General features: G+C 33.6%; 1 protein-coding gene and 1 long non-coding RNA gene across 2 annotated transcripts; one reads left to right on the top strand and one right to left on the bottom strand.

The window, feature by feature from the left end:
* Positions 1-30108: 30108 nt before the first annotated feature.
* Positions 30109-43487, bottom strand: LOC109121344 (uncharacterized). Its single transcript, XR_011211970.1, has 4 exons — positions 40654-43487; positions 31448-31655; positions 30905-31081; positions 30109-30607 (listed from the first exon to the last, which is right to left on the bottom strand). It is a non-coding gene; the product is annotated as an uncharacterized lncRNA (long non-coding RNA).
* Positions 43488-48439: 4952 nt separating this feature from the next.
* Positions 48440-49066, top strand: LOC138338884 (uncharacterized). The gene is made up of 2 exons (XM_069289967.1): positions 48440-48612; positions 48751-49066. The coding sequence occupies exons 1-2, from the start codon at positions 48440-48442 to the stop codon at positions 49064-49066; spliced, it is 489 nt and encodes a 162-aa protein (XP_069146068.1).
* The last annotated feature ends 23023 nt before the right edge of the window (positions 49067-72089 follow it).

Genomic DNA, 72089 nt, shown 5'->3' with positions numbered 1-72089 from the left:
GGGTAGATGCGAAGAAGAAAATGAGGTAGAAAGGAAGCGAACTTACCAGGTACAATGAACACCACTCGAGCTCAAAAATGATTCAAAGGAGGAGGCAGAACAACTAGAATTTTCTGCGACAATGCAGTGGAGAAAGTGGATGAAAGAGTATTGTGTACTCACCAAGGATGAGTAGAGATTGGAAAAAATTAGGTATTCTGTATTTTCGTTATTATTGGGCCATGGGCTTTTTTATATGTATGGACCACAATTTATTCAATAAAAGGCTCCAAGCAAAAAATTTATTTAAAAGAACTTGTATTATAGCGCTAGAAGTACCCATATATAAGCAACACCACATCAAACCTTTGGAGTTTGGCCACACTCAAAGACGTTATCTTCAAATTAAATTATAGTTATACACGAAGAGTCACGAATAAGAAATTGATGCCACAACAAAAAAACTTATTCCTTTCAAAAAAAAAATTCTATGCAGTTCTTCAATTGGTAGTACCTAATTTCTCAGAGTAGTTAATTCCTAAATAATATTTTTATTACTTTCATAGATTATATAGGAGTCGATAGCCAAAATGCAAAAAAACAAAAAATTGTCAAAAATTTCAAAAGGACACATCAATTTTTTTTATAAAAAAATCAATACAGAAAAATCGCTTTGATGAAATAATTTTCCTCTGGAACAATAGTGAAGTCGTTACTCCATTAAAATTAACAATCATTGCCTAGCAACAATTGTACCCAAAAATTGTTTTTTTTTTTTCCCTTATATCGTTGTAGGGGCAACATTTTTCTCAAAAAATAAAAGCTACAATTATAATATAAAAAATATTTTTTCTTAAAAATACTTCCCAAGTAGCGACTTCAATAATAAAAAAAAACCTATTTTACTATAAATTTTTTATATTAAAAGAAAATCAATGCCTTCGCAGTGATTTTATAAATAATTTTAAATAAATCGCTGACAAGGCAGAAAAAAATTCTCTCTTTTCCTAAAGAAATACGCTTTTTCACTTATGTATATTGGAATTGGTTAATTGATCAGTTAATTAATTCATTTAGTTAGTAAAGATAATTAAATTCATTTTAATCTGGTTAAATAGTTTGTTAGATTTTCATATAGTTAATTAAAGTTGTCAGATCAATAGGATCTAGAAGTTGTACATATATAAATGTAATATAGCTTATGTACGAGTAATTGTGATGATAAGGTTTCAATTTTCACATAAATCTCCCTAGTAAAATCTACATGGTATCAGATCTCTAAACTGTGAATCAGTTTAATACAATAATCGATTAGCCAGAGAGATAGGAGATGTTAAAGCTTCCACCATTGATTCATCACAAATATTTACAGTTGAAACAATCGATGATGTTGATCGAAATAAAATCCATCCACTTCATCTTCATTATTCACACTCCTCCTAGCCCAAACTTTACACCCTCCAACTCGATCCAAACTCAGTACTCAACAACTATCCAACATCACCTTTCAACTTAAAAAAAATGATCCATGCGTCTTCATCTTCTTCTCCATATACCCAACAAATCAAAGACCCCCAAATCTTTATCCAGTTCAAAACCCAGCAATCACAAGCACGGTAAAAAAAAATCCGACCCAACAATTTCGTTTTCCCTTCGTCCTCTCACAATTCTTCATAGTGTCGAAATTTGGTGCGTGTAGTCACTTAAAATTTATTAAATATAAATTTTTAAAGTTGTTCTGATTATATTAAATTAATGAATATATTAGTCCAAATAAATATTATGGATTAATATAATTGATTTAATTATTTAAATTCAGATACATATGAATTTAATTAAAGCCTACTACATAAAGCCCATATGATATTTCACTTATATATGATTGGCCGAAGGGAGTCCTGTTCCAACCGCAACACCTCTATTCTAAAACTATAAATAGGGGTCTCATAATTCAGAAAAAGAAAAGAAAAAAATTTATAAACAAGAAGATAGAGAAAATCCATGGCACAAACGCCATTTAATTCTCTACAAAGCTACAAGTTTAAGAATTCAAGCATTCAAGTTCAAGAACAATCAAGATCAAGGCCATCGAATTCAAGAACAAGCTCGAAGCCCTTGAATTCAAAAAAAAAAGTCAAGATCAAGATAATGTTCAAGTTCAAGTTCATTAGAGATTCAAGAACAAGCTTTAAAACCCTTTAATTTATATTTGAAAAGGTGAATTCAGAGGAATCATAGAGATTTTAATACTCACATTTGAAATAATAAAATCGATTGTTGCTATAATCTTCCGTTCTTGATTTTTTTTTCTCGACACAAATTTTATTGTCTACAAATTCTGCACGCTTAGTGGGACAATCTCTAACTCTTTTCTCAACTCTTCAAGAATCAAAGAGTATTAAAATGTCTTTCACTAATGAAGAACAACTAGCAATCTTAACTAAAGCAATTGAAGACCTGACAAAGTGTGCACACAAACAAGATGCTAAATTTTCAAACCTAACAAATAAGATGGATAAAATGATTGAAAGAAGATCAAGTCAATCACCTTTGAAGCTTTCTAAAATTAAACACAAAGAAGTGTCTTGCTTAAAGAAAAATTCATATCTCATATGAAGGTTTGATTCCAATTGATTAGTTAAAGAACTTTATCATAGAGATAATCGAAGACAAATCTGAGTCTTCATCCAAATTTTATCCTCTATATGTAAATCCATATACACAAAGGGTTGATAACTTGAAAATGTTTGAGGTTTATCAACCTTCCATGTTTCAACAATTTGATGGCAATGCAACTCCTAAACAACATATATATCTCACTTTATCGAGACTTGCAATGTTGCAGGGACGTATGATGATTATCTTGTTAAAGAGTTTGTTCTATCTCACAGAGAAAATGCATTTGATTGGTACATAGATCTTGAACGTAATTCTATAGATAGTTGGGAGCGATTAGACCAATAGTTACTTAATCATTTTTGTAGCACAAGACGTGTCATTAGTATGATGGAACATACAAAGGCTCGTCAAGGTGAAGATGAGTTAGTCATTGACTTTATCAATCATCGGAGAAGTCTGAGCCTCAACTACAAAGATCGCCTTAGGGAAATTTCTACCAATGAATTGGGGTCTTCACTACATTTTTCAAGGATTAAAGACCAATACATTTGAAGAGTTGCCAACTCGTGCACACCACATGGACTTAAGTATGTACTTAAGAGAAGATTAACAATCTCCTATCTATGGACCTCATGAAGATGAAGATATATAAGAAATCCAGAGTGGGGGCGAGTCTGCATCCAAAGATGACAATCTCCTTAACGCATGAGCATAAACTTCAAGTTACAATGATCCTTAATGCAGGAGCTTAAACTGCAAGTTACAATGCTTCTTGAAACACGAGCTTAAACTATATATCACTTCAATCTTCAAGTAAGAGTTAAATCTTCAATTTGAAATGCACCTTGAAACATGATCTTACACTGTATGTCACTTAAATCTTCTAGTTGAAATGATCCTTGAAACACGAGCTTCAATTTTATGTCACTTAAAACTTCAAGTTGAAATGCTCCTTGAAACACGAGTTTAAATTTCAAGTTAAATTTAAATATTCAAGTTAAAGTTAAATCTACAAGTTAAAGTTAAATCTTCAAGTTGAAATGCTCCTTAAAACACGAGCTTAAACTGTGTGTCACTTAAATCTTTAAGTTTGAGTCACATCTTTAAGTTGAATGCTCATTGAAACATGAGCTTAAATTGTATATCACTTAAATCTTCAAGTTTTAGTTCAATCTTCAAGTTGAAATACTCCTAGAAACACGAGCTTAAACTGTATGTCACTTACATCTTCAAGTTAGGGTTAAATCTTCAAGTTGAAATGCTCCTAGAAACACGAGCTTCAATTGTGTGTCACATAATTTTAAAGTTTGAGTTACATTTTCATGTTGAAATGCTCCGTCAAACACGAATTTAAACTATATGTCCCTTAAATCTTCAAGTTTGAGTTAAATCTTCAAGTTGAAATGCTCCTTGAGACACGAGTCCAAACTGTATATCATAAATCTCTTTAAATTTAAGCTAAATCTTAAATATAAAATGTTCCTCAAGGTACGAGCCTAAGTTTCATGACACTCATGGCCCACAAAGGTATAAACTATGTACGACACAACTAATAGTCACTCACTCCTCCAGAACTACGTTGTGACTTGATCTTCTTTATTTAGGTACTTAAGCACTTAGAATATGCACTTAGAACCATATTCTAAGTTCAGTTGCATAAGTGTCAAAATCAAATGTTTCCGCTTGATCTGTTACATGAGATAAAGCTATGAGTAAGCTTTCATAAAACCTGAGACTTGCACCAAATGGTGGTGACTCAATGGGGGCAAACCTTTATCAATAAAATTGCTTCAAGATGATGTTTATAAATCTCCAAGTATGAAAGTAGAAGTCTTCAAATTCTTCAAGCCTAGTTTTTGAAAGATAATATATCTGGAAAAGACTTGAAGAAGGGGGAATTTGTAGTCTTGCTCCACCCGAGTTCGAACCTAGGTGGGGGCAATGATTTAATGTGATTTTTTTAATTGGTGAATTATTTTAATAAATTAATTAATTAATGGTTGATTTAAAAAGGAAACATCATATTTTTTTATTAATTATTATTAATAAATTAATTAATGTGTTTTTATGACTAATTCTCCTAGTTGACTAACTCTAAACAACTTTACCTCCTTTAACTCTCTCTCACGCTCATCTCTCTCACATTTTCTCGACTCTTTTCATGATTTCTCTCTGCCTAAACGATTACAAAAACAGAAAAATTACTAGAGTTCTTCACACTTGAAGAACTCACACTAAAATATAAGAAAACAAGCTAGTGAACACGTTAGTTAAAGAGGGGTTTTCCCATTGAATGTTTTGTGTTGAAAACTTTGATTGGACTTTCGTTTTGGAGAGGATTTGGAGAAGCAACTTCAAGGTTTGAACGTCAAAATAATTTATGGGTTTTCTTCTTTCTTTGTCCCTTTCCCAAAAGACCCCCTTAAGGTTTATATTATTTATTCGAAAACTAGGATTGTTTCCCCTTTTGCATGCCCTTGTCACTAGCTCCCAATGAATCGTAGGTTGGGTATGATTGCTAGTAGATTTAGGTGCATGCTATGTTTTCATTATGAATATGATTACGTTGTGTAGTTGAAATTGTATGATAGAGAACCATGTATCCGAAAGTTTCTGTAAGTGTATGCACGTGCAAAAATGTTATTGTGAATGTATTGTTAATTAGGCTGAGTTAAGACTTCAAGTTTAATATTGTTTTGGTTGTCATTTTACGTACATTAATCTATGTAAATGGTGATGTTCGTTAAAATGGAAATCAGGCTGATTTGAGTGTCAACATTTTGGCTAAACAAATCCATGAAATACCCCCCCCCCCCAAAATGTGTTAAAAGATCCCTGAATTTTCCAAAGTTTTCAAGTGGATATAATGATGAAAATCAGTAAAGAAAATGATTAAGTTTCCAGCCAAAAATTTAAGTTTAGTTTAGGCTAAAATATAGAGAAGAAATATGGAATATTTAATTGATTTTAAAAGGATGAGGCCAGGATTCGAACCTGTGACCTCACCCGTTTGGTACATTAAATTCTCAATAAAAGAAAAGGGGTCAGGGGGGTTCGAAATGGGGTGTACTGGCTGAGAAAGAAGAGAGAAAAGTTTAAATAAATTAAATCAAACCCACGACCACAAGGCTGGAAAGGATAATGGGCAAAATAAATAAGAAAATAAATTGAGGCTGTGGGGGATCGATCCCACAACCTCACTGCCATTGCTTAGCCAAGTCAACTTTTAACTAAAAATAAAAAAAGGAGGTTGTGGTGGTTCGAAACCACAACTCACATCATCTAGCAAAATTAAGCATATATAAAGAGAGGTTGTGGGGGTTCGATCTCACAACTGCATGGTCCATGCAAATTGGACAAGAAAAATTAAATGGAAAAAAGAGGGTTATGGGGGTTTGATTCAACAACCTTTCGGCTAAATAAGAGGAGAATCGAAGAAGAAGATGAAAGATAGAATGATTATATCTGGTCTCTCTCTAGGGTCTCAATGTCATGAAGACTAAAAAAAAGGCAAGAAAAAATGTATGTATTGCCCTAGAGGTTCAATCTTTGGTTCCCTTGCCCAAATTTCCGTATTGATACATAAGTCATATGTGAATTAAATGTTCAAGAATAATGCCAGCTAGTTAGATCAAAATTGAGATCTTGGCATATATATAAGATACACAAGTCTTGTACTACTTAATATAAGGAAGATATCAGTCACTTAACGAACTATGAATGAAGCCTTATGGCTTGTATGTATAGACCCATAAGTCTAGCATACATTTAAAATAAGTGAACCTAAGATGTATGTAATGAAATGAAGTAACTCTAGAAGGGTTAAGTACTAGTTTAAAACACACTAAATGCCCAAGTGCATTGGCATAGGATGAAATGATTATTATGTTATGAAATGATAAAACCCTTGAAAGGTTAAGTAAGAGTGTGAAACACATAAATGGCCAAGTGCTTTTGCATATGATGATATTAACATTCAAGTGGGGTGAGTAATTATGAAGAACAATTGTACTAATGTTAATGAATGTGGTGACAACATGAAATGAGGCTAATGTGAAAATGAGAGCAAACTCATATGAGCCTAAGTAAATGTTACCAAAACGTATTCACCTATTAGATTGTGAGTTAATGAAGAGACCAGTCTTTATGAACACTCTAATGAAAGTATTGAGATTAACACACTTAATAATAATGATGAGATGAGAAATCATCTATGAGTTATGATGTCCTTATACTAGAAGTCAGCTTCCATTATATAATAGTTTAATGTAAAGGAACTTTATACTGAGAACCGATAGACTAGCTATTAGCGGTGATGCCTTTTATAGGAAGGGTGGAGGTTCACGTAACTCTCATCAGATGAGAGTGTCCGGCATGCCGAGCATGGTTCTCCTTATATCTCCTAGTCTTCGAACATATACTACCAATATAGGGATCTGGCGGGGTTAAATTCCCATGTACGCTACCATATTTTTGGTCACCTTGGCCGGTGATTCCACCTCTTTTCATTGTAGGGGAGACATTAGATTTCATGATGCTCACATGATCAATGTCAGTTAAAGTTCCAAATTAGTGAATGAGGCCAGCCTCAAATGATGCACACAATGAAATGAATGATACCAAAGGTGTTAGGATAGGATAATGAACAGGTATGGTAGACTCAAGTAATGATACTAGGTTATTCTTTATAATTGCACAGTGAACCCAATGAGAGTCTTAAACTACATCCTCAGTATAGGTGGTGTTTACACTAACTTATAAATGAATGCAACCAAATACGTATTAATGAATGAAGCAGATTTTGTGTTTTCTAATGATGACACCCTAATTGAGGTCTCATATGTTGAACCCTCATTATGGAAAGCCTTAATATCAAGTGCATGATTCCAACGTCTCATGGCATATGAATTAATTTTATAAAAGATGTTATGTGCTACATGTTATGTGATATATGTTATGTGTAAAATGTTATGTGTTCTGTACAATATGATAAGTATGATGATGCATTTTAATCTCATGGAATGAACTACCTAATCCAAATTTAGAAAGTTCAATGACTAACCTAATCCATATTTGGAAAGTTCACTAACTTTCCTAATCCATATTTGCAAAGCTCATTGACTTTCCTAATCAAAAATTAAAAAGTTCACTAACTTTCCTAATCCAAATTTGGCAAGTACACTGATTTGACTTCCCATGATCATGTTATTAAGAAAGAGCTATTCTTGCTCATGAATGTCTGTGGTGTATGATTGCATATACCCATACTTAGTACAAGTTTGTTCTAACCCTGTATAACTCTACAATTAGAGGTGCAGGCACAAGTTGATGCTTGAGCTACAGGTTGACGCTTAAGCTATCCGGACTTTGAGCATTCATATGCACTTGGTAGGCCCTCATGCTTTGAGAATGCTTTCCATTTATAGTTTAGCTTAGTCTTAGGATTGAGTTAGTAAGGTATTTTCCACTAGCATTTCTTTCCCGTATTATTTCAGACTTTGTATTGGTGCCATTTTGGCAAGTATTCAATTATTGCTATATTAAACGATTTCTTTCATTTGATGATCATAATTTTAGATGGTTTATGGTGAAAAAATTATGATTATATTAGAAATAATTAGTTAGAATATTAAGTAACAAAGATTTTGAATTTTCCGCTAAAGTTAACCTAGATGAAGTAACGATGATGTAGGTAGGTTTGTCTGCGACCTCTGAGAGGTCAAAGACGCCGGTCTCGACTGGGGTCTAGATTTCGATGTTGAAATATTATTTTTATAATCTTCCGTTCTTAATTATTGTTTTCTCGATGCAAATTTTATTGTCTACAGTGCGTTCGTCGTCGTTTCTCGGATAGTCAGATTTCTCTCCTCTATTTTCCGTTGAAAATTTCAACAAGTTTGGTACAATTTATAGTTTGCCACCTTATAATGTTAAAGGGATTTGAATTTCAAATTCAAAATTCCCCCTCTCGATTTCCCTCCTTTTTCAATTTCAATTCTCCCTCTTGTAAATACCTATATTTTACTATTTGAAACAGAATGAATTTTCATCAAAGAAAATAGATGTAGAGATAGAAGATCTCCAAAATAGCTATGGAAAACATATATTAAGAGCTCACGAGCTTAGTGATTTTCTCATTTAAATTCATTGGAGTTTGTCGGAATCCGGTGAGGCTCCGTTTGGTGTGAAGTCGTTGCATATTCTCTATGCTACCTCCATATAGATGCCCAAAAGATGGTAACACGTCTTTCTTGATAGAATTCTTTTTTTCCTTCTCTTTTCCATTTTGAGTTGATATTTTCAGTATCGGGAATCTGTTATTGATGTTCGTTTGTCTATTTAACATTAGTTCGATGGTGATTTTAGTAGGAAGAGTGTGTTCCTATTTGTTTCATTAGTCGGCATATTATCCGGTTAGAGTTTCGTAGTCCACTAGTTTTATCATAATGTTATTCTCCTATTCATCCATTTTTGCATGTTTTCTCGAATATAGTTGAAGTTTTACTGTTATTTAATATCCGGCATCTTATTCTTTCATGTCGAGTTGAACGAATGAACTGACATGTCGAGATTTGGAATTTTCCTGTGTAGTTGGTAAGCATGATCGCATTTTCGGTTCGTCTAAATTATGTTTGTGGTTCCAAGATGATTCTAAGTTTGGTTTTCTATTTGAAATATGTCACAATATTATGCTAAAATCATATGGTGTTTTTGGTTGCCTAGAATTGTTTTCTTCTCTACCTGGAGTTGTGGAATATTCTAAAAAAAGGGAGATAAAGGAAAAATGTCTCATATTGTTTTCATGCCTAACTTTAGCAAGAAACAGTGGCATATCTTGCTATTTTTTGCTACTTCTTTACTCCAATTTAATATGCTTAATATTACTCTAAACATAGATACATTGTTACCTTTGCTTAGTTTTTTATTGTATCTTAATCTGAATGACATAAACTTTCCATTTGGTCACTGTTTGATTTCACTATTAGCAATCACTACCATTGGTTATCTTACTTTATCATGAGGAGATTGGTTTAGTTTTAAGTGGATATGCTTTGAATGTTGCATGTTTTCCTTGGTTATTTTTAGCATAACATGGGTATAGTAAATCAAACACATGCATTTTGGTCTTATTTTATTTTCATTTGTCTTGGCTGCATTATATAGATTTAAAGCATGTTGTATCATTAATCATTATCTTGTTTTAATTTCTTCTATGTTTGAATCGGCTTCTCCCAAGTTTTTGGTTACTCTTTTCCTAGCATTTCGTCAATTCCCTTCATTGAGTCAGCAAACATGAAGTTGAGATACAGGTTTCCAAAGGTCCAATAAGAAGCTATAAAATAAACTTATTAAGTTTCCAAAATCCCGAAAATTAGTTGTATACACTAATATACATATCTGAACTATCAAAAGTATGAGGGATATATGCCAGAAGACAATATACAGCTGGATAACTTGTATACGGGAACAATGCAAGAATATGAACATAGAATATAGCCCATATGCACCAATATACATTCAGCGTATACAAATTCTCAAAGGTAAAAAATGGGCTCAAAAGCCTCAAAATAAATTATGAAAAATATACTTATATAAACAATTTTACTTATTTTATTATCTGTTTTTCCCTTTTTTTAAATAAAAAATTACATAAGTCCTTTATTTCTCTCACTTATTGAAATTTTCGGGTACAAAAATTCAATAGTCAAACCCACGTTTCCTACTTCCTTTTTTCTCTCGCTAAATTCACTCCACATAGTTAGCCGTTATAATTAACAAATCAATTTGATTTTCAAAAGAATTCTTTTTCTAGTAAATCAATTTCAAAATAGGTAGGAATTGTCTTCTATATTGTTGTTTTTTCTCTCCCTAAATTCTTAGTTTATGAAATCTGTACACATGAAAACAACCAACCACAAATGATATTAGGTTTTATATGTATTTTTTTTCTAGATTAAATTGCATAGGTTAATATGTTATTAATTTTTTGATGAAGGATGTTGCTACTAAATCTATGTACTGCACGATTAAATTTTTCGGCAAAATTTAATATTGAACTTCAACAAAGTACCTTTCAATTTGATTCACAATCAACTTTACCAATACAATTCTATTTTGTCATAATGACCAAAACATTGATTGTATCTGCTATTGAGGTTGAAGTTCAGATCCATGAGTGCAGAGGTACGTATTTGATATATTATAATTTAATAGTGTTTATAGTTCATTATATATTATAAAAATTATATAACTCGTACATATTTTACTTGAATATAATTAAATGTATCATTCACATAGGTCTTAACACTTGTTTGTTCTTAAACTTCAAATACAGATTCATGATACTGTCAAGAATCAGAAATAGTGAATGTTTAGGAAGTCTAACCGAAAGATGAGAATATTCATGGTACCTCCAAAAATCAACACTAAATAGAGATTTTTAAGAAATCCAACTCATATATGAAAATATTCAAGTTTCTCCAGAAGTAAGTGTACATAGATTGTATAAGTATGTTCTGATAATTTATATTATGATACATTATCGGATGTTTGATACATCATAATTTGTTTGTACATGATGAATTATCAATTTAATGTATCCTGACTTATACTAGATGCTTCTTCTTTGGGATGGTGAACCAGATCAAGGCCCTCAAGATCTTAATGAAGCAACAATGAATGAAGACATATAAATAGTATATATCATGCATCAATTTATTAGGCATGATACTATATTCGAATTTATACTTAATATGTCGCATATTCATATTTTTTGTATATGGTTCATAGCTACGCCGAGTATGGACAGGTTTAATAAATATTACTTTATACTACATGTATCAATTTCAAGGCAAACAACTTATCAACAACAATTAATTGTTTAATGTATCCCGTAATAACACAGTACTTATCAGTTGAAAGAAGATACATAAATAGTGATGTATCATGCATTAATTTTTTATATATAATATGTAAACTCGAATTTATACTAAATGTATCAATTGCATAAAACCTATTATATAATAATGTCCCAATCTCAAATCTAACATCTTATGACTTATAAGACACAATTGCTTATTTGATATATCTAGTATAAATACAATATTTATCAAGAAAACTATATTATATTATTACTAAGAATTATTGTATAAATTGTCATACATATTTGTCTTATATAAACTAGTACAAAATTTGAATAAAATTAAGTATCAAATTCATTAATGCATAAGCACGTAATAATATTTCTTCTCATTAGTTTTAGTCAATTGTTGAATCATTTTAACACCTAACCAATGTAATATGGTTTATAACTTGATTGTTGATTCAATTATGTATTTACTTGATAATTGGATCTAGTTAGTTGTGCATTGAATTATGTTTATACATTGAATAATTAGTTGTATTTAGTCTTCATTTATTCGTTTATCTAATTGATAAATTAATATTACTTATACATTTATAGTTTCACTTTATTATATTTTTCATACTATTTTTGCAACCTTATTGTATCATATACATTTTCAACTATACAATGATACATTATATGAAAATGTATTTGAACCATATCAAATGGAACAATCTTCACAAACACGTTCTCTGACACATTATTATCAAATAGCTAATAATACATTATTTTTTAAAAAAAGGTATATGAAACACAATGTGTTACAAAAAATGAATACAAGGTCGATAATCTTAATACATCAATTTATTGTATCAAAATTTCACCAGCTATTAGTAAATTGTAATGTTTTGTCAAAGTAAATGTTGGAAAAACAATCCTAAAAATCAATAATCTCAAAATAGTTTATTTGAAACATAACACTAGTCCCAAAAAAAGAGTTTGTCATTCTCCATTCGGAAAGAAATACAATTTCTTAAGGCAAACGATGTATCGTCATCCACCTTTATATATTGAATAAATAAATTTAGAAGATGGAACACTTGTACACATTAAAAAGTGAGAGATGCATCACATATAAATTAACTCCATTTAAGGTACTCAAAAACCTAATAATAATTAACTCTAGATACATGATAGCTTATATATTGATATATATAAAGAAATTCATATATTGATAAATAAAAATTTACATGTATCTGATACTTTATCGTAATGTCACACTGACTCACATTTATAGAAATTCATTGCGTATCCAAGTAAAAATAAATCAAGTTTCAGTCAACAATGTATCATGATCTATATGTGCATATACAAATTCAAATTTTAACAAAGAAATTTACATGTATTCGATATTTTATATTAACAGTATAGTAACTCGCAGATTATCAAATCCATAACGGCTACATAAAGGTATTAATGTATCAATTCTATTAGTAATTTGTCACGACTTATCAATCATATATAAATTCATGAATGAAAAACAATGATTAAAGCAAATGAATATGTGTTTCATACCTTTTCTATCAAATATTTAACTCCAAAATTGAATTTATGGCAAATAATAACTATTTATACTCAAGCTAAGTGTAAAATAACAAATTTCAGTTGCTTTAATATTTAGGATCTGCTATTAAACAACAGTAAGTAACAACCAGTACAAAAATAAAGATACCAAGAAAATTGGCAAAGAAACCCAACCTGATCGTCCATTGTGAGATTCGTGTAGAATTCAAAGAACTCAAAAGCTACGATCTTCGATTTTTCCTTTCTTCAAGACTCTTAATCAAAAACAAAAATATTCATTATGTATATTATCAAATTTTCAACAAAAAATTTGAATCCTACTCGAAAGTTTCTTAGTTCAAATATGGACAAAAATGAACATGGATTATGAATTTTGAATTGATTTGTTATTTTAGGATATACGTTTCTTTGATTGATATAGTAAAAAACAATTGAATAGCATAAATTATGGGATATTAATTTGTTTTCCTTTTTTTTTGCAACAGCCATATATATAAAGTATCACAGTTAATGTATCCGCACAACCAATTATGTATCTGTATGTCTAAATATTTAAGAGATTTTTATAAAATAGAAAAAAGTAGGTATAGGATGTAATATAAGTTTTACACCATGGAATTTATGTAAGTTATACAATAAATTTCCAGCAATTCTTGTTGAATTTAAATGGGCCTACGCCTATTTTTGCAATCTTAGATTAGGACAAGTTACAAGACTTGGGCCAGAAGCCCATCAAATTTGGAATTTGGGCAAAAGTCCCAAATTTAATACTCTCTCCCTTTTCCTCTTATTCATTTGTGATTATGTGGACTAACATAATATTTATATTTTGGTTTTAACTTAATTAATTCTCAAAAAGATAGTCATGTTATCTATTATGTTCAAATTTAAATATTTTTTATTTATTTATTATTTAGTTCTATTTTATTTTAATTGTCTTGCAAAGTATACACTAATCACTTTAAGAATTCCCTTTAACTATATTTTCCCTTTAAATAAAATTTAGTTTTATTTCTTAATAAAAAATTTTAAGAGTTGATTCAAAAGTCATTTTAGTCAAATCGCCGGTCAACTGCAAGTTAGTCGACATCCGAGAGCCTAAAACCTTCTCGAAATGTACATTGAACTTCGAACTATATTTATTTCAAATTGATTTTTATCTATTTAATTTTTTTTGAAAAATTGTGTGTTTTTTTTCTTGATTTTTATCAAAAAATTAAGTGGCTACTGTATTTAGTTGAAAATCGGTTTCTCCTAAATCATAAGTTTGATCGATTTTCCGAATGCAACTCATTTTTTTATTTTATTTTTTCGAGTAAAATAATGGCAGACGGTCAATGTATGACTGCAAGTTCACATGTAGTGGGGCATTTTAGATATGCAGGTGAAGGAATTCTAGATCCAACTGCATTATATGTAGGGAAAGGGAATTCTCAGAGGAAATTTAGAATAAAAAGAAGAATTTGGATCAAATATGTGATCATTGTAAATTGTAAGGCCACATTAAGGACAACTGTTTTAGGTTAGTTGGACAATTTGTTGACTGGAAGTACAAAATGAAGTCAGAACCACCAGCAAAATTAAGTTCAGAAAAATAAGCAACATGTCATGGCAAATTATGCAAATGCTATCAGATATGATAATTCTGATAATGCATTTGGCCCTTTTGTCACAGGCTTAGATTCTTACTGAAGATCCGTGTGACATTTGACAACTTACTCACGAATCTTTCACGATCTTGTAAGCTCAAATAAAACTTTAAAACTAAGATCGCTAAGAGAATGAAGGGAAGACATAGAAATATTTTAGAACTTTGGAAGGAGGCTTTCATTATTTGGAAGATTGTTAACAACTTCTTGGATTGCTTGTTTCAATCTTGGATAAATTTACAAATGAGTGACCATCTATTTTTACTAAAACCTAGGGGCTAAAGTGTAAAATAATATTTACTTTATAAGTCCTCCTAATAATACTCTGAAGCTTTCTAAGACATCTTCTAAGTTATTCTAGAGCCTTCCAAGGAAATCCAAAAGAAATTCTCGAGTCTTTTTTGAATATCTAACGGTCTCTAGAGATTTCTATAAAAATTTCCAAAACTCTAGACTCTTCCGCCTCTATCCAGATGCAAAATCTTACTAAGAATTGGCAGGACATGACACTCTCCCCCACATACTGATGCAACGACTGCATCACATTGTCGCTGCATCAAAAAATGAGTCCTGTTTGTCATATGCACGACCAACAGTCTATTGACTCAGTCAATGCCCTCACACAATTCCTTTAATTACTTCTTTTTTCTTCTAACTCCGCTTCACGATCTACCTCCTTCCTGTGAGGCAAGTCCTCGGTGTCTTTTTTGGCATCACGACATTGTTCTCTCTTGGAACCTTCTTCGTGTTAGTTTCAAGGACTTCTTAGTGCCATTATGTTCTTTCAAAGTTGTATTAATGGCTACAAATGTCAAATTCTCCCTATTAGGATTTTTCTTGAGTTGCATGGTCGTTAATTGAAACTGCCTTTCTGTGTTCGGTGCTTTAACCATGGGAACCATACAAGTTCTTCCTTGCTCCATGAACAGAATTCGTCAAGGTAAGTATTGATCACAACGTGGCTCTACTGGAAGAACTCTTGCCTAAGAATTATATCAAAGGGTGTAAATGAGTAGATGGTGCATTCACCATCTTGAGTCGGGCATTACTTGGACTGCATCCCCAACCTTTTTGATGTCGTCTTTGCCATGAATTGGGACTTTGTACCCGTGTCGACCATATCACGAGTGATTTTTTTTCGTTAATCGTGATGTCGACATACTGCATGCCATATTCTTTTGGATTCCTAGATGCTTTGCGATTTCTCCGCATAATCCTACAATGCCCAACTGTGTATCTCCGCTCCTTGTTCTTTCTCTTGTGCTCCCTTCTCTTTTTTCTCTCGAAGGATAGCACCAAGGCTCTTCAGTTCAGCGCACCTTTTATAGACATGCGACCCACTGCATACGTGGAAACCACCTCTTTTGGCAACCTCTGTCTTTATCTCCGTGTCACCACAATGTCCAGACATCTAGCAATCGGACTTATATATATCATGCTTCTTAGGATGTGGACACTGCCTTTTGGCTTTGCGACAATCTCCCCCACCATGGTTATGACTACCTCTCTTCTCCTCTCGTCTAGATTGGTTGGCCTTCTCATTGTTGAAGTTTGGCAAAACATCGGCTTGCATGATAGCTTCATCAATAATACTGACCTATCGGCGTTGCAACCCTATCATGGACCAATTCTGCAATCCATCCATGAAGTGGAACAACATATCTTCATCGATGAGGTTGGGAATCTGAAGCGTGATGATGGTGAACTCCTGCACATATGCGTGAACGCTTCACATATGCTTAAGTTACCTAAACTCGAACTCCTCATGGAATTGCTCCCAAGTGTTGATGGTACTACGTCCATTCCCTATTTTAAAATCTTTACGCCTCCACCAAAACAGGGCTATCTCTGAAAGATATAACACAATGGTATTGATCTTGTTTTCATCTCTTTTCACTCAGCTACAATTTAAGTAATCCTCCAAGTGCTACATGATTGGGTGGCTTGGGATCCTAGAATTTTTCCTCTTTATCACGGTCGGGTGATGTAGATCCTCAAGACTCTGTGCCTTCCTTGAGATTCATAACTTCGTCCTTCAGAGTTTCAATAGTGCTTAATGTTTCCATGAACTACACTCCAAGCAAGTGATGCCCTTCTTCATCCCAAACTCGTCCCACTGGCGACGAATGTTTTTGATCTCCTTATGGGTGAAGTACTCAAGGCTCTTAAACTTGCTATCAGACACATTCATACGCCGACCTAATACCTCCACGGCATGTCTCGCCACTTCCATCCTTGCGACCTATTCTTCTCCAGTGGAGGCGTTGATAACGTCCTCGCCAAGTTCATCGTCACTTACTTCGGTGATCGAGGGTGGATGAGATGTTATCACATCGCTTGGGTTGGGAGTAGGCAGCACCTCCTCATTACCTTTTTTATTTTTCTTTCCCTTTCAAATCTTCTTTCCACCATCCAAATGGATGTTTGTGGTGCAAGCGCCGTTTATGTCTCCCTCAATAGTCATTCCCTTAGTATCATCCTTTGCTCTGATACCACGTTGTTACAGACATAAAGTTTTACTGAAGCTCCGTGCGACACCTGACAAATTACTCATGAATCTTTCACGATCTTGTTATCTCAAGTAAGCCTTCAATACAAAGAATGCTAAGAGAATGAAAGGAAGATTCAGAAAGATTTGAGAACTTTGGAAGAAGAGTTTTTATTTGGAAGACTGCTTACAACTTGTTGGATTGCTTGTTTCAAGCTTGGATGATTTACAAATGACTGCCCCCATCGATTTATACTACAACCTTAGAGCTAAAGTGTAAATAATATTTAATTTATAAGTCCTCCTAACAATATACGCTTCGGTCCCTCTCTAAAACTTTATACATGTTCTAGGATATTCCAAAACGTTCTAAGATATCCACAAAACCCTGTAGAGTCACATTGCCTTTGCCATAACAAAGTGAAGTACTGGAAATACCTCTCACATATCTCAGAAGCCACTTCAAAGCTTCCCAATGCTCTTTTCCAGGGTTCGCCATGTACCTGCTAACAACTCTCACTGCATGTGCCCTATAAGGTTTAGTGCAGATCATAGCATACATCAAACTCCTAACTACTGAAGCATATGGAACAAGTGCAATATGATCATGCTCCTCGGCAGTCTTAGATGACTGCTACTTTGAAAATTTAAAGTGATTTGCCAATGGAGTAGTCCTGGGTTTAGCATCATTAATCCTTAATCTGGTCAGCACCTTCACAATGTACAAATCCTGAGATAGATTTAAAGTGCCATCAGATATATCCCGAGAAATCTTCATCCCCAAAATCTATTTCGCTGGACCCAAATCTTTCATCTGAAACGGTGCAGGAAACCTTGTCTTCAGATTTTTAATCTCTCTCAAACTAGATCCTGTACTTAACATATCATTCACATACAAGAGTATAAAGACGTATGAATCAGTGTATTTCTTGATGTAACAACACGGATCCTTTTCAGTTTTGCAGAATCAACTCTTTGTCATGAAGGAGTCAAACTTCTTGTACCACTCCCTTGGTGCTTACTTTAGTCCATACAAGCTCCTGGTAAGCTTGCATACCATGTGTTTCTTGCCTGGAACCACAAATCCTTCCGGTTGTTGAATATAGATCTTTTTGTCCAGATCTCCATGAAAAAAATATTGTTTTCACATCCATTTTCTCTAGATGCAAATTCTCCGATGCAATAATACTCAACAGAATTCGAATAGAGGTTAACTTCACAACAAGAGAAAATATTTCAACATAATAAATACCTTTCCTTTGTGAATATCCTTTAACCACTAAACTAGCCTTGAACCTTCTTTTGTAATCTGGTTTAGTCTTGATTCTGAACACCCACTTGTTCCGCAAAGATCTCTTCCCTGCAGGTAACTCAGTCAACACCCATGTGTCGTTCTTCTCAAGTGACCTCATCTTATCATCCATGGCTTTGTCCCACTTGATTGAATCCTCTACCTGTAGGGCCTCATCAAAAAACTCTGGTTCCCCCACATCAGCCAGCAATAAATAGTGTAATGAATGTGAATACCTATCTGGTGCCCTGATGGTTCTAGATGATCTCCTTAACACGTTATCAGGTGTAACTTGCTCCACTTCAGATTCTTCAGTAAGAGTTAGTTGAGTATCTGCTTCGACATCTCTAAGGTTACTCTTCTCCAACTCAACCTCAACTTCCACTTGCTTTGTAATCTCTAGAACCTTCTGCTCTCTGTCCTTGTACAGAACAGACTCATCAAATGTCACGTAACAATATCTGGGAATCATTCTGTTCTTTTCATCCCAAAACCTGTAACCAAACAAATCAGAACCATAGCCTATGAAGTAACACTTCACATCCTTGGCATCAAGCTTGTCTATCTTTTCTGGATCAACATGAACGTACGCAATGCAACAAAAAGTCCTCAAGTGTGAGTACTTTAGTTCTTTTCCAGTTCACACCTCCTTTTGAATCTTGAACCCTAAAGGAACTGATGGTCCCGTGTTGATCAATTATGCACCTGTGCTCACAACATCCGCCCAAAATGTTTTGGGCAGCCCACAGTGTATCCTCATACTCCTTGTAAGGTCATTCAATGTTTTGTTCATCCTCTAAGCAATTCCATTCTGCCTTGCCTTACCAGAAACTGTTCTCATCAATCAGATTCCCTCAGCTGCAAAGAATTCCTTGAACTCTTATTTGCCATACTCTCCTACATTCTTAGACCTTAGGCTTTTGACTTTCAAGCCGGCCTTATTCTCAACTAAAGATTTCCACTTCTTGAAAGTTGCAAACACATCTTACTTATGCTTCAAAATGTAAACCCATATCTTCCTGCTGAAATCATCAATGAAGGTAACATAGAATTTGGATCCTTCATGTGATGATACTGAAGATGGTCCCCAAATATCTGTATGGACCATTTCCAACAGCACTTTCTTCGGCTATCTAGGAGTATTTGTGAAGCTTACTCTTTTCTGTTTGCTCATAACACAACTCTCACAAAGACCATATTCACAAACTTCAGACTCTCTAATTCTCCTTTTGCAGCAAACATCTTCATTCCTTTAGCACTCATGTGTCCAGGTCTGTTGTGCCACAGACATGAATCGGAAGCACCTTCAGCAACAACGGCCATGTTAATACACCCTGCAGTGGTGTACAAGTTTCAAGATTTTGTGCCACGAGCTACTACCATAGCACCTTTCACAATCTTCCACGAACCTTTCCCTAACTATGCTGCATATCCCGTGCTATCCAACTGACAAATAGAGATCAGATTTTTCTTGAGCCCAGGAATATATCTTACATCCTCCAATGTCAACTGGTTTCCCGAGGTTGTCTTTATGCTAACATCCCCCTTTCCTCCAATCTCTAAGGCTTTATTGTCAGCAAGATACACCTTTCCAAAATTTCAAGATTTGAAATTTTGAAACAACTCTTTGTTTGTAGACGAATGGAAAGATGCACCAGAATCCAAAATCCATGATTCAACCGGGCTGTTTACACTAAGGATTAGAGCATAGAAAATGTCCTATGCTGAATTAACGGAATCATTGTCATCTCCAGATTTCTGATTCTGTTTCTTCTTTGGCTTTGTACAGTTCATCTGAAAGTGCCCTTTTTTCCACAGTTCCAACAAGTCACGTTTGATTAGTTAAGAGATTTTACTCGATTCTTTGATTTTGATCGACCATGTTGATTTTGGCCTCTTCTCTTACTTCTCCCCCTTTGGTCAACACTGAGAGCACTACTTGCTGAATCTCCCACTTCTCGTTTGCAAATACTTTCGCTAGGAACAACATCACAGATTTCATCAAACTTCAGTTTCTTAGATCCACAAGCATTGGTAATCGCAGCAACAATAGTATCCCAAGACTCGGGCAGAGATGATATCAAAATGAACGCCTTAATTTCATCTTTGAAATTAATATCCACAGAATTGATCATAAACAGATTCAATATAAGACATCTATAAATTGAACAATCTACACATCAAATATAACTTGTTCATCGCCGATGGATTTTCATACATGTTTGGCAGTGCCTTCAACAGACCAGATGTAGTCTTCGCCTTCACAATGTTAAACGCCACGTTTCTTGACAAAGTCAATCGGATCAACCCTAGAGCCTGGCGATCCTTGAGAATCCACTTCTCCTCCTTCGTGGATTCAGAGTTCACCCCGGTCAACGGTTCGTGAAGATCTTTCTGGTACAGATAATCTTCGATCTGCATCTTTCAGAAACTGAAATCGGATCCATCAAACTTATCGATTCCAAGCTTTAAACTATCCATCTTCAGTGATCTTGTTGAATCTCCTTAGCTCTTATACTAGTTATTAGGATCGAATTCACGCATACACACTTGATTAATGAAGAACACAAGAACTTTCAAAAGAAAGAGATGAGAATCTAAAGAGAGAAAGAGAAAAACCAATATTTTTTAGTAACACCCCGTGAGTAAACTTTCACGGCGGTGGGATGAATATATTAATAAATCAGAGTATTTTTTGTTATAGAGAACAAATTAGGATCAACAACCTAACAATTCTCCCACTTAGAGACTGATTTAGTCATCCAAAAAATACATTCTCAAAATAAAAGAATCTCTTCATCATCATTAACTTTACCGCACCGCAACATTTGTAGCAACAACTACTGAAGACCAACCGAGGTTTTGCATAAACCCAGTTTCCCAACATCAACACATTTCATCAACATGTCTTTCGGGTTCTTCGCACCCTCTATCAGAAAAAAAACACAAATAATAGTAAAAAAGAAGAATGTTATTTAGGATGTTATACTAAATATAACCTTGTCTAGACTATTATTCGCCATGAACTCATAGACTAGGAACTTTTCTGCTCAATTTATGCAATATCCCGACATCTTGGTTAAGTTACGATGTTGTACATTTGGTATTAATTTGACTTCATTATCGAACTCAGTATGTCCATGGCGTGAAGTCATGTCTTGCTTCTTCTTTGTTATTTCTACTCCATTCTCTAATACACCCTACAAATTATGTACCATTTAGGTATTAATTTTGTTGTCTTAGTTATTGTAGATATGCATTTTCAGGTATTGTTGAAATGAAATTATAACCTTATAAACATTGCTAAAGTCATCATGCCTCTATGTTTTTAGCCATACACATTTTCTTATAAGATAGGGCATGATGGTCTAGCAATGTTAATAAGGTTATTTTTTCCTTTCAACGAGCATGATAATGCATATTTACAGTAACTCAGACAAGACAATTAATAATCAAATGAAACATAATATTTATAGGGCGTACTAGAGAATGGATTAGAAATAGCAGTGAAGAAGAAAGACATGACTTCACGCCAAGAATATACTAAGTTCGAGAATGAAGTCAAATTAATATCAAAGCTACAACATCGTAACCTAACCACGTTGTTGGGATACTGCATTAATGGAGTAGAAAAATTCCTAGTCTAAGATTTCAGGTCGAATAATAGCTTACACAAGGTCATATTTGGTACGAAATCTTATATAACGTTCTTTCTTTTTACTATTGTGCGCATTGTTTTGATATTAAAAAGAAAGAAATTTGGGAGTATTCGACTGAAATTTAATAGCTATTTTTGTACTTGTCCAGATCCTACAGGAAGGGGTACAGTAACATGGCCAATACATATGTAAAACTGAGAATTGGCTGCAATTTTTCAACAGTGCAAAAATTTGAAACAAGAGCTAGCTTAAAAAACTAAGCAGTTTATTGCAATATTGTAATAGTGCATAAATTTTAATGCCGCTTTGCAGAAAATAAAAAACAGAGCCAGCATAAAAAAAATTATATGGTTGAAAAATGTTTTACAGTTGTGGCACCTTAGCTCGTTTCCACGCCTAACAAATTTGTTTAAACAATTTAAGAGTTCACTTTTAACTCCAACTATTCTTTGAACATTCATTAATTTACATACAACTATAGACAACATTTCTCAAAAAACTCAATTTCCTATAAAAATATAAATGAATTTTTCTCGTCTTCTGAAAATACCACTTTCAACAAGAAAAATCTCAATAAAAAAAATGTCTACCAACTATTGTATAGATGGTAGAAAAAAATAATGTTGTCTACTAAGTTGTTGTCATACAAAAGTAGATTGCAACCACTGTATAGTGGCATGTCAATGGTGACAACAATATGCAAGCCTATGACAAAAAGGACATTTAATATTGACAAGGTGTCAACTGTAAGTACAATAGGGAACAAGTCAGTTATTCCATCTCTCTTGAAAATTACTTCTGTGACATGGAATATTACTTGTATCTGGAATACTTCGTAATTATTCCTTTGGATAAAACCATGGAAAATGTTTGTGCAAGCCATTATTAAAATCATAATAAAAAAGATGAAGATGAAGAAAAAGATGGTGAGGAAGTAGAAGAATGTGAGAGTGCACGATGAAGTAGAACAGCTATTGAATGATTTGTATCCAAATCTTGACGGAGGAATTACACATACTAATGACTTACATGAGGAGGAACAAAATGATGAATTTTTTTTACAGCCTATCGAAGGATTTCTAGTTTCCATTATACCACAATTCAAAAGCTTCAAAGCTTTCCTCTTTGATAAAATTGCTTCATATTAAAAGTATGGGTCATTGGAGTAATGCATCATTTACAATGCTATTGAAACTGTTGAAAGAGGAGTTGTTGCCTAATGTGACAAATTTTCCGAACTCATATTATGAGTCTAAGTAAATAATTCAACAACTCGGGATTTCTTACAACAAGATTGATGTGTGTACTAATGAATGCCTGTTATATTGAAATGAGGATCGCTTATTTGATTCTTGTAATATTTGAGGTGCGTTTAGATGGAAAATAAATACACATTGTTAATAAACAAGGAATATAAGGGGGAAAAACAACATCAAAGAGTTTATACTATTTTCCGTTAAAGCCTAGACTTCACTAATTGTTTATGTCTACAAAGACATATACTCTGATGATATGGCATAAGGATAATGGATTAATGATTGAATAATAAACCACCCGACTAAATCAATGGCATGGAAGTCATTTTATTAACTTCATCCTTTTTTTTCGGTTGAGTCTTTAAATGTTCGAGTCAAATTTGATGGTGATGGATTTCAACCATTTTGGAATGCAAAAACCTCATACAAAATTTGGCATGTGGTTCTTATTCCTTATAATTTACCATCTTGGTTGTGTATAAAGAAAGAAAAATTTATGTTGTCAACGCTTATTTCGTTTGCAAATGGTCCACAAGTTTCAATTGATACACATCTTGTACCTTTAATAGAGGAATTGAACGACTTGTGGAAAATTGGTGTTGAGACCTATGATGCATCAACTAAATAATTTTTAAGTTGCATGCTTCTCTATTATGGACCATCAATGACTTCCCAACATATGGAAATTTATCACGACGGAGCACAAGAAGAAAATTTGCATGACCATGCTGCAATAAAGGCACTGTCTTAATTCAATAGGCTAATTGTAAGAAACAGTGTTTTATATGTTATCAGCGTTATCTTTCTCAGAATCACAACTTTAGAAGTGAGAAGGACTCATTTGATGGTACAACAGAGAAAATGTCCCCACCAAAAGTGAGTTCTTGTATTAAGATACTTAATAAAGTGCAAAATCTTGAAGGATTACATTTATCAAAGGATCCTAAGATAAGAAAGAAGAAATCACATGAAATTGAATGGATAATTGGAATAAAAAACTATCTCTTTTGAACTTCTGTATTGAAAGTGTCTCTTGTTGCTACATAATTTGGATGTTATGTATATTGAAAAAATATATGTGATAATATCATGGGGACAAATATTAATGTCAGAAAAAGACAAAGGACACAATTAAAACTCGATTAGACCTGCAAGAGATGAACATTAGGTCGGAATTGCACCCCATCCAAAGGGGGAGAAATTTGACTTTCCAAAAGCAGGCTACACATATTCTCATAAAACATAAGCACAAATTTGTGACTTTTCTTAAAGAATCTAAAATTTTATGATGATTTCCTTCTAATATTTCTCAATATGTGAATTATATGATCACAAGATATCGGGATAGACAAGTCATGATTATCATATTATGTTGCAACATCTACTCCCTCTTGCATTTCATGATTTATTGTCTAAAGAAGTGTGTGAGCAATTGATTGAATTATTTGTATTTTTAGTTTTATTGCATTAAAAGATATGAGAATTGAAAACTTGGAACTTATTGAAGCACAAATACCTAAAACAATTTGCAAGTTAGAAAAAGTCTCCCCTCCTTTTTTTGATTTCGTGGTGAACTTACCTGCTTATTTAGCTATTGAAGCTTAAATTTCTGGACCGAATCATTATCAGTGGATGCATCCTACTAAAAGATGGCTGCATAAATTTTATTTTTAAAATTTTTGCAATGTTGCAACATTGCAGCCAGTTGCTCGTTTTTTATGCTCTCTTTTTGTAACTTCTTCACTGTTCAAAAATTACATCCAGCTGATCATTGTCATGCTACTACACATCTTGTTGGAGTATTTGAACATGTAGAGAATACAGTTGCTAAATTTCATTTGAATACTCGCTAATTTCTATTTTTGTAGCTTTTCAATATAAAAAACAACACCGACAATAGTAAAAAGAAGAATGTTATTTAAGATGTCATACTAAATATGACCTTTCCTAGGCTAGTATTTGTCATGAGCTCATAGACTAGGAATTTTTCTACTCCATTAATGTAGTATTCCAAAAACTTGGTTAGGTAACAATGTTGTACATGTGCTATTAATTTGACTTGATTCTCGAACTCAGTATATCCTTGGGTGAAGTCACGTCTTGCTTCTTCCCTGTTATTTCTACTCCCCATTCTCTAATACACCATACATATATTATATATCATTTGGGTATTAATTTTGTCGTCTTAGTTATTGTAAATATGCATTATCATGCTCTGTTGGAAAGAAATTATAACCTTATAAACATTGCTAAAGTCATCACGCCCTATGTTTTTATCCATACACATTTTCTTATAAGAAAGGGCATGATGGTTTAGCAATGGTTATAAGGTTATTTTTTTCTTTTCAACGAGCATGAAAATGCATATTTATAGTAACTCAGACAACATAATTAATACCCAAATGAAACATAATATTTGCAGGGCGTACTAGAGAATGGAGTAGAAATAGAAGTGAAAAAGAAAGACATGACTTCACGCCATGAATTTACTGAGTTCGAGAATGAAGTCAATTTAATAGCAAAGCTACAACATCGTAACCTAACCAAGTTGATGGGATACTGCATTAATGGAGTAGAAAAATTCCTAGTCTATGAGTTCAGATCGAATAATAGCCTATACAAGGTCATATTTTGAATAAAATCTTATATAACACTCATCCTTTTTACTATGCTTTGCGTTATTTCATATCAAAAAGGCAAAAATTTGGGAGTTTTCAACTGATATTAACTATTTTTTGCACATGTCTAGATCCTACAAGAAGAGGTGCAATAATATGGCCAATACATATAAGAGTGGTAAACTATTTAAGAAAGCTTGAAGAATGATGTAACACGTCAAAGTTACTGGTCAATCTAAGCAGGCCGACGAGTTAGTGTTAGAGTCATACTAGGACTAGACTACTAACCCTATGTTATGTACGACTAAGCTATTAAACAATATTGGAGTTGACTATGTTAGGGTATTTGACTTGTACGAAAATACTACCCATGTAAATATTTGTGTTGTAGTAGGATTCCTATTATAACTAGAATAAAACTCTGGTGCTATATAACTTCTCCAAAGACCTTCCCTTGTGTGTTCATAGGGTACAACAACTTACACAAAGGATATATAGGTTATCATCCCTGTACAATGAGGGTTCACATATTAAGACATGTTGTGTTTGATGAAAACACATTACACTATGTGTCTCGAAAGCAATCTCAAACTAACATTGATGTCTCAGCTGACCTTGCTACTTTTGTTGAATCTTTCTCTAAACTGCTGGCACATGATAATTTTGATTCAAAGGAAGTACATGTTCCTAGCCCACACATTAATATTCATAATGTTGCTACACCTCATGTACTCATTAATGATGAGAAGTATTATTAACCTCTCAGGAACAGAATCAGATACTAAGGGCCCGTTTGGATGGGCTTAATAAAAGTAGCTTTAAAAAAGTACTTTTGAAAGTGCTGAAACTTACTTTTAAAATAAGCAGTTATGTGTTTGGATAAAAGTGCTGAAGTTGTTATGCCAAACGTGAAAAGAGGAAAATGGAAGAAAGAGATGTTAGGGTTATGTGGGTTATTTGGATATTGTATAAAAATATTAAGGGCAAAAAGATAAAAATGTGGTCAACTTAAAACAGCTTATAAGCTAAAAAAAAAAAGCACCCCTACCCCAGCTTTTAACTTTTGGCTTGAAATAAGCTTTTTTAAACTTAAAATAAGTTATTTTGAGTATTGCCAAACAACTAAATAAGTCAAGAACCAGCTTTTAAGTCAGTTTGACCAGCTTTTAAGCTGAGCCAAACAGGCTCTAAGGAACAAGTTGAAGCTGGTGACCCATATAGTAGTGTTGAAACTCCAATTGCAGATTCTGAATCTGTTAGAAGCAGAGAGGAACGAGTTTCTCTTCCAGTTCCAACCAATGATCATCATCATATAACAACTTTAGTTGATGTACCAATTGACCATCAACCTGACATTGCTACACTCCAGTCAACTACATTGGTTGATGTACCGGTTCAGGTACTTCCTACATCACAAGGGCATCATATGATCACAAGGCACAAGGCGAAGGAAAATCACCTGCCACTTGTTGCTCGCAGTAGAATAAAAATTGTGGGAGAGCCAAATACTACTAAGGAAGCACTAACATCGCCTCATTGGCTTGCAGCAATGCACGAAGATATTGATACTTTACATACTAACAAAATATCGATTTTGGTGCCCAAATCTCTTGGTATAAACTTTGTTGGGTCAAATGGGTGTCTAAGACAAAATTAAAAGTTTTGATGGGATAATAGATAGATACAAGGTCAGACTTATGGTAGGGGATTCTCGCAGTTTGAATTGACAGATTTTGATGAAACATATAGTCTTGTAGTTAAAGCTACAAATATTAGGGTGGTTCGACCCATTGCTGTCAGTTCAATTCGGGAAGTTAGATAGTTAGATGTCAAAAATGTCTTTCTCCATGGCTTCTTACAAAAGGAGGTGTACATGAGTCAATCTCTTGATTTTATTGATCACAGTATCCTCAGCATGTATGTCTACTTAAAAAGTCATCGTATGGTCTTAAACAAGCACCAAGATCCTGGTTTGATATGCCTAGCATGCATCTCTTACACCTTGGTTTCATTTGTAATAAGGCTGATCCTTCCTTATTTACTTTGCAAACTCAAAAAGGAAAAATATTTCTCTTGTTATATGTAGATAATATTATTGTCAAAGGAAGCAATCCCCCTCATGTCTCAGAGTTGGTTCTACAACTTAGGAAGGAGTTAGCTATGAAAGATCTTGGCCGTTACACTACTTCCTAAGAATTGAGGTGAACTATTTCGAAGGTGGAATTAACTTAAATCGAAGCAAGTATGTTGTTGAGCTGTTGTCCAAGATAGAGATGACTTTGGCAAAGGTTGTATCCACTTCTTTGGGTAAAAACATGGTTTGGATGAAGTTGTGGTAAGTCTTGTAGATGCATTCTTTTACAGAATGATAGTAGTGAGACTTCAATATTTGATCCTCACAAGACTTGATATCACTCATCATGTGAATTTAGCAGGCTAGTTTATAAAAAGCCCAAACATTCAACATCTTCAAGGGGTAAAAAGAATTCTCAGGTACATCAAATGTACTATACACTTTAGACTCAGAATTATTTCACAATCACCATGTAGGTTGTATGGCTACTCTGATGCTGATTTGGGAGGATGTACCACAACTAGGAGATCAACTACAAGCTATAGCATCAACCTAGGTGCAAATTTTAATTCTTGGACCTCCAAGAAACAGAACACAGTAACCCGATCTAGTGCTGAAACAGAGTATAGAGAACTAGCTTCCACTGCCACAGCTTTGACTTGGACTTTGTATCTTCTTTATGACCTTGGAATGTTCTTTTGATCTGTTCCTACGTTGTATTGTGATAATATGAGTGTCCTGTACAGGACAGTTAATCCAGTTATGTATGCTAGAATAAAACATGTTTAAATGGACTGTCATTTTGTTCATGAGAAAGTGGCCAGGGGATGACTTCTTACTCAGTTTGTGAAGTGTAAGGATCAAAAGCTGATATGAATACCAAATCCTTAACACAATAGATTTTCTCTGATTTTGTAGCTAGTTAGGAGTTATAGTTCCTCCACTCATTAGCATGAGGGATGTTTTGAAGGAAACTGCACGACTGATGGAACACGTCGAAGGAACAGATCCATCAAAGCAGGCTTACAAGTTAGAGTTAATTCATACTAGGACAAGACAACTAAATCCTAAGTAATGTACGACTAAGCTACTGAATATTATTGGAGTCGACAAGGATAGGGTATTTGACTTGTAATATAATACTACCTATGTAATTATTTGTGTTGCAGTAGGATTCCTAGTATAACTACAATAGGACTCTTCTCCTATATAAGGAGCTTGTAACTGAACGTTATAGTTTTCAATACATCTTTGATTTTTCCATGCTTTTGTGAGATTTCTACTAAACTGAGCAGTTGGTAGCAATTTTTCAGCACTGCAGAAAGTTTAAAACAGAGAGCACAAAATATTGAGCAGCTGGCTGCAATGTTGCAACAGTGCTAAAAAAAATTAAAATTGAGCTAGCATAAAAAAATTGAGCAGCTTCCTGCATGTTTTCCGCAGTCCAGAAATTTTACAAAATAAAATTTATACAGCTTAAATTTAAAAACAGAGCCAGCATAAAAAAATTATGGTTGAAAAAAATTTTCTACAGTCCCTCACCTTACCTCGTCTCCTCGCCAAACTATTCTTTGAAAATTCACTAATTTTGCATACAACTATAGACAACATTGCTCAAACAACTCAAGTTCCTATATAAATATAAATGAATTTTACTCGTCTTCACAAAATACCACTTTCAATAAGAAAACTCTCAATATAAAAATTACTCCCGGCTATTGAAAATATGGTAGAAAATAAAATGTTGTCTTCTAGGTTGTTGTCAAACCGAAGTAGACTGCAACTATTATAGAGTGACATGTCAATGCTAACAAAAATATGCAAGCCTAAGACAACAGGGCCATTGAATGTTATATATATATATATATATATATATATATATATATATACATATACATATACATATATGAATATATAAAGCACCAATTGTAAGCAATAAGAAGTCACCGACTCTAACGAAAGGAAGAGAACAAGATTCATTTTCGATATTGTATCTTATTCTACTGCACAATTAACACAATAGAAACAAGTCTGTTATTCCATCTTTCATAAAGTTTACTTGTGTGACGGGGAATATTTCTTTTTCACATCGAAAGACCCATATTTTGTTATTTAATTATACATTCATTACGTTGTTATGTTTCAACAAAATAAATTAAAAAGTCAGATATATTGTTACTAACCTGGTCAATTGAAAAGACGGTGGTCATTCAGTTAAGGAGGACGATGTTGTAGGTGGGACATATGATTGTTGAGCAGTGAAGAATTCTTTCATTTTCATTATTTCTTTAATCTCATCTTCTATGTGTAGACAAGCGATCATTTAAGGAATTGTTTTCTCCGTTCAAGGATTTTATATCCTTTCGAGTTGAACGTAGTACATACAACAATTCAGACTTTGATGAAGTTCCACCTTTCAAATCTTTTGCGTTTACTCCACCCCCAAATCCAAATACATGGCTACGAGTTTGAGGTCCACAAAAATTTTCAACAAGCTCTACCGTAGGTAGAGATGATCTTCTTGAACCATATCTTAGAGTTGAGCCTACACATATCAAATAACATTTTATATCATAACACATGAAGATTATTTCAAGTAATTTAAATATTCAATTAATTAAATGCACATGTTTTTCAATTGCATTAGGTTAAACAAGCTTGTTATCTTTTTTACGAGTCTCAAAGAAAATAGTTTTCAAATCGGTGGAATACCATCTTTCCCGACATTTACATCAAAGCCAAACATGTCAAATAACACAAACCTGGAAAAGATCTTTAAGCTCAAAAACTTTAAAACACAATAGATTTTCAATAAATACAATACATTTGAAAAAGATCTTACTTGTTTAAACTTCTTGGGTGTATTTCTTTACTTGATTAGTAGATGTAGGAGATGAAGTACTAATTTGAACGTTCTCTTTCTCAAAAGTCATGAAGTTCTTATGCGTCCTTCGTATTCCTTGACTAGTGGACACGGTAGAGATTTTAAGTCCTTGTTCATGTTCCTTCCCTTTAGAACCTGAAAAAAACAAATCATATTTTATACGTTGACTAATGTATCACAAGACAAGAAGTACCAAAAATGTGTACAAGGAGTTTCTAAAGCTAATTTTGTTTCACAAGTTCTCTTTTGTGAAAATAATGTATTCAACATTAGTTTCTTAAGCTGTTTTTGGCCTGGTATTTACCTTCTTATCATTATAGGTTCGTGCATCACGTATTATGCCTATATTCTGCATCAAATAGAATGCTGGAAAAAACTATTTTCCTCACCTTCTCCTCCATGATAAAACACAGAATACAGAATACTTGAAAAAATATTTTCCTTTAAAACAATTAAAATTTTTGCTTATGGTCTGAAATAAAAGAAAACAAAATATCTTACTTGTTTCAGTTTCTTTGATGTGCTTCTTAAATAGATCACTTGATTGAGAAAATATACTCTTAGATGGTAATTTCATTTCTCATCCAAAGATTTAAGCCCTCGTCCTTGTCCCTTTTCAATAGCACTAGGCGTGATAAACGTATATTCTATAGTATTCGTCATATTAGAATCGACTTCATTTTCAATCCTCAATGGTTTCATCTTGAACCTGCAAAAGAGCAAGAAAGTTAAAAATTATACCTAAAAATGATTAATAATGTACTAAAAAGGAAATTTTTCCATCATAACATTTATGAATGAATATACTAACTCATAAGAGATATTAATTAATCTCATTAGTTCTTTTTCTTTTCTTTTGGAAGAACTTCCTAACTCTACAATATCATCATCCATTTGTTCCACAATTTTATAGGAATCATGAGATTGGATCTTCCTCACTACATGCCAGTCTTTGTTGCAAGTATCATCAACAAAAAATACTAGAGATTTGATCCACTAAAACAAATGGGTAATTTGTTTCTGAAAATCTACATGGATTAACACTCACAAAATCAAACTCACTCTTTTTAACTTCTTTTATTTCTTTATACACATCAGACAAATTACATCAAAAAAAAGTTACTCTTTTATCCATGACAAATTGCAACTCAATCGCATCAGCTAAAACTCCATAGTAATCAAGGTTTTCACTATCTTCATCTTTCTCACCCAATACAACACTACCACTATTTTGAGTACTTAACTTTTTATCAATCATGATGCATGGAATATGGCAAGGGCATGATTTGCCCAGATTCATAACACATACAAATGTGGTACTGATACCAAAGAAGAATGTGGTGGATAATTTTGGGGACGTAAGATTTATGAGCCTGAATACTTTTTCTAATTAAATTATATCGGTTGATACATGAAAGAGTTTAATTGGTGTTACCTACTTTGATTTCTAAAAATAGGCAGGCATTGTTAAAGGGAGAAGTATGACTTAAAATGTACTTTTGGCTCAAGTAATAATAAGGGACATCAACAAGAGAAAGAGTTTGCACAAAAGCATATGATAGAGTCTACAGGAAATATTTTATCCAGGTCTTTAGAATATTTAGATTCTCTGAAAGAATAAATTGACATAACAGTAAGGCTAATAAGGAATAATTATAACTCAGTTCTAATGAATGGAAAAGTCTTTGGCTTATTTCAATCTTCTAGAGGCTTGAAAGAGGGTGACCCCTTATCACCTACCCTATTTATAATAGCAATTGAAGTGTTGACCAGGATTGTTCATTTGAACATAGTGACTTTAAGGTTTTTGGAATGCCTAAATGGAGTTCGCAAAAAAACCACTTATCATATGTTGATGACAGTATTCTTTTCTTGATCAGGACAACACAAGTTAATGACGATGAGGATGATTATGCTAAAAATATATGAGGGGGTGTCTGGACAAATGCTATACATAGACAAAAGCATTTGTTATCGACATAATAAAGTCCTTGTAGTACTGTGTCATCAAATAAAGAGGATAACAGGGGTCAAGCAAGGTAATTCTCCTTTTACTTATCTATATTTTCCTATTTTCTATGAAGGAAAAATAAAGGTCATTTGTTGTTCTGATTAAAAAGGTGGCTAACATAATGGCTATGTGGAAGAATAGATTACTATCTTATGGGGGAAGGTATATATTTTAATAGAACATGTTTTGCAATCTATGCCCATGGATTTACTATCAGCCCTGAATTCCCTATATAGTGTAATAAACCAATTACATAAGCTATTTGCTAAATTTTTCTGGGGAAATGCTACTAGATCTAAGAACAAGAACTGGGTTTCATGGGGAAGCATATGTTATCCCAAGGAAAAAAGGGGTCTAGGTTTCAGGTCTTTGCATAATGTATCGAAGGCTTTGTTTGCAAAGCTTTGCTGGAATTTTAGGACATTAATTTGTTCTTTGTGGAGCGGATATATGTGGTACAAGTATTGCAATAAATTGCATCCAACTATAACTACTGGTGTGGGTGCATTACATGTCTGGAGAAAGATGTTAATTATAAGGGAGGAAGTAAAGCACAATATATGGTGGCAGATAAACGTAGAAAATTCTAGGTTTTTATTTGATAATTGGACAAAATTGGGAGCCCTCTTATATTTTGAGAGTGATATGGCCATTGAGTAAGATGTAGAAGTGAGGGAGATTACTACCATTGGTGGATGGAAAGAACAGAAATTGGCCACAAAACTCTCAGCAGAAATGGTAGAGTATATTATAGAGAGTAAGAAACCACCTTTTAATGAACATCAGGCTGATTTTCCTGGTTGGATGAGCAGTAAGCAGGGGAATTTCACTATTTTTTTATAAAGGTAACTTTATGTTCACAAGAAAATGGTTAGTTACAATCCTCGCATGTTATTGCAAAAACAAACAAACAAGGGCTAAGGTTTTACAATTTGTCCTACGAAGTAAACTAATAAATCTATATCCCCCTCCATATCTTGTTTACACCAAAAATAAAGAAGGCTAATGTAGGTAATTCTAATCCTCTGGATGTTGTTGATTTTTCCTTCAAAATACGTCCTTCCATAAGGTCCATCAAATGCAGGTTGGAATTAGTTTCCACCTGTCTCCTCTAGTATTTATTTTTTCAATTGTCTCCCATCTCCTCAGTAGATTAAAAGTGTATGTAGTAATTATTCAGCTTACTCCAAGTTTACATAAAAACATGTTCAACAGATTTACAGTTGTTTTGCAATGTAGGAAAAGGTGATTGTTTACCTCTACCTCCTTGTAACAAAGAAAACACCTTAAGCAAATTTGCAAGCCCTCTTCTCTGTAGTGCTTCGTGAGTTAAGCAAGCTCCCTGATCACCTACCCCATAAAATAGGACACCTTCAAGGGGATTTTAATTTCTAGATTATATTCCAAGGACAAATCGTAGTGGAGGAGAAGTTGATGTTTTTCTAGTAGCGTAAAACTTCACAGAGAATACTCTTTTACTATACAACTTCCATAGAAGTTTGCCTAGATTTACCGAGACACCGTGAAAAAGGTCAAAGACGTAGAAGACTTGTTGTTTTGTCTACCTTCTAGTCATTTAAATCTCTTCAAAGATGAAATTCCACCCTTGTGGGCTCCATATCTAGTAACAGTCTCATTTATCTTGAGACTGAGGTAGTAGAGGTCTGTGAAGGTGGTCTTTATGCTTTCATTACATATCTACTGCTCATTCAAAAAAGATCTTTATACCGTTCCTCACCTTATAGTAAATGTTTATATTGAATTGGGACTAGAGTCTTTGAATTATTTTCGATACACTGCATCAAAAAAATACTTTCCACTTCTTCCGTTGTCCATTGGTTTAGGAGTCCATATTTCTGTGTGATGAATCTCTTCGATAAGGTCATGTCTTCTATTCAGAATTTCCATGACCACTTTCTCAGTAAACAACGAATGTGGAGGTTGAGTTTCTTGATTCCTAAACTTCCTTGTCTCATGTTAAGATAAGACCATCCCACTTCACTAGATTGTAGCCTTTATTTCCTTTGTTCCCATACAACATGAAGCTCCTTCTCATTTGGTTGATATTTTTTTCCAATGCTCTTTGGGATGGAAAACAAACTCATCATATGGGTTGGCAGTTAATCCATGAGTGATTTTATGTGTGTCAATCTGCCTCCCAAGAATAAATATTGTCTTTTCCATATTGATAGCCGCTTGTTACATCTCTCTAATATTGTTCTCTATACATTGAGTTCCTTATTTTTAGCTCCCAATGGCATGCCTAGATAATTGGTGAGTAGGGAAGCAATACTGAAACCGAGATTCATTGCCAAAAACTATATATTTAGGAATTCATTGATTTGCTAGAGGTAGCTCCCATGCCAATTTACATTGAGTCCTGAGATGCCTTCAAAAATGGTTAGAATAGCCTTGTTTTGTCTAATTTTTGACACGTCTGCTTCACATAGTATAAGTGAGTCCATCGGCATACAGTTGTTCAAAATTTATCATGCCATTTCCTCAACTTATATGAGCTGAAAAACCTGTCAACCAACCATTTTTAGCCATAAATAGTAAGAAAAGGAATTGTGAGGGGGTCACCTTGCCTAAGACCCCTCTTGATTGAGAGAAACCTACAACGTCACCATTTAACATTAGGGAGAAACTCACATATGATATGCAAAAGCTAATTCAATATAGCGATTTTTAACAAAATCTCGTATCTTTAAGGATCTTAAGATGGTAGATCAAGTTGACATGATCAAAAAACTTGTCGCTTCACTCTTGAATCTACCAGTTAATTTTCCACAAGTGATGCATCCATTATTTGTCTCCCTTTCAAAGAGGTCATTGATTCTCATCCACCAGTTTCCCATGATTAACTTAATTCTATGATTATAAATTTTGAGATGAGCTTGTAAGTCCCTTCTATTAATATTATATGTCTGAGGCCTTTTAATTGTTTGGCATTTGCCTTTTTTGTAATTAAGGATATGAAGGTGGCAGTCATAAGCTTCTCAAACAATCCCTTCTAGTTGAATTTGTAGATGGTCTGCATCAAATCTACCTTTATAGTATCCCAGAAAACTTAAAAAAATCTCATGGTGAAACCATCAGAACTCGGCGCTTTTTCCTTTATTATAACTCTTGATGATGTGTAGTACTTCTAATTCTCAAAAGGGTCTTGGTTGCTATTCATACTCTTAATTTGTGATTCTGGGACAACCTTGTAAATTAAAAGTAGGCCTCCAAGGTTCAGCTTCTAAGTTCAAATTTTTCGAGAAATCTATCATATGTTCAGCTTCTAAGTTCAATTTTTTCGAGAAATCTATCATATATTCTTTATTACTGTAGATTACCAAGTTTCTTCACCATTCACTATCAGTCTATTATTGGTGTTGAATCTCTTGTGTTGTTGCCATTCTTTGGAAGAAATTTGTGTTGTTCTCACCTTTTTTTAGTCATAGTACTCTTGATTTGTGTTCCATATGGATCCATCTTGTCTAGCAAAATATTTTAGCTCAACTCTTATTATTGCTACAATCATTACTTCATCTTTGGTCACGTTTCTACTTTCCTAAATTAAGTCAATGACAACAAATTCTTCAAGTAAAGTTTTCTTCTTGCTAGTTAATTCTCCAAAAGCAGTTTTACTCCACTCTTTGAGCTTTGAAATTTTTAACTTGTTATTGAACCTGAAGTCGGGACATCCCTCAACTAAAATTCATTCCACTAGTTATTTAATTACCAACTTGCTTAAACCCTCCATAGCACCAATTTTTGAAATTGAAAATTGATTTGCTTTTCTCCCAATTTACACATTCTAGCACGATGGGTTTGTGGATTGAAGTAGCTATATAAAAATCCTTTGTCTGATATTTCTGAAAGTGTCTTCTTATTCTAAGAATAAGAGGAACATGTCTTGTATAGCTTCACTAGGATGGTTTATGACTCTAATGAAAGTAAAATTATCTCCAATCAGATGGGGGGTTATGAAGTTCCATGTCCTCGATCCATTTAAAGAACGCATACATCACATTAGTTATTCTAAAGCACCATTTTCTTTCTAACATAAATCAAATTGTATTGAAATCTCCACAAGTTACCCAAGAACCTTCAAAAAGTTGTCTACAAGCTGCGATTTCCTCCCATAATAATAATTTTTCACTTCTAATAGGTGGAGCATAGACACCAGTGAGGTACCACGTAAAAGAGTTGTGAGAATAGAAAAATTCAAAGGTGATAGAGTGTTGCCTTATTTCCACAAGTATCCTTGACCAAACATTGTTGTCCCACATTATTACGACCCCCTTTGCATCCCACAACTTTGATTAAATGACATTTCATTCATCTACAAGGCCATAGTTGTTTGGCTTCTTCATCCCTCTCGACTTAACCTTGTTTCTTTGAAATAATACACATAAGGAGCCTCACATTGAAATAAACTCTTACCAAGATTCCTATTTTCTATATTGTTGAGTCCCATCACATTCCATTAAATTAGGTTTATATTCATTTGTAAGTGAGATTGAGAGTTTTCCCCCTATTTCTTACCCCTTCTACTTGGTTGAGACTGGATTGCAAATTCTTCAATTAATTCTTGCTGAGTCTCTTACTTTTTCAGGTGGTGATTATCTTCTCCTACTCTTTCTGTTTTAGCGTCGCTTTTCTTTTATCTAGCTATATGAAAATGGCTAGTGTTTCCTCTTCTAAACCTTCAAAAGATACTCCATATGTATTGCTTATTTTAAGAATGTGAGAAATCACAAGTCTAAAGCCTCTATCTCAGCGTACTCTAGGGATGCAGGAGACTCGGTGGTAACTGATTGACATCGTGGACTGGCTACTGTTGCAAGTTGCACTTATCTGAGATGGGTGCATGCATGGTTGTACCCTCTACTTTTTCTTTGGGATGGTCATTAATCTCAGTCTCTTCACCTATATGAGGGGTAATCTCAAGTTTCATGGTCAAGGTTCCTTTCGATGTCACTTCAATCGATTTCTCTATATCTCTTGGGTCTACAAAGCAAGCTTTTAAAGTCATATATGATTCTAGGAATTTTGGGCCACAAATCGATTGTTCTCAAGTTAATTAAGAGTTTTATAAGAGCTCTTCATCAGAAATTGAGTTATAGATGGGCTACAGAGTTCAGAAATAAATTTTGGATCTGATTTAATTTGGTCTCCAGAATTAAATTTAACCCACCCCGAAGGATTTAAATTGTCTGGGGATGTTGTCCCGTGTAACTCAGCATTAGCATGTATTATCATTGTCAAATGTGACTCAAATTGGCATGTGTTGTCACTAACCCATGCTTAGCGTTGACATGTACTATCATTGTTGAGTGTGTAGGTGGTAGACTGCCAGTATTTGTATCTACTGGATAAATATTCAATGACAATTAGGTAATGGGATGAAAAATTCTTCTATCTTTTATAGTTGTCATAGCTGAAGCTCATTCCAGATTTGCATAGAGAAGGTAATTCTACTAATTTCTATGGAGATATCCTTCGACACCTTACTCCCGATTCATTGAATTTTCATTTTCGTCCATTCGAGTTGGCTCTAGATGGACATATCTTTATTTAATTTAATCCATCAGCCACAATGGTCTCGTACAATCTTGAAGGTTTTATGGTCCCATAGGTGAAGAAGGATCCTCACAATCCTAATCTACGTGGAACTTGGTTTTTCTGTTGAGTTGGAAATACCCGACGATGGGTTCCACCATTGAAGCTTGAGTTGTATTTTGTTCAATAACCAATTGCTAGAAAGTAAATTCTCTATCATAATACTAGAGGCAAACCCGAAAAGAAAGAGGCCCCTTCCCGTTTAGTGTATGTTGAGGCCGTGCACCTGTTTCCATAGGTTGCTCTGCTGGTATCCCTCTTTTGTTTGGCATAAAATTCCTCATTTTCTCATCAATTAAGGTCCAACCAGAGTTGAAAATCACTTTAGGCATGATAATGGATGACCTTCTCCTACCCCTTACTTTAATAAGACTAATGTATCTGTCAAGATTATTGAAGTTCCTAGCAAAGAAGATTTCTGACAGCGTTTCCTTCTTATTAAACCTTTTGACTACATTCCCATTCGTCTAAGAAGATTCAAAGAGAGTCTAGACAATCCAATGCATTATCTTCCTAGCGAAAGATTTTCTAGTGTCGCCGTCTCTACATCTTTTTGTCCAATCATTAAATTTTCCTAATTGAGTGCGGTCAATAGACTTGAATCCAACTGCAATATAGATAGAGTCCTCCCTCTTAGTGGGGGAGGAGAAGGGGGGAAGAGAATAGGGGGGAGGGAATCTGTTGATCAGAAGGATCATCGAGAGAGGGTTAGAGGGTTATTTGGAATGAATGTAGCATATTTTTGGGAATCCTGTATTGGAGGAAGAAGAGTTCTTAATCCCAAAATAATTCAAGTTGAACCTCTTTTAATGTATAATCAACATCGCAAACTATGAGGACGAAGTAGGAGATAAGAAATGACTATGTTTATATTTGGAACAAGTGGGTTCCTTTTAAGGTTAATTTCTTCCTATGGAGGTTGTGGAAAAGGAGAATTTCTACCGATGATAATTTTAAAAAGGTGAAGAATCATCTAGTTTCAATATGTTTGTGTTGAGATAAAACCCATATTTTTCTAAAAGCCTCCTTGGCTAACAAGCTATGGAGAGAAATTTGCTAATTTCACAGATATGCACATAAAAGGAATGCATTTACAACAATTAATCATTACTTGGTGGAAATTCGAATCATCACCACAACTACAAGTAGTAATGAGAGCAATGCCAACAATAAACATGTGGACAATATGGAAGAGAAGAAGTAGTATAAAGCATGACGAAACACAACTTTTGGAGGGATGGTGATTCAAGTTCAAGAAATGGTTTGGAAGTTGGTGAAAACTCTATATCCTTGGATACATTTGGAGTCAAGTTTGTGGCTTGAAATTGTCAAAAAACTAAAGCGGCACAAGCCTAAACTGCATTACCATAGTCTAATATGGAAACCCTTAAATACAAATAGATTTGAATGCAACATTCAGCGAGAATCCAAAGGGAACCCAAGGCTGAGTGTATAGGTCTTTTGTCAAAGGAACTCGCAAAGAAATCTGATCTATGCTAGGGATGCAGAAGTTGGAAATAATGCTAACACAGAGATATAGTCAGTGGAAATCTATGAAGCATTGGAGTATTAATGGGAAACAGGGTGATGGAAGAAACAATCAAAATAGACTCACTAAGTCTGATGAAAATAATAAGAGGGCAATGGAAGATACCTTAGGAGCTGGCGGAAAGAACAAATAATATAGGGATGAGATCACAACAATTTAATGCAAACATCACTCATATATTTGGAGAAGGTAATAATGTTGCAGACTTATTGGCTCATTAAGTAGTGGAACCAGAAGAAAGAAAGGAAAGCATATCAGGACACATATGAATATTGACAAATAATAAATATCAATATTGAGAATCAGATCAAGAATAATGAATTTTCAGAAATGAACATACCAAAAGCATATCTTCATAGGAAAGGAAAGCATATGACTACTGCAGATATTGACAGATCTACATAAAATAGTATAATAATATAATATATATTCATATTGTAAAAGGGGACAGGTCAAGACATAAATGCTATATTTTACACTAACTACCACAAAGTTACATCAAATAAAGATAGAGACAAGTGGATCGGACATTACCGATAGAGCTTTAGAATGTTTCAAGGGAAAGATACATCACCAGATCTACATCTGAGCAAAATCACAAAAGAAAGGGATATCATTCAAAGATCATGCGGGTAGAAGTGAAGGAGAAAATGAGGTAGAAATGAAAGCGAACTTACCAGGTAACAATGAAGACCACTCGAGCTCAAAAATAATTCAAAGGAGGAGGCAAAACTACTAGAATTTTCTTAGACAATGCAGTGGAGAAGGTAGACGAAAGAGTATTGTCTACTCACCAAGGATGAGTAGAGATCGTACAAAATTAGGTATTTTGTATTTTCTTTATTATTGGGCCATGGGCCATTTTATATGTATGGACCACAATTTATTCAATAAACGACTCCAAGAAAAAAAATTATTTTAAAAAACTTGCATTATAGAGCTTGAAGTACTCATATATAAGCAACACCACATCAAACCTTTGGTGTTTTGCAACACTCAAAAGACTTTATCTTCGAAAAAAATTCTAGTTATACATGAAGAGTCACGAATAAGAAGTTGATGCCACAACAAAAAACTTATTCCTTTCAAAAAAAAATTCTATACAATTCTTCAATCGGTAGTACCTAATTTCTTAGAGTAGTTAATTCCTAAATAATATTTTTATTACTTTCATAGATTATATAGGAGTCGATAGCCAAGATAAAAAAAATAAAAAATTGTCAAAAATTTCAAAAGGACACATCAATTTTATTAAAAAAAAAAATAAATACAGAAAAATCGCTTTGTTGAAATAATTTTCCTCTGGACAATACTGAAGTCGTTACTCCATGAAAATTAAAAAATTGATGCCTAGCAACAATTGTATCCAAAACATGTTTATTTTTCCCCTTATATCGTGGTAGGGGCAACATTTTTCTAAAAAAAAAAAATGCTATAGTTATAATATAAAAAATATTTTTCTTAAAAATACTCCCCAAGTAGCGAATTCAATAATAAAAAAAACTCCTATTTACTATAAATTATTTTTATAAAAATAAAATCAATGCCTTCGCAACGATTTTATTAAAAAAATTAAATAAATCGTTGACAAGGCAGAAAAAAATTCTCTCTTTTCCCAAAGAAATATATTTTTTCACTTATGTATATTAAAATTGGTTAATTGATCAGTTGATTAATTCATTTAGTTAGTCAAGATAATTAGATTAATTTTAATTTGGTTAAAAAGTTTGTTAGGTTTTCATATAGTTATTAAACTTGTCAGATCAGTTGGATCTAGAAGTTGTACATATATAAATGTAATGTAGCTTATGTACGATCAATTGTGATGATAAGGTTTCAATTTTCTTCTAAATCTCCCTAGTAAAATCTACATGGTATTAGATCTCTAAACAGCTAATCAGTTTAATACAATAATCAATCAGCCAGAGAGATAGGAGATGTTAAAGCTTCCACCATTGATGCATCACAAATATTTACAGTTGAAACAGTCGATGATATTGATCGAAAGAAAATTCATCCACTTCATCTTCATTATTCACACTCCTTCTAGTGTGCTCATCACTATGAAACTTACAAGGATATAGACTTACTCTTTATGAAGCCGATTCATGTTGATTAACCTTCGACCAAAGAGTAAGTTCAAGTTTTTGTTGGGGACTTGCAAGAAGAGTGCTTATCAAGAAGGACGGGAAGAGAAATGAGTGAAATGCTATGTGTTTGTACTTCCTTGGATCATGAACTCTATAACGATGTTTCTCGGTGGGATTGCTATTGCTACAAATGCAACCATCGTGTGGACAGATATAAAAGAGATATTTGATAAGGTTGATTGATATCAACTGCACAGGGAGATCCGCATGATTCATCAAGGTAATTCGACAATTTCAACATATTTCTTGAAATTATGATTTTTAAGGATAAGTTTGATGCACTGGTTTCTTATTCTTTATGCAAATGTGATAAATCTAGAACTTATATTGATCACGTAGCTTGTTTAAGGATATTTGTTTCGTTTAATGGGATTGAATAAAATGTATTATCATGAACGAAGTCATATCCTGATGATAAACTCTCTACCTACTATTGGAATAGCATATTCTATGTTGATGGTTGTTGACACCAAATTTTGGACTTCCACCATATAAATTAATCAATTCGAGCTTCTTCGATTTCAAACAATTAAAGATAATTAGTTTATAAAATCTTAAGAAAAATACATAGTTTGCACCTTAATTATTTTCCATAGTTTTGTAACTTTTTATAATTTCTAGATAACATATATTTTACATAATTATGTATATAATTAATATGTTTTATGATTATTCGAATATCATCTCAAGAGGATTTTAATTTTAGTAAGTATTTTATCAAATTAGTTTAGTTTAAATTATGGTTATATTTTTTAATCATTAGTTTATAATTAAGTTAGTTATTTTATTTCATTAATATTAAGAAGCTCGTTAATTAATTAATATTAATTAGTCCTATTTAAATATTAGTCGAATGTTCAAAAATCAATTCTTTGGTTGCGCCTTCAATTCATTTCATTAAATTATTAATTACTCTACTAAAATTGTAGTCAAACATCTTCAACAAATTTAGAGACCAATGTTTTGGGCCTTTATTTCAGCCAACCCAATTCAATATTTCCTTCAGACCAATTCTTTGTCAAGCGCCCCAGCCCATACTTTAGACCCTCCAACCCGATCCAAGCTCAATTCTCAACAAATATCCAACATCACCTTAAAACTTAAAAAAAATGATTCCTGTGTCTTCATCTTCTTCTCGAGATAATTAACAAATCAAAGACCCCCAAATCTTGATCCAGTTCAAAACCAAGCAATCACGAGCCCAGTCCAAAAAAAAATACAACCCAGCAATGTCGTTTTCCCTTCATCCTCTCACAATTCTTCCAAGTGTCGAAATCTGGTGCGTGTAGTCATTTAAAATTTATTAAATATAAATTGATAAAGTTTTTTTGATAATATTAAATTAATTAATATATTAGTCCAAATAAATATTATGGATAAATATAATTGATTCAATCATTGAAATTCAGATACACATGAATTTAATTAAAGCCTGCTCCATAAAGCTCATATGATATTTCACTTAAATATGATTGGCCGAAGGGAGTCGTTTTCCAACCACAACACCTCTATTCTAAAACTATAAATAGGCGTCTCATAATTCAGAAAAAGAGAAGAAAGAAATTTGTAAAGAAGAAGATAGAGAAAATCCATGGTACAAACGCCATTTAATTCTCTGCAAAACTACAAGTTTAAGAATTAAAGCATTCAAGTTTAGGAATTCAAGAACAAGCTTGAAGCCCTTGAATTCAAAAAAAAAGTCAAGATCAAGATAATGTTCAAGTTCAAATTCATTAGAGATTCAAGAACAAGCATTAAAGCCCTTGAATTTATATTTGAAAAGAGAAATTCAGAGGAATCATAGAGATTGTAATACTCACATTTGAAATAATAAAATCGATTGTTGCTATAATCTTCTGATCTTGATTATTATTTTCTCGACGCGAATTCTATTGTCTACAAATTCTGCACGCCCAGTGGGACAATGTCCACCTCTTTTCTCAACTCTTCAAGAATCAAAGAATATTAAAATGTCTTCTACTAATTAAGAACAACTAGCAAGCTTAACTAAAGCAATCAAAGACCTGACAAAGTGCACACAAGAACAAGATGCTAAACTTTCAAAGCTAACAAATAAGATGGATAACATGATTGAAAGAAGAACAAGTCAATCACCTTTGAAGTTTTCTAATATTCAACAAAAAGAAGTGTCTTTCTTAAATTAAACAAACATCAAAGAGATTCATATCTCAGATGAAGGTTTAAATCCAATTGCTCAGTTAAAGAACTTTATCATAGAAACAATCGAAGACAAATATGAGTCTTCATCCAAATATTATCCCCTATATGTAAAGCCATATACACTAAGGGTAAATACCTTGAAAATGTTTGAGGTGTATCAACCTCCCAAGTTTCAACAATTTGATGGCAAAGAAACTCCCAAACAACATATATATCTCACTTTATCGACACCTGCAATGCTGCAGGGACATATGACGATTGTCTTGTTAAAGAGTTTGTTCGATCTCCCAGAGCAAATGCATTTGATTGGTACACAGATCTTGAACCTAATTCTAAAGATAGTTGGGAGCGATAAGAGCAATAGTTCCTTAATCGTTTTTATAGCACAAGACATGCCATTAGTATGATGGAACTTACAAAGGCTCTGCAAGGTGAAGATGAGTTAGTTGTTGACTTTATCAATTGTCGGAGAAGTCTGAGCCTCAACTACAAAGATCGCCTTAGTTAATTTTCTTCCAATGAATTGGGGTCTTAACTACATTTTTGAAGAATTAACGACCAATACATTTGAAGAGTGGGCAACTCGTGCACATGACATGGAATTAAGTATGTATTTAAGAAAAGATCAACAATCTCCTGTCTATGGACATCATGAAGATGAAGATATAGAAGAACTGCAAAGTGGGGGCAAGTTTTCATCCGAAGATGACTTTGAAGAGTCATTGTATATTTAGACGCTTCTTAATGCATGAGGTTAAACTTCAAGCTTCAATTATCCTTAATGCAGAAGCTTAAACTGCAAGTTACAATGCTTCTTGAAACATGAGCTTAGACTATATATCACTTAAATCTTCAAGTTACAGTTTAATCTTAAAGTTTAAATGCCCCTTCAAACATGATCTTAAACTTTATGTTACATAAATCTTCAAGTTTGAGTTAAATCTACAAGTTTAAATGGTTCTTGAAACACGACCTTAAATTGTGTGTCACATAAATCTTCAAGTTGAAATGCTCCTTGAAACACGAGCTTAAAAGGTGTGTCACTTAAATCTTCAAGTTTGAGTTAACTCTACAAGTTGAATTCTCATTGAAACAAGAGCTTAAACTGTATATCACTTAAATCTTAAAGTTTGAGTTAAATCTTCAAGTTGAAATACTCCTTGAAACACGAGCTTAAACTGTATGTCACTTACATCTTCAAGTTAGGGTTAAATCTTCAAGTTTAAATGCACCTAGATACACGAGCTTCAATTGTGTGTCACGTAATTTTCAAGTTTGAGTTAAATCTTCAAATTGAAATGCTCCCTAAAACACGAATATAAACTATATGTCCCTTAAATCTTCAAGTTTGAGTTAAATCATAAAGTTGAAATGCTCCTTGGGACACGAGTCTAAACTGTATATCATAAATCTCTTTATATTTGAGGTTAATCTTCAAGTTAAAATGCTCCTCAAGGTACGAGCCTAAACTACATGTCACTCGTGGCCCACAAGAGTATAAACTATGTACGACACAACGAAAAAGTCACTCACTCCTCCCGAACTACGTCGCCACTTGATCTTTTTCATTGAGGTATGTAGGCACTTAGAACCATATTCAAAGTTCAGTTGCATAAGTGTAAAAAATAAATTTTCCCGCTCTATCTGTTACATGAGTTAAGGCTATGAGTAAGCTTTCATAAAACCTCAAACTTGCACCAAATGGTGGTAACTCAATGGGGGCAAACCCTTATGAATAAAATTGCTTCACGATGAAGTTTTTAAATCTCCAAGTATGCAAGTAGAAGTCTTCAAATTTTCAAGCCTAGTCTTTGAAAGATAAAATATCTGGAAAAGACTTGAAGAAGGGGGCATTTGTAGTCACTTAAAATTTACTAAATATAAATTTATAAAGTTGTTCTAATTATATTAAATTAATGAATATATTAGTCCAAATAAATATTATGCATTAATATAATTGATTCAATTATTTCAATATAGATAAATATGAATTTAACTAAAGCCTGCTCCATAAAGCCCATATGATATTTCACTTAAATCTGATTGTCCGAATGGAGTCCTCCTCCAACCTCTATTCTAAAACTATAAATAGGGGTTTCATAATTCAGTAAAAGAGAAGAAAGAAAATTCTAAACAAAAATCTAGAAAAAATTTGTGGTACAAACACCATTCAATTTTCTACAAAGATACAAGTTTAAGAATTCAAGCTTTCAAGTTCAAGAACAATCAAGATCAAGGCTATCAAATTCAAGAAATGGCTCGAAGCCCTTGAATTCAATTAAAAGTCAAGATCAAGATAATATTCAAGTTCAAGTTCATTAGAGATTTAAGAACAAGCTTTAAAGCCTTTGAATTTACATTGTAAAAGGTGAATTCAGAGGAATCGTAGAGATTGTAACACTCCATTTGAAATAATAAAATCGATTATGTAACAACCCTAAAAATGAATAAGATAAGAAATGCTTAATGTGTCAAGAATGCCTATAATTAGACCAGGGTTCACACGGATTGATGCGCGTAGAACCAGACCTTGGAACCCTTACAACAACCAGGCCAAGTAACTTGGGGGGTTAGTTGAGCTTGGAAAGGCTGGGTCCAACCATATAGGGCTCTGGAATACAAAGATTTACTCGAAGGAGTCTTTACCGGACTTAAAAAGAAGAAATCTTAGGTTTAAAGGATCTAGGGGTAAAATGGTCTTTTCCTTGCTCAAGGTAGTATATTAATTACCCTAAAAATGAAATTAATTAGTTAATTAATTAACAAAGTGGAGGGGCAATTTGGGGAGATAGGGTCAAAATTGAGCCCTTGAAGTGAAGTCTTGCTCCACCCGAGTTCAAACCTAGGTGAGAGCAATGATTTAATGTGATTTTTTAAATGGCTAATGTATTCATCACCCCCCTGAACTTGAAGCTTTTTATTTGGTGTACATTTAAACTATATTCTGTTTTAATTAACCCCTCAAACTTGTTTATTCCACTATCACGTACACCTTTTTTTCTTTTGTACTTAGTGTGACTACACACGCACGTTAGTTCGCAAAAATAGTGATGATGTGGATTTCCACCTAGATAAATATTAGTTACCTAGATAAATTAAAATGGCAAAAAATAAATATCATATTCGAACTCCTTTCCCGGTCGCCGTCAATCTCTACCACCAACCACTGTATCTCCTCTTCTCATATCTCTTTCCAATGCAAAATCAATTTTTCACTCTAACCTCCTTTCCGCTGCAAAACAACACGGTTTCTTCCATCTCACATAACACTCCATGTCCTCTCACCTTGCTCAATCAGCTGAATCGGAATCCTTATCCATTTTCAACGATGAGAAACAACTCTGCTACACAAAAAATTCACCCTTGGGTTTCGATAATGATTATGACGACAACGGAGATGTCATCTTTGGACGGTCAATATTAAAATAAAATAGAGATTTTATAAAAAAAATTACTGTTATAGCTTTATGACGTTGCAAAAAATCACCCCCTCACGCGCCTAGTAGAGTGTGATTTCAATTTCTACGCCAGGTGGACAAAAAAGGTGCACGTGTTTGATGAATAAACAAGTTCGGAGGTGTAATTCAAACAAAATAAAGTTTAAGTGTACACCATATAAAAAAGTTCAAGTTCAGGGGGGTAATGAATACTTTTCCCTTTTTTAATTGGTAAATTAAGTTAATAAATTAATGGCAGATTTAAAATAAAAAAACATATTTTATTATTAATTATTATTTATTTATTAACTAATGTATTTTTATTACTAAATCTCCTGGCTGACTAGTTTCTAAGAGCTCAAGGACAGACTCACTTAAGCCCAGGTGCTTACTTTGCCTAAGTGTGGTGAGAATTACACTATTTATTGTGATGCATATATGGTTTGTTTAGGTTGTGTTCTTATGCAGGGTAGTAAGGTGATAGCCTGTGTGTCCAAATAGCTCAAGGTTCATGAGAATAATTATCCCACTCATGACCTGGAGTTAGTAGCTATGGTGTTTGCACTGAAGCTGTGGAGGCACTACTTGTATGGACTACATGTGGATGTGTTCACAGACCACAAAAAAACTCCAGTACATGTTCACACAGAGGGAGTTGAATCTACGTCAGCAGAGTTGGTTGGAGCCTTTGAAGGATTATTACATGAATGTTCACTACCATCCAGGTAAGGCTATTATTGTAGTCGATGCTTTGAGAAAGATGAGCATAGGAAGTATAGTCCACGTTGAGGATGAAAATAAGGAGTTAGCAAAAGATGTATACAGACTGGACAGACTATGTGTGTGATTAATGACTCTACAAGTGGGGGTGTTTCAGTTTATCCTAGTTCTGAATCATCCTTGGTAGTTGAAGTCAAGCAGGGTCAGCAACTCGATCCTGTGTTGATGGAGCTGAAGGACTCAGTGTTGATAAATATGAATGAGTCTTTCTCTTTGGGCGGTGATGACATACTTAGGTATCAAGACAGGTTGTGTGTACCATATGTGAATGATTTGCGAACTAAGATTGTTGTAGAGTCCCATAGTTCCAGATATTCCATACATCAAGATTCCACCAAGATGTATCACGATCTTAAACTGATTTACTGGTGGGATGGCATGAAGAAGGACATTGCATAATATGTGGCCAAGTGTCCTAATTCTCAGCAGGTTAAGGCACAATATCTTAAGCCTGGTGGTCTTACTAAGAGTATTGAGGTTTTGACTTGGAAGTGGGAGTCCATTAATATGGACATCGTGGCTGTTCTTCCAAGTACTAGGAGACAACATGACTCCATATGGTTTATTGTGGAAAGATAGATTTAGTCTGCCAACTTTATCCCTGTGAAGTCTACTTACAAAGCCGAGGACTATGCAAGACTCTACATAGATGAGATTATGAGATAGCATGGGATTCCTCTGTCTATCATTTCAGATAGAGGAGCTTAGTTTACTTCACATTTGTGGAGATCTTTCAAAAAAAGCTTGGGCACACAGGTAAAGCTTAGTAGTGCCTTTCATCCTCAGACTAATGGGCAGGCAGAGCACAACATTCATACATTGGAGAACATGTTGAGAGCGTGTGTGATTGACTTCAGAGGTAGGTCGGATGAGAATTTGCCTTTGCTAGAATTATCGTATAATAATAGCTTTCACTCAAACGTTGGGATGGAACCGTTTGAGGCATTGTATAGTAGGAGGTGTAGATCACCAGTTGGGTGGTTCAAGGTTTGAGAGTCAACCTTTTAGGGTTCAGAGATCATGCATGAGTCCTTAGAGAATATCATAGTGATTAGGAACAGGTTAAATACCTCTTACAGTCGCCATATGACATATGCAGATAACAGAAAATGGCCCTTAGAGTTTTATGTTGGTGAACATGTCTATTTAAAGATATCACCTATGAAGGGGGTCATGAGGTTTAGAAGGAAGGGGAAGTTGAGTTTGAGGTATGATGGGACTTACGAGAACCTACAACATGTTAATGAGGTGGACTATGAGTTGGCATTACCTGCGGAGCTAGCTTCTGTCCATCCAGTCTTTCATGTATCCATTTTAAAGAAGTGCCTAGGTGATCCAACATCTTTCTACCTATAGAAGGCTTGGTGGTCGATGAAGATTTGTCCTCTGAGGAGGTACTTGTTGAGATCTTAGACAAACTGGTGAAATGGCTGAGGAACAAGGAGATCGACACAGTGAAGGTATTGTGGAGAAATCATTCTTAAGGGTGCTACGTGGAACGCTGAGGCTGACATGAGATCCTGTTACCCTTATCTTTTCAGCTCTTGAGTTTAGACTTCCTACTCTTAAGTATAAGTTTCCTTATCTCTACATATTTTGTTGCTATTGCTTAGATATGCATAGTGATTATGTTATGATCTGACTGGCATTACGCTATAGTGGTAGTTTCATTCGGGAACGAATGTTCCTAAGGGGGGGGGGATAATGTAACAACCCTAAAAATGAATAAGATAAAAAATGCTTAGTGTGTCAAGAATACCTACGATTAGACCAGGGTTCAGACGGAGAAACAAACCTTGGTACCTTTACTACAGCTAAGCCAACTAACTTGGGGAGTTAGTTTATCTTGTAAAGGTTGGATCTAACCATATAGGGCTCTTGAATAAAAAGATTTAGTCTAAGGATTCTTTATCGGAGTTAAAAATAAGATATCTTAGGTTTGAAGGGTCTAGGGGTAAAATGGTCATTTCCTTGCTAAGGGTAGTATGTAATTACCCTAAATATGTAATTAATAAAGTGGAGGGGCAATTTGGGGAGAGAGGATTGAAATTGAGCCCTTGATATGAAGTCTTGCTCCACCCGGGTTCGAACCTAGGTGGGAGCAATGATTTAATGTGATTTATTTAATTGGTGAATTAATTTAATAAATGAATAAATTAATGGCTGATTTAAAAAGGAAACATCATATTTTGTTATTAATTATTATTAATCAATTAATTAATGTGTTTTTATGACTAAGTCTCCTAGTTGACTAAGTCTAAACTACTTCACCTCCTTTAACTCTCTCTCACTTTCATGTCTCTCACGTATTCTCCACTCTTTTAACAATTTCTCACTGCCTAAACGACTACAAGAACAGAAAAATTACTAGAGTTCTTCACACTTGAACTCACACAGAAATATAAGAAAACAAGCTAAGTGAACAAGTTAGGTAAAAGAGAGGGTGTTTCCGTCGAAAGTTTTGTGTTGAAAACGTGGATTGGACATGAGTTTTGGAGAGGGTTTGGGGCAGCAAATTCAAGGTCTGAACGTCAAAATAAGGTATGGGTAATCTTATTTCTTGGTCCCTTTCCCAAGAGACCCCTTAAGGTTCATATTATTCATTCGAAAACTAGGACTGTTTCCCCTTTTGCATGCCCCTATCACAAGCTCCCAATGAATCGTAAGTTGGGTATGAATGCTGATTGATTTAGGTGTATATTATATTTTCGTGATGAATATGATTACGTTATGTACTTGAAATTGTATGATAGACAACCATGTATTCGAAAGTCTGTGCAAGTGTATGCATATGATAAAATGTTACTGTGAATTAGGCTGAGTTAAAGCTTCAAGTTTAATATTTTTTTTTGTTGTAACTTTACGTACATTAATATATGTAAATGGTGATGTTCATTAAAGTGGAAATCGGGCTCATTTTAGTGTCAACATTTCGGCTAAACGAATCCATGAAATACCCCACAAAAAGTGTTAAACGATCCCTGAATTTTCCAAAGTTTTCAAGTGGATATATTGATGAAAATCTGTAAACAAAAAGATTAAGTTTCCAGCCAAAAATATAAGTTTAGTTTAGGCTAAAATATAGAGAAGAAATCTGGAATATTTAATTGATTTTAAAGGGATGAGGTACGGATTCGAACCTGTGACCTCACCCGTTTGGTACCTTAAATTCTAAATAAAAGAAAAGGGGTCAGGGGGATTCGAAATGGGGTGTACTGGCTGAGAAAGAACAGAGAAAAAATTTAAATAAATCAAATGGGAGGCGTGGCAATCGAACCCACGACCTCAAGGCTGGAAAGGATAATGAGCGAAATAAATAAGAAAATAAATTGAGGATGTGGGGGCTCGATACCACAACCTCACTGCCAATGCTTAGCCAAGTCAACTTTTAATTACAAATAAAATAAGGAGATTGTGGTGGTTCGAAACCACAACCTCACATTCCCTAGCGAAATAAATCATATAGAAACAGAGGTTGTGGGGGTTCGATCCCACAACCCTATGGTCCATGCGAATTAGACAAGAAGAATTAAATGGCAAAAAAGGGGGTTGTGGGGGTTTGATCCCACAACCCTTCGGCCAAATAAGAGGAGAATAGAAAAAGAAAAATAAAGATGGAATGTTGATCTAGGGTCTCGCTCTAGGGTCGCAATGTCATGAAGACTAAAAATAAAGTCAAGAAAAAATGTATGTATTGTCCTAGGGGTTCAAACTTTGGTTCCCTTGCCCAAATTTTCTTATTGATACATAAGTCATACGTGAATTAAATGTTCAAGACATGCCATCTAGTTTGATCAAAATTGAGATCTTGGCATACATCTAAAATACATATGTCATGTACTACATAATCTTAGGAAGATATGAGTCACTTAACGATCTATGAAAGAAGCCTTATGGCTTGTATGTATAAACCCATATGTCTAGCATACGTTTAAAAATAAGTGAACCTAAGATGTATGTAACGAAATGAAGTAACCCTAGAAAGATTAAGTACGAGAATAAAACAAACTAAATGCCCAAGTGCATTGGCATACGGTGAAATGATTATTATATTATGAAATGATAAAACCCTAAAAGGTTTAAGTAAGAGTGTGAAACACATAAATGGCCAAGTGAATTTTCATATGATGAAATGAACATTCACGTAAAATGGGGTGAATAATTATGAAGATCCATTATACTTATGTTAATGAATGTGGTGACAACATGATATGAGGCTAATGTAAAAATGAGAACAATCTCAAATGAGCCTCAGTAAATGTTACCAAAACGTACTCACCTATGAGAGTGTGAGATAATGAAGAGACCAGTCTCTATCAACAGTCTAATGAAAGTATTGAGATTAACAAAATTAATACTAATGATGAGATGAGAAATCATTTATTGATCTATGATGTCCCCATACAAGAAGCCAGCTTCCATTATGTAATAGTTGAATGTAATGGAACTTTATACAGCGCATTGATAGACTATCTATTAGTGGTGATGCCTTTTTTTTAGAAGGACAGAGGTTCACATAACTCTCACCAAATGAGACTCTCGGACATGCCGAGTATGGGTCTCCTTATATCTCCTAGTCTTCGAACCTATACTACCTATATAGGAATCTGGAGGGATTAAATTCCCATGTACGCTAGCATATTTTGGGTCACCTTGGCTGGTGATTCCACCTCTTTTCAATGTAGGGAAGACACTGGATTTCATGATGCTCACATGATCAATGTCGGTTAAATTTAAAGTTCCCAATTAATGAATGAGGCCAGCCTCAAATGATGTACACAATGAAATGAATGATACCAAAGCTATTAGATTAAGATAATGAAGAGGTATGGAAGACTCAAATAACGATACTAGGTTATTCTTGATAATTGCACAACAAACCCGATGAGAGTCTTAAACTACATCCTCGGTATAGATGGTGTTTACACTAACTTATGAATAAATGCAATGAAGTACATATGAATGAATGAAGCAGACTCTGTGTTTTCTAATGAAGACGCCCTAGTTGAGGTCTCATATGTTGAGCCCACATTTTGGAAAGTCTTAATGTCAAGTACATGATTCCAACGTCTCATGGCATATGAATGAATGTTATAAAAGATATTTTGTGCTATATGTTATGTGATATGTGTTATGTGTAAAATGTTATGTGTTGTGTACAGTATGATAAGTATGATGATGCATGTTACTCTCATGGCATGACCTTCCTAATTAAAATTTGGAAAGTTCATTGACTTTCCTAATCCATATTTGGAAAGTTCACTGACTTTCCTAATCCATATTTGGAAAGCTCACCGACTTTCCTAATCCAAATTTGTAAAGTTCACTAACTTTCCTAATCCAAATTTGGCAAGTACATTAATTCGACTTCCCATAATCATGTTGTTAAGAAAGAGCTATTCTTGATCATAAATGTTCTTGGTGTGTGCTTGCATATACCCATACTTAGTACAAGTGTGTGCTAACCCTATACAACTCTACAATTTTAGGTGCAGGCACAGGTGGATGCTTGAGCTACAGGTTGACGCTGAAGCTATTCGGACGTCGAGCATTCATCCGGACTTGGTAGGCCCTCATGCTTTTGAGGATGCTTGACATTTATAGTCTAGCTTAGTCTTGGGATTGAGTTAGTGGGGTATGTTCCACTAGCGTTTCTTTCCCGTATTATTTCAGACTTTGTAATAGTGCCATTTTGGCAAGTATTCAGTTATTGCTATATTAAACTATTTCTTTCAGTTGATGATCTTAATGTTAGATGGTTGATGGTGAACAAATTATGATTATATTAGAAATAATTAGTTAGAATATTAAGTAACAAAAAGTTCAAATTTTCCGCTAAAATTAACCTAGATGAAGTAACGATGACGTATGTAGGCTTGTCTGCGACCTCTGAGAGATTAACGACGCCGGTCTCGTCTAGGATCAAGATTCCGATCTTAAAAGATTGTTTCTATAATCTTCCGTTCATAATTGTTATTTTCTCGATGCAAATTTTATTGTCTACAGTGCATTCTTCGTCGTTTCTCCGATTATCAGACCTCTCCCCTCTTGTTTCCGTTGAAAATTGCCCATGTTTGGTACAATTGATAGTTGGCCACCTTATCATTTTGAAGGGATTCGAATTTAAAATTCGAAATACCCCTCTCGACTTCCCTCCTTTTTCAATTCCAATTCTCCCTCTTATAAATACCTATATCTTTACTATTTTGGAAGAAGCTATTTTACGATTTGAAACAGAAAGAATTTTCATCAAAGAAAATAGACGTAGAGATAGAAAATCTCCAGAATAGCTATGGAAAACACTCATTAACACCTCACAAGCTTAGTCATTTTCTCATTTAAATTCGTTGGAGTTTGTCGGAATCCGGTGAGGCTCCGTTTGGTGTGAAGTCGTTGCATATTCTCTATGCTTCCTCCACATCGCTGCCTAAAAGATGGCAACACGTCTTTCTTCATAGGATTTTTTTTCCTTCTCTTTTCCGTTTTGAGTTGATATTTTCAGTATTGAGAATCTGTTATTGATGTTCGTTTCTCTATTTAACATTAGTTCGATGGTCATATTAGTAGGAAGAGTGTGTTCCTATTTGTTTCATTAGTCAGCATATTATCCGGTTAGAGTTTTAAAGTCCGTTGGTTTTATCTTTATGTTATTGTGCTATTCATCCTTTTTTAGCATGTTTCTCGAATATAGTTGAATTTTTACTGTTATTTAATATCTAGCATCTTATCCTTTCATTCTTTCACCGAGTTGAATGAATGAACTGACATGCTGAGATTTTGAATTTTCCTGTGGAGTTGGTAAGTGTTTGAACTTCGTGTTCGCATTTTTGGTTCATCTAAATTATGTTTGTTGCCTAGAGTTGTTTTCTTTTCTACCTGGAGTTGTGGAATATTCTAAAAAAGGGGAGATACAGGAAAAATGTCTCTTATTGTTTTCATGCCTAACATAAGCAAGAAACATTGGCGTATCTTGCTATTTTTGGATACTTGTTTACTCCAATTTAAGATGTTTAATATTATCCTAAACATAGATAAATTGTTACCTTTGCTTAGTTTTATGTTGTATCTTAACCCGTATGACATAAACTTTCCATTTGGTCACTGTTTGTTTTCACTATTAGCAATCACTACCGTTGGATACTCTTTTCCTATCATTCCGTCAATTCCCTTCATTGAGTCAGCAAACATGAAGTTGATATACAGGTTTCCAAAGGTCCAATACGAAGCTGGAAATTAACTTATTAAGTTTCCAAAATACCAAAAATGAGTTGTATACACTGATATACATATCTGAAATGTCAAAAGTATGTAGGATACATGTCGAGAGACAATATACAGCTGGAAAACTTGTATACGGGAATAACGCAAAAATACGAGCATCGAATATAGACCTTATGCACCAATATACATTCAGCATATACAAATTCTCAAAGGTAAAAAATGGTCTCAAAAGCCTCAAAATAAATTTGGAAAAATTTACTTATACAAACAACATTACTTATCTTATTATCTGTTTTTCCCTTTTTTTAAAAAAATATTACACAAGTCTCTTATTCCTCTCAATAATTGATATTTTCAGATACAAAAATTCAATAGTCAAACCCATGTTTCCTACTTCCTTTTTTCTCTCCCTAAATTCACTCGACATAGTTAGCCGTTACAATTGTCAAATCATATTGATTTTTAAAAGAATTCTTTTTCTAGTCAATCAATTTCAAAATAGCTAGGAATTGTCTTCTCTATTGTTATTTTTTTCTCTCCGTAAATTCTTAGTTTATGAAATCTGTACACGTGAAGACAACCAACCACAAAAGATATTAGGTTTTATATGTATTTTTTTCTGGATTAAATTGCATAGGTTAATATGTTATTAATTTTTTAATGAAGGATGTTGCTAGTAAATATATGTACTGCACGATTAAATTTTTTGGCAAAATCCAACAATGAACCTCAAGAAAGTACCTTTCAGTTTGATTCACAATCAACTCCACCAATACAATTCGATTTTGTAATAATGACCAAAACATTGATTGTATCTGCTATTGAGGTTGAAGATCATATCCATGACTGAAGAGATATGTGTCTGATATATTATGATTTAATAGTGTTTATAGTTCATTATATATTATAAAAATTATATATTTCATACATATTTTTCTTGAATATAATTAAATGTATCATTAACATATGTGTTAATACTTGTTTGTTCTTAAACTTCAAATACAGATTGATGATACTGTGAAGAATCAGAAATAGTGGATGTTTCGGAAGTCTAACCGAAAGATGATAATATTCTTGGTACTACCAAAAATCAACACCAAATAGAGATTTTTTCAGAAATCCAACTCATATATGAAAATATTCATGTTACTCCAGAAGTAAGTGTACGTAAGATTGTATAAGTATGATAGATAATTTAGTATTATGATACATAATCATATGTTTGATACATCATAATTTGTTTGTACATGATGCATTATCAATTTAATGTACCCTGACTTATACTACATGTTGTTTCTTTAGGATGATGAACCAGATCAACGCCCTCAAGATCTTAATGAAGGAACAACGAATGAAGGCATATAAATAGTATATATTATGCACTAATTTATTTGGCAGGATACTATATTCGAATTTATACTAAATATATCTCGTATTCATATTTTTTGTATATGGTACATAGCTCTGTCGAATATGGACATATTTTATAAATACTAACTTATACTACATGAATCAATTTCAAGGTAAATAACTTATCAGCAACAATTAATTGTTTAATGTATCCCGTAATAACACAATACTTATCAGTTGAAAGAAGATACATAAATAGTGATGTATCATGCACTAATTTTTTAGATATTATACGTAAATTCGAATTTATACTAAATGTATCAATTGCATAACAACTATTACATAATAATGTCTCAATCTCAAATCTAACATCTTATGACTTATAAGCAAAAATTGCTTATTTGATGTATCTAGTATAAATACAATATTTATCAAGAAAACTATATTATATTAGTACTAAGAATTATTGTATAAAATTGTCGTACATATTTGTCTTGTATAAACTATTACAAAATTTGAATAAAATTAACTATCAAATTCATTAATGCATAAGCACGTAATAATATTTCTTCTCATTAGTTTTAGTCAATTGTTGAATCATTTTAACACCTAACGAATGAATGTAATGTAATCTATAACTTGATTGTTGATTCAATTATGTATTTACTTGATAATTTGTTCTAGTTAGTTGTGCATTGAATTATGTTGATACATTGAATATTAGTTGTATTTATTCTTGATTCATTCGTTTATCTAATTGATAAATTAATCTTACGTATACATTTATAGATTCACTTGATTTTATATTACATACTATTTTCGCAACTTTATTGTATCATATACATTTTCAACTATGTAATGATACATTATATGGAAATGTATCTGAACCATATCGAATAGAACCATCTTCACAAACACGTTCTCTGTCACATTATTATCAAATATCTAATGATACATTTTTTTACAAAAAAAAAGGTATATGAAACACAATGTTTTAAAAAAATGAATACAAGGTCGAAAATCATAATATTTCAATTTATTGTATCAAAATTTCACCAGCTATTAGTAAATTGTAATGTTTTGTAAAATTAAAAGTTGGAAAAACAATACTAAAAATTGATAATCTTAAAATAATTTATCTGAAACATAACAGTAGTCCCAAAAAAAGAGTTCGTCAATCTCCTTTCGGAAAGAAAGTACAATTTCTTAAGGCAATCATGAATCGTCATCCACCTATATATATTGAATAAATAAAATTAGAAGATGGAACACTTGTACACATTAAAAATAGAGAGATGCATCACATATTAATTAACTCAATTTAAGATACTCAAAAACCTAATGATAATTAACTCTAGATAAATGATAGTTTATATATTGATATACATATATATATGGATAAATAAAAATTCACATGTATCTGATACTTTATAGTAATGACATACTGCCTCATATCTATAGAAATTCATTGCATATACAAGTAAAAATAAATCAAGTTTCAATCAGCAATGTATCATGATCTATATGTGCATATACATATTCAAATTTTAAAAAAGAAATTCTCATGTATCTGATATTTTATATTAAATGTATAGTAACTCGCAGATCTTCAAATCCATAACGTCTACTTCAAAGTTTTATGTATTAATTCTATTAGTAATTTATTATGACTTATCAATCATATATAAATTCATGAATGAAAAACAATGATTAAAGCACATGAATATGTGTTTCATACCTTTTCTATCAAATATTTAACTCGAAAATTGAAGTTATGGCAAATAATAAATATTTTTATCCAAGATAAGTGTAAAATAAAAACTATCAGTTGCTTTGATATTTGGGAACTGCCATTACACAATGGTAAGTAAAAATCAGTACAAAAATAAAGATACCAAGAAAATTGGCAAAAAAGCCCAACCTGATCGTCCATTGTGAGATTCGTGTAGAATTCAAAGAACTCAAATGCTACGATCTTCGATTTTTTCTTCCTTCAAGAGTCTTAATCAAAAACCAAAATATTCATTATGTATCTTATAAAAAATTTAAATCCTACTCGAAAGTTTCTTCGTTCAAATATGGACAAAGATGAGCATGGATTATGAATTTTAAATTGATTTGTTATTTTAGGATATATGTTTCTTTGATTGATATAGTAAAAAGCAATTGAATAGCATAAATTATGGGATATTACTTTGATTTTCTATTTTAATTACCAACAGCCATATATATAAAGTATCACAATTAATGTATCCGCACAACCAATTATGTATCCATTTGTCTAAATATTTAAGAGATTTTTATAAAATGGCAAAAAGTAGGGATAGGATGTAATACAAGTTTTACACCATGATATTTATGTAAGCCATACAATAAATTTCCAGCAATTCTTTTTGAATTTAAATGAGCCTAGGCCTATTTTTGCAATCTTAAATCAGGACAAGTTACAAGACTTGGGCCAGAAGCCCATTAAATTTGGACTTTGAGCAAAAGGCCCAAATTTAATACTCTCTCCCTTTTCCTCTTATTCATTTGTGATAATGTTGACTAACATTATATTTATAGTTTGGCTTTGACTTAATTTATTCCCAAAAGATAGTCATGTTATCTATTATGTTCAAATTTAAATGTTTTTTATTTATTTAATATTTAGTTTTATTTTATTTTAATTGTCTTGCAAAATATAAATTAATCACTTTAAAAATTCCCTTTAAGTTTATTTTCCCTTTATATAAAATGTAGTTTTATTTCTTAATAAAAACCTTAAAAGTTGATTGAAAAGTTGTTTTAGTTAAATCGCCGGTCAACTGCAAGTTAGCGGACATCCGAGAGCCTAAAACCTTCTCGAAATGTACATTGAACTTCGAACTAAATTTATTTTATACTTATGTTTATCTGTTTAAATTATTTTGAAAAATTATGTTTTTTTTTATAAAAAAATTAAGTGATGACTCTATTTAGTTGAATAATCGATTTCTCTTAAATCATCGGTTTGATCGATTTTCTGAATGCAGCTCATTTTTTTATTTTATTTTTCGAGTAAAACAATGGCAGACGGTCAATGTATGACTGCTAGTTCACATGTAGTGGGGGAATTTTAGATATGCAGGTGGAGGAATTCTAGATCCAACTGCGTTATATGTAGGGAAAGGGAATTCTCAAAGGAAATTTAGGACAAAAAGAAGAATTTGGATCAAATTTGTGATCATTGTAAATTGTAAGGCCACATTAAGGACTACTGTTTCAGGTTAGTTGGACACTTTGTTGACTGGAAGTTCAAAAAGAAGTCAGAACCACCAATAAATTAAGTTCAGAAAAATAAGCAACACGTCATGGCAAATCATGCAAATGCTATGAGATATGATAATTCTGATGATGCATTTAGCCCTTTTGTCAGAGGCTTAGATTCTTACTGAAGATCCGTGTGACATTTGACAACTTACTTATGAATCTTTCACGATGCTGTAAGCTCAAATAAGACTTTAAAACTAAGATCGCTAAGAGAAAGAAATGAAGACATAGAAAGATTTGAGAACTTTGGAAGGAGGCTTTCAATATTTGGAAGATTGCTAACAACTTGTTGGATTGCTTTTTTCAAGCTTGGATAAGTTTACAAATGAGTGCACCATATATTTATACTACAACCTAGGGGTTAAAGTGTATAATAATATTTAATTTATAAGTCCTCCCAATAATTACACTTTGGTCTTTCTCTAGAACTTTCTACATTTTTTAGAATACTCCGAAGCTTTCTAAGACATCTTCTAAGTTATTCTAGAGCATTCCAAGGAAATCCAGAAGAAATTCTCGAGTCTTTTTTGAATATCTAAGGGCCTCTAGAGTTTTCTACAAACTTTTCCAAAACTCTAGACTCTTCCGCCTCTATCCAGATGCACAATCTTACTAAAAATTGGCGGGACATGACACTCTCCCCCATATACTGATGCAACGACCGCATCATCTCGTCGATGCATCAGAAAACGAGTCTTGTTTCTCGTATGCATGACCAAAAGTCCATTGACTCGGTCAATGCCCTCGAACAATTCCTTTAATTACTTTTTTTTTCTTTTAACTCCGCCTCACGATCTACCTCCTTCCAGCGAGGCAAGGCCTCGGTGGATTTTTTGTCATCATGCATTATTCCCTCTTGGAACCTTCTTCGTATTAGTGGCAAGGACTTCGTAGAGACATTGTGTTCTTTCAAAGTTGTATTTATTGCTACAAATGTCGAATTCTCCTTATTAGGATTTTTCTTGAGTTGCATGGTCGTTAATCGAAACTGCCTTTCTGTCTTCGATGCCTTAACCATGAGAACCATACAAGTTCTTCCTTGCTCCATGAACAGAATTCGTCAAGGTAAGGATTAATCACAGCGTGGCACTACTGGAAGAAATCTTGCCCAAGAATTATACCAAAGGGTGTAAATGAGCGATAGTGAAATTTGTCTTACCTTGCCATACGCCGAGCGTGAAACTTACTCCATGTGTGACTCCGCTAACAGGAGTCGATGGTGCATTGACCATCTTGAGTTGGGCATTACTTTGACTGCATCCCCAACCTTTTTGTTGTTGTCTTGGTCATGAATTGGGACTTTGCACCCGTGTCGACCATATCACGAGTGAATTTTTCATTAATCGTGATGTCGATATACTGCGTGCCATAGTCTTTTGTATTCTTGGATGCTTTGCGATATCTCCTCGTAGTCCTACAAAGCCCAACTGCGTCATCTCCGCTCCTTGTTCTTTCTCTTGTGCTTCCTTCTCTTTTCTCTCTCGCAGGATAGCACCAAGGCTCTTCAGTTCAGCGCCCCTTTTATAGCCATGCGACCCACCGCATATGTAGCAACCACCTCTTTTGGCAACCTCTGTCTTTCTCTCCGTGTCACCATGACGTCCAGACATCTAGCCATCGGACTTATAAGTATCATGCTTCTTAGGATGTGGCCACTGCTCTTCGACTTTGCCACAATCTCCCCGACCATGCGTATGACTGCCTCTCTTCTCCTCTCCTCTAGCTTGGTCGGCCTTCTCGTTGTTGAAGTCTATCAAAACTTCGGCTGCATGATGGCTTCATCAATAGTACTGACCCGTCGGCGTTGCGACTCCATCCTTGACCAATTCTACAATCCATCCATTAAGTAGAACAATATATCTTCATCTATGAGGTTGGGAATCTGAAGTGTGATGATGGTGAAATCCTGCACATATGCGTGTATGCTTCACGTATGCTTAAGATCCCTAAACTTGCGCTTCGCCTCATAGATGGCATTTTTAGAGAAGAAGGTTTATTTGAACTCCTCACAAAATTGCTCCCAAGTGTTGATGGTGCAACGTCCATTCCCTATTTTAAAATCTTTACGCCCCCACCAGAACATGGACATCTCCGAAAGATATAACACAATGGTATTGATCTTGTTTTCGTCTCTGTTCACTTAGTTACACTTTAAGTAATCCTCCAAGTGCTACAGGATTGGGTTTCTTGGAATCCTAGAATCTGACCTCTCTATCACGGTCGGGTGATGTAGATCCTCCAGCCTCTGTGCCTTCCTTGAGCGTCATAACTTCGTCCTTCAGATTTTCAATAGTGCTTAATTCTTCCATGAACCTACACTCAAAGCAAGTGATGGCCTCCTTCATCTCAAACTCGTCCCACTGGCGACCCTCCTACTTTTTTGGATGTTTTTTATCTCCTCAAGGGTGAATTCCTCAAGGTTTTATAACATGTTGTTGGCCACATTCATATGCCGGCCTAATATCTCCACGGCCTGTCTCGCCACTTCCATCCTTGCGACCCTTTCTTCTCCAGTGAAGACGTCGATAACGTCCTCGCCAAGTTCATCGTCACTTGCTTCGATGATCGAGGGTGGAAGAGATGTTATCACATCGCTTGGTGTGGGATTAGACAGCACTTGCTCATTTCCTTTTTTATTCTTCTTTCCCTTTAGGTTCTTCTTTCCACCATCCAAATGGATTTTGGTGGTGTTAGCGCTGTTTACGTCTCCCTCGATAGTCATTCCCTTTGTATCAACCTATGCTCTTATACCACGTTCTTACAAACTTAAAGTCTTACTAAAGCTCTGTGCGGCACCTGACAACTTACTCATGAATCTTTCATGATCTTGTTATCTCAAGTAAGCCTTCAATACTAAGATTGCTAAGAGAATGAAAGGAAGTTTAAGAAAGATTTGAGAACTTTGGAAGAAGATTTTTTATTTGGAAGACTGCTTACACCTTGTTGGATTGCTTGTTTCAAGCTTGGATGATTTAAAAATAACTGCCCCCATCGATTTATACTACAACCTAAGGGCTAAAGTGTAAATAATATTTACTTTATAAGTCCTCCTAATAATTATGCTTCGGTCCCTCTCTAAAACTTTATACATGTTATAGGATATTCCATAACTTTCTAAGACATCTTTCTAAGGTATTCTAGAGTATTCTAAGGAAATATCTAAGGAATTCTAGAGTCTTCTTGGAATATCTAAGGGTTTTTAGAGTTTTCTATAAACTTCTCCAAAACTCTAGACTCTTTTGCCCTTATCTGAATGCAAAATCTATGTGAGAATTAGAGGGACATGACACTTTGCTCCAAAAGAAGAATATGTATCACAAATATAAACAAATGATGGACAAGGAGGAAGTAGGATCAAGCTCCAAAGGTACAACGGATATGGAAAACATTGCCGGTATAACTTCAAAAGCTAAAGCATTATCAATGAAAAATAGAAAACCCGAGAAAGGAGATAAATGGATAATAGATTCAGGTGCTAAATTCCATGTAACATCTAAGCCCAATATATTGATATATGTATCTAGTTTCTAGGCAGGACGGTTCATTTATCTAATGGTGAATCTACTTCAGTGTCTTACGTTAGTAAATGTGAGAAAATCTGCGAATCTAGAAATTCATTTCGGCCAATTGAACCTTCTCGAAATTAGGAACTAACTTCGTTCTATTGCCTAGTGTCTGAGCTTACATTAAGGAATAGGCGGGATGCTTAAGAAAAAAAAAGTGTGTTTTCAGGTAGCTATGGAATTGCTGCTAGTAGACTGAAAGGCTATTCCCTCCCTAACCCTAAGGTAACCGCTACGCAACTCATTTCCTGGGCAAGCGGGGGAAATATTGATTGAAATGTGTTGAATAATATTTTGGTGGTACCTGCATTCAAGCATGATCTTATTTTAGTATCACAGATTACAAGAAAATAGAAATGCTCGGTTAACTTCTTTCCTCAGTTTGTTGTTCTTCAGGACATCTCCAATGGGAAATTAAAGTAAAAGGGATTCGTAAGGATATTGATGTTACATGTTCAGAAACCATGTGGAGAAGCAATGAATGATGAGATGGTGTTCCTCACACAATACTCATATGTATACAAGCTCCTTTGGCACTACAGGCTATGACACCATTCAATAAAGGTCTTGAAATATATAACTCTAGGAAAAGAGAATATAGACATTATTGCATGTAATAAACGTTCAATATGTCCCCTTTCAAAGAAAACCATATGGACTTTTCACACAAGTATATCTAGATCTATTGAGGCTTTTGACTTGCTTTACTTAGATGCTTGGAGACCCTATAAAACTGATACTCATAATGGTTGTAGATTTTGGTTGACAATTGTTGATGATATTCAAGAATGATCTGGTTGTATCCATTGAGGATGAAGAGTTATGTCTCCAAGTTCTAAAGTCTTTTTTTGCTTTAGTTCAAACTCAGTTTAACAAGCATGTCAAAAATATAAGATCAGATAATGGTACAAAGTTCTCTAATACTGAATGCAATACTTTGTTTAAGTCTCTTGGTATTATTAATAAAAGTAGTTTTCCTCATACTCCATAACATAATGGAGTGGTGGAGATAAAGCACAAGCACATACTTGAGGTAGCGATGGCACTAAGATTTCCAGGTTATATCCTTATCATATTTTGTGGAGAGTGCATATTAGTTGTTTTTTATCTCATTAACAGATTATCTACTGAAGTTTTGAAGGACAAACTTCTTTTCAATGGCCAGAAGGCAAATATTGGTAATTTTAGGACAATAGTATGTCTATGATATGCAACTAGAATGGTTAAGCCTAATAAGCACTGCCAGTGTTGACACATGTGTTATAATGGGATACTCAGAAACTCAAAAGGTTTATGTTATGTACAGAATGTCTCAGTAAAAGCTCTTGGTAAACATAGATGTTGTTTTGAAGTAGTATGTGTTTCCGTTTTATTAGATGACAAACACACAACCATCCCATTATTGATTATGAACTTGATAAGACACATATGCCCATAGAAGATTACTTAGTAGATCCGAATGTTGAATCTCTGAGCATGATTATTCTTATGTGAAAGATATTACCCCGACCAGATGTATTCAATGCTTTTCTATAGGGTGATTTCTCTTAGGAGGTATATATGGAACTGCCTAAGGGATTTTGTGATCATGGGAAGAGTAAACATTGTAAACTTGTTAAGTCACTCTATGGACTTAAACAATCATCAAGAAAATGGAATGTTAAGTGGAGAGAGGCTTTCTTTAATTCAGACTATACACATAGTCATCTAGATTATTCAATGTTTACTAAAAGAAGTGGATCTAGCTTGGTAATAAACTTTTTATGTTTTGCTGATCTGCTGATTACAAGAAATGATATTGAGTTAATCGAAGAAAATAAGTGTGTATAGTAAAAATATTTCAAAATTAAAGATCTAGGAAAGATTAAATTTATTTTGGAAATTGAGTTCCTTAGATCAAGCAAAGGTTTTGTGTGAACCAAAGGAAATATGCTTTGGAGTTGATAGCTGAAGTTGGGTTATGAAATGCTAAACCAAGTTTAACACCACTAGAATGCAACATAAAGTTGACCAATGTAGACTCTGATCAAGATATCAAGACTACTTACATTGTAATTGAGGATGTTTCTAGATACCAAAGGCTTATAGGTAAGCTGCTTTATCTTACAAGACAAGGCCGGACATACCTTTTTTAGTACAGACCTTAAGTCAATTTATGAAACAACCAAAAATGTCACCCTAGATTACTGCTATAAGGGTGATAAAATACATTGAACTGGAACCAGGGAAGGGATTGTTGATGAGCGCAGATCACATACCTCACTTAACAGGCTATTGTGATGCAGATTGGGTTGTTTTTCCAAATACAAGAAGATTAGTTACTTGTTTTGTATTTGAAGTTTCCTGATTCTCTTATTATTGGAAATCCAAAAAGCGGAATACTGTCCCTAGGAGTTTTGCAGAGGCTGAGCACAGGAGTTTGTCTAGTTTAACATCTGAAGTAGTATAAATTGCTGATTTGTTCATGGAACTGAATGTCCAACTGATTAAACCATATTCTTTTTTTGTGATAGCAAGGTTTCTATATAAATTGGTATAAACCTACTGTTTCATGAACGTAAACATAGAGATTGATTGTAATTTTATTTGAGAAACGATTCAGAAAGGACTCAAGACAGCCTACATCAACACTAAAGACTAACAAGCTGATTTTCTTACTAAGGTTTTCGGAAGGACACAACATAAATTCTTACTATATAAGCTAGGAGTAATGAACGTTTTCACTACATCCATCTTGAGGAGGAGTATTGGGATTGATTAATTGATCAATGGATTAATTTAATAAGTTAGTCCAGATAATTAGATTAATTTTAAGTTAATTAAACAGTTTGTTAGGTTGTCAGATAGTTCGTTAAACTTGCCAATGATCAGTTGGTTCTATAAGTTGTATACGCATACATGCAATGTAGATGACGTACAGTTAATTGTGATGAATGGTAAAGTTTTAGTTTACATCTAAATCTCTATTTAAAATCTAAAAATGTATGATGACCTTTTTCTAGTTGTTTCATTTGTTGCTAGCTTCTTCGTGCTTTTGACAATATCATGTCTCTAATGAAATTTTCGTTGACTTCTCAGCGACTTTAAAATAAATTTTTAGAGATTTTTTTAACTAAAATTGTTACCGTGGGAGCATTTACAAGAAAAATAATGTCTTAATTAAAGCACATTAGGACAATGATTTTTATTTTTAACAGAGTAATGGCGTCAATATTTAGACTTCGGACTCGTTTATATTATAGGTATTGCCTTTTTTTAATTACTGTAAGGGACTTCGTTGACCCTGATAAGGTCAATGAAGATTATAAGAGTAGTTGTAAAACTGTTAAAATAGTTCTATAAGTGTTACAAGGGAATTTAGAGTTTAGGGTTGTGTTAAGTAAAAGATACTAGAAAATTCCTACATAATTCAATGAAGATCTTGGTCAATAATATGAATCATTGCCCTTGATGAATTGGAACGTATATCCATTAATGGTACCATAGAATCAATTTATGGTCCATATTTTGCTTACCTAAGTTGTGGATGAACGAGGGAAAAGGCATAGATTTCCTCTTTAACTTGTCCTAAAAAGACAGTTACACTATTAAACTATCATGGTGACCAATTACGCACCTTAATTATTCAAAAGTGACCTATAACATTTTTGTTATTTGTATGTACTCTTGAAAGTCAGAGCGGACCCTCATGGGCTTCAAGGGGTTCAGCCGAACTCCCTCAGCAAAAATTATTTAGATGAGAGATCTAGAGAGAGAAAGATAAAAAATCGATATTTCGTGGTAACACCCCATGAGTAAACTTCCACGGTGGTGGGGTATATATATTAATAAATCAGCGTATTTTGGGTTACAGAGAATAAATCAGGCTCAACAACCTATCAATTCTCCCACTTGGACACAGATTCAGTCATCCAAAAAATACATTCTAAAAAAAGAATCTCTTCATCATCAACATCTTTACCGCACCGCAACATCTGTAGCAACAACTACACAACACCAACCGAGGTTTTGCATAACCCTAGTTTCCCAACATCAACACATTTCATCAACATGTTTGTCGGGTTCTTCGCACCCTCTATCAGAAAAAAAACACAAATAATCGTAAAAAAAGAAGAATGTTATTTAAGATGTCATACTAAATATAACCTTGCCTAGACTATTATTCGTCATGATCTCATAGACTAGGAATTTTTGTGCTCTGTTTATGCAATATCACGACATCTTGGTTAAGTTACGATGTTGTACAATTGGTATTAATTTTACTTCATTATCGAACTCAGTATGTCCATTGCATCAAGTCACATCTCTGATTCTTCCCTGTTATTTTTACTCCATTCTCTAATACACCCTACAAATTATGTATCATTTGGGTATTAATTTTGTTTTCTTAGTTATTGTATATATGAATGTTCATGCTTTGTTGAAAAGAAATTATAACCTTATAAACATTGCTAAAGGCATCATGCCTCTATCTTTTTAGCCATACACATTTTCTTAGTAGATAGGGCATAATTGTCTTGCAATGTTTATAAGGTTATTTTTTCTTTTCAACGAGTATGAAAATGCATATTTATAGTAACTCAAACAAGATAAGTAATACCCAAATGAAACATAATATTTGTAGGGCGTACTACAGAATGGAGTAGAAATAGCAGTGAAGAAGAAAGACATGACTTCACACCAAGAATTTACTAAGTTCGAGAATGAAGTCAAATTAATAGCAAAGCTACAACATCGCAACCTAACCAAGTTCTTGGGATACTGCATTAATGGAGCAGAAAAATTCCTAGTCTATGAGTTCAGGTCGAATAATAGCCTACACAAGGTCATATTTGGTACGAAATCTTATATAACATTCTTTATTTTATCTATTATGCGCGTTGTTTTGATATTAAAAAGAAAGAAATTTGGGAGTATTTGACTGAAATTGAGTAACTAATTTTTGTATTTTTTCAGATCCTAGAGGAAGGGGTACAGTAACATGGCCAATACATAATGTAAAACTGAGAATTTGCTGCAATTTTTCAGCAGTGCAGAAATTTGAAACAAGAGCTAGCTTAAAAAACTGAGCAGTTGACTGCAATATTGTAGTAGTGCATAAATTTTAATGCAGCTTTGCAGAAAATAAAAAATAGAGCTAGCATTAAAAAATTGTATGGTTGAAAAATGTTTTACAGTTGTGGCACCTTAGCTCGTCTCCTCGCCTAACCAATTTTTTAAACAATTTAAGAGTTCACTTTTAACTCCAACTATTTTTTTAACATATACTAATTTACATACAACTATAGACAACATTTCTCAAAAAACTCAATTTCCAATATAAATATAAACGAATTGTGCTCGTCTTGTGAAAATACCACTTTGAACAAAAAAACTCTCAATAAAAAAAATGTCTACTCACTATTGAGTAGATGGTAGAAAAAATAATGTTGTCTACTAAGTTGTTATCATACAGAAGTAGACTGCAACCATTGTATAGTGGCATGTCAATGGTGACAACAATATGCAATCCTAAGACAACAAGGACATTTAATATGGACAAGGTGTCAATTGTAAGCAGTAAGAAATAACCGACACTATAGAACAAGATTCATTTTTGGTATTGTATCTTATTCTACTACACTATTAACACAATAGGGAACAAGTCAGTTTTCCATCTTTCTTGAAGATTACTTCTGTGACTGGGAATATTACTTGTATGTGGAATACTTCATAATTATTCCTTTTGATATAACCATGGAAAATGTTTGTGCGAGCCATTATTAAAATCATAATCAAAAAGATGAAGATGAAGAAAAAGATGGTGAGGCAGTAGAAGAATGTGAGAGTGCAAGATGAAGTAGAACAGCTATTAAAAGATTTGTATCCAACTCTTGACGTAGGAATTATACATACTGATTGTGATGACTTACTTGAGGAGGAACAAAATGTTGAATTTTTTTTTACAGCCTATCGAAGGATTTCTAGTTGCCATTATACCACAATTCAAAAGCTCCAAAGCTTTCCTCTTTGATAAAATTGCTTCATATTAAAAGTATGGGTCGTTGGAGTAATGCATCATTTACAATGCTATTGAAACTGTTGAAAGAGGAGTTGTTGCCTAATGTGACAAATTTTCCAAACTCATATTATGAGTCAAAGAAATAATTCAAGAACTCGGGATTTCATACAACAAGATTGATGTGTGTACTAATGAATGCCTGTTATATTGAAATGAGGATAGCTTACTTGATTCTTGTAATGTATGAGGTGCGTTCAGATGAAAAATAAATACACGTTATGGATAAACAAGAAATAAAAAGGTAAAGAATAACATCAATGAGTTTATACTATTTTCCATTAAAGACTAGACTTCACAAATTGTTTATGTCTACAAAGGCATATACTCTAATGATATTGCATAAGGATAATAGATTAATGATTGAATAATAAGGCACCCGGCTAATTCAGTGGCATGGAAGCCATTTTATTAACTTCATCCTTTTTTTGCGGTTGAGTCTTTATATGTTTGACTCAAACTTTATGGTAATGGATTTCAACAATTTTGGAATGCAAAAACCTCATACAAAATTTGGCTTGTGGTTCTTATTCCTTATAATTTAACATCTTGGTTGTGTATTAAGAAAGAAAAAATTATTTTTTCAATGCTTATTTCGTGTCCAAATGGTCCACAAGTTTCAATTGATACATATCTTGAACCTTTAATAGAGGAATTGAAGGAGTTGTGGAAAGTTGGTGTTGAGACATATGATGCGTCAACTAAATAAATTTTAAGTTGCATGCTTCTCTATTATGGACCATCAATGACTTCCCAACATATGGAAATTTATCACGATGGAGTACAACAGGAAAATTGGCATGACCACGTTGCAATAAAGACACTATCTTAATTCAATAGGCTAATTGTAAGAATCAGTGTTTTATAGGTTATCGGTGTTATCTTTCTCAGAATCACAACTTTAGAAGTGAGAAGGACTCATTTGATGGTACAACAGAGAAAATATCCCCACCAAAAGTGAGTTCTTGTAATGAGATACTTAATCAATTGCAAGATCTTGAAGGATTACATTTATCAAAGGATCCTAAGATAAGAAAGAAGAAATACATGAATTTGAATAGATAATTGGAATAAAAAACTATCTCTTTTGAACTTCCATATTGGAAGTGTCTCCTGTTTCTACATAATTTGGATGTTATGTATATTGAAAAAATATATGTGATAATATCATGAGGACAAATATTAATGTCAAAAAAAGACCAAGGACACAATTAAAACTCAATTAGACTTACAAGAGATGAACATTAGGTTTGAATTGCACCCCATCCAAAGGGGGAGAAATTTGACTTTCCAGAAGCAGGCTACACATATTCTCATAAAAGATAAGCACAAATTTGTGACTTTTTTAAAGAATCTAAAAGTTTCTGATGACTTAAACTTAATAGTTCTCAATGTGTGAATATAAATGATCACAAGATATCTTGATTGAAAAGTCATGATTATCATATTATCTAGCAACATCTACTCCCTCTTGCACTTCGTGTTGTATTGTCTAAAGAAGTGTGTGAACCGCTGATTAAATAATTTATATTTTTAGTGTTTTTGGATCAAAAGAGTTGAGAATTGAAAACTTGGAACTTATTGAAGCACAAATACCCAAAACATTTTGCAAGTTAGAAAAAGTCTCCCCTCTTTTTTTTTATTTCATGGTGAACTTACCTATTTATTTAGCTACTGAAGCATAAATTTCTGGACCGAATCATTATCAGTGGATGTATCCTATTGATCGATGGCTTCATAAATTTTATTTTTAAAATTTTTGCACTGTTGCAACATTGCAGTCAGTTGCTCGTTTTTTATGCTCTCTTTTTGTAACTTCTTCACTATTCAAAAATTACTGCCAGCTGCTCATTGTCCATGTTACTATACTCCTTCTTGGAGGATTTGAAAATGTAGAGAATACAGTTGCTAAATTTCAATCGAACACTCGCTAATTTCT

This window comes from Solanum lycopersicum, chromosome 10 (assembly GCF_036512215.1).
Source record: "Solanum lycopersicum chromosome 10, SLM_r2.1".
Classification (NCBI taxonomy): Eukaryota; Viridiplantae; Streptophyta; class Magnoliopsida; order Solanales; family Solanaceae; genus Solanum; species Solanum lycopersicum.
The sequence above is the reverse complement of the archived record's forward strand: the minus strand, read 5'-3'. Positions and strand labels throughout refer to the sequence as shown.

Coding starts and splice junctions, on each gene's coding strand:
- LOC138338884 (XM_069289967.1), top strand. CDS start 48,440: ATGGTGTTTGCACTGAAGCTGTGGAGGCACTACTTGTATGGACTACAT. Junction 48,613..48,750: donor GAATGTTCACTACCATCCAG/GTAAGGCTATTA, acceptor TGACTCTACAAG/TGGGGGTGTTTCAGTTTATC.